The sequence below is a fragment of the Colius striatus genome, chromosome 3, assembly GCF_028858725.1.
Source record: "Colius striatus isolate bColStr4 chromosome 3, bColStr4.1.hap1, whole genome shotgun sequence".
NCBI lineage: Eukaryota > Metazoa > Chordata > Aves > Coliiformes > Coliidae > Colius > Colius striatus.
In genome coordinates, this window is record NC_084761.1 from 80,267,544 (window position 1) to 80,339,415 (window position 71,872).

At 40.5% G+C, this 71,872-nt stretch overlaps 1 protein-coding gene across 4 annotated transcripts; it reads left to right on the top strand.

The window, feature by feature from the left end:
• Positions 1-6,575: 6,575 nt before the first annotated feature.
• On the top strand, positions 6,576-49,847 carry DHX15 (DEAH-box helicase 15). Of its 4 annotated transcripts, none has more exons than XM_061994221.1 (14): positions 6,576-6,801; positions 12,610-12,958; positions 17,410-17,603; positions 18,712-18,871; positions 19,250-19,468; positions 27,857-28,024; positions 34,333-34,419; positions 35,941-36,090; positions 36,244-36,352; positions 37,472-37,663; positions 40,605-40,727; positions 42,846-43,036; positions 47,983-48,152; positions 49,282-49,847. In XM_061994221.1, exons 1-14 carry the CDS (start codon positions 6,734-6,736, stop codon positions 49,397-49,399), a joined length of 2,298 nt encoding a protein of 765 aa, XP_061850205.1. In that variant the 5' UTR covers positions 6,576-6,733; the 3' UTR covers positions 49,400-49,847. The 4 variants fall into 4 exon arrangements, 3 of the variants coding, with proteins under 3 accessions (XP_061850205.1, XP_061850207.1, XP_061850204.1); XM_061994220.1 differs by lacking the exon at positions 6,576-6,801 and adding an exon at positions 6,830-7,127; XR_009818534.1 differs by lacking the exons at positions 6,576-6,801; positions 47,983-48,152; positions 49,282-49,847 and adding an exon at positions 6,825-7,127 and having other exon boundaries at positions 40,613-40,727; positions 42,846-42,934.
• The last annotated feature ends 22,025 nt before the right edge of the window (positions 49,848-71,872 follow it).

A 71,872-nucleotide genomic window follows, 5' to 3' on the forward strand; every position in this document is an offset into this window, starting at 1 on the left:
CTCCGGTTAATACTCTCTTAGATACAAATCCTGCAATCTTTCTCTCATTCTTCTCTCTTTTTCTTGCTTTATGAAATTTTACTAAAATCACCCAGGCCTTTCTGACCTGCAGACTCACAATGGTGTGTTCTATAGGGGATAATGTTTAATAGTCACAAATTTCAGACAGTGTCTGTATGGCTGATAAAGCTTGCTGTCATGGCACTACTGCTGTTGCCATGCTGGCTTCCTACAGCGTACTTCCCAGAGCAATTCAAAAGTGTTGATTTATATATATTTGAAGTGTTGCAAAGTTTAGCTTATGTAATTACAGAGAAGCTGCCTCTTTCCTTCACTGCAGAAATTGAGATCAGTTCATGTATTCATCTTCATATTTTTAAATTTGAAAAATGTGGAAGTCTGACATTTTTAAACATACTCTGATTGTGGGTTCTTGTCTCAAGTATTCTTTCTCTGATGATATGCAGAACATGAGGATAATATACATTTATTCACATGGGCTTGGTCAGAGAGGAGAGAATAAGAGCTTGCACGTGATGAGCATTTAAGGGTCCTGTGTAATTTTCCAAGGGTATTACTCATTTTTATCTGTATATCTAGATCTTATTTTAAAACTGTAATTGCAATGATAATTATCAGAAATATTTAGTTTCAATATTTTTAAATGAGTTTGCATAAAATTATTTAATGTCATGTTTTGGAGATTTATAAAAAGTAGGAGTCAGATCCGGTTTTAAAAATAAACAATTAAAACCAAACTATTGGCAGCACAAGTGTGGCCACAGAATTGAAAAGTACATGGACTGTTGCTTAGGGTCTACCACAGATCAGCCAGACAAAAAATAAATATGTACTACAGAGGTTTTAGGGCTCTAACACACAGGCTTTAGCAGAATTAACCTCTCTTAGCTGTCTCTCTTACAACTCTCCTCATTATTATGGCTTCCACTGCAGCAGCACTTTATGGTTTCACTTTGTTATCTGCTGTTTTAGCATAAGACAGTGAAGAAGGTGTGTTTCAACTAAGAGGCTAAACTGGATAGATCTCATTTTTCTTCCCTTTATAGACTTGGTAATCTCTAGCAAAGGAGTGAAGCAATTAACTACAGGGAATAAAATCCTAAACTGTGTCACTAGACTTAGCTGTCAGGAACCTCACCTGATCCAGGGAAGATCTTTGAATTACAGCTTGTCTGAGACCCATGTTTATTCTTTTGGGGAGGAGGCCATGCACAATCAGAAAACAAGAATAATATTTTAAAGATAATGCTGTTCTCCTTTCAACCCAAATAGAATAGTAAGTATTACACCCACACCAAAAGCAATGTTCAGTGGAAATTGGCTAAGAGGATTTTGATACCAATAAGCACATTTTTTAAAACTAGGGTAAGAAATAGAGAGTAGAAGAATAGATAGTCAAATGGCAAGTCATATAAATGTCTCCTGTTTCAGTAATCTAAGACTTTCATTTTCATAGATAGATATAAAAGACTTGGGGGAGGGGGATGTAAAACCCTCTTATTTAACAAATGCCTTTGAAAAGGCAGAAAATGTACTTAAATATGCCCTATTTTACACATTCCTTTCATCCTTTAGGCTTTTAACGTAATGCTTATCACTTTGTCATTATGTCAATTTGTGCTTACCAATCTTTTTTTCCTCTTGTCTCATCTCATATTTAGGCTGTGATCCTGTGAACACTTACCTACATGCTTAGTTTTGCTACTCTTAGTAATCCCTTTGAAGTTAAAAGGATTATTTGCATTAGTGAAACAAGGCATGTGTGTGCTTGCAGGATGAAGGTCTTACAGTGTAAACTTTTTGGGATAGGACTAGGTCACTTATTACGCAGTCATATAGCTCAAATCATGGTTGGGTGGAGGATGAGACTAGGAGTTTGCAAAGTATTCACTATGTATACACAGTGAACCAGTATGCAAGGTATCAGTCTGAGGCACAGCACTCAAGTAGCTTGCTCACCTCAACTAGCATACAAACTTCTTCCCCTCTTTTTTGCATTTGCTGATGAGGTGTATCCTATGATCTCATACCTGCAGAGATACCTGCTCCTTTTTTCCTACCTCCTAAAGCAGAAACTTTCCTGTTGTTGGGATGTGGTAATCTGGAGCAAGAACATAAGCAAATTTATGTTGCTGTACATAGGGAGGAGCAATCAAGTTCTGGAAGGTATAGCTGAAGAGTTCTGCAGGCTCCTGTTGTTGACAGCTGCAGCCTTCTGAGAACTGCAGAGTAGAAGTTGCTCATCCCAACTAATGCATGTAATGCTTTTATCTTCTTCCTTTTTTCCTACTTTCCAGGGAGACCTAGGCACAATTTTTTTCTTTCCTCCTTTCTCTAAGAAGCTAAATGTATGCTATTCAAACACTATTTCAATAATCATTTGCTTTTGTTTAAGACAGACGCTACCTAAAATCCACTTGAGAAAATGTGTAGAAAGTCTTTCCTTAGCAGCATCGTGAGGACACAGCTCTGTGTACACTACCACAACACCACAAAAAAATGAGCCTAATATTTGGGATAGAGAGAGACATCCTGTAACACTTACCCTCTGGCAAACTCTGACATATTCCATTGTTATTTGTAATACAACTTGAAAAAATACTTTCAGCTTCACGGGAAAAGTTCAAAATCCAGACTTCCCAGAATATTTATTCTGGTTGATAACTTGAAGCAGAAGAATTTTGGTTTTATTACACTAGTTTCTAGAACTAAGTTAAGCTCCGTGTGTCACTTTGTTATATTATCTAAAACTAATCTCATGGGATAGGATTCTAGATGGTAGGAGAGCTTAAGAATGCTGGTTGATTGTCAAGCGCCATTTCCTCCAAGCCCAAGATCAGTGCCTCCCACAAGAAGAAAATCAGTAAAAGGGGGCAAGAGGCCTACATGGTTGAAAAAAGAACTACTGGGACTACTCAAGGAGAAGAAAGAAACCAATGTACAGTGGAAAAAGGGCCTGTTGCTTGGGAAGTGTATAGAAACATCACCAGACTATGCAGAAAATAACCAGGAAGGCCAAAGCCCTTTGCAATTAAACCTAGCAAAGCAAGTAAAAGAAAACAAGAAGGGCTTTTTCAAATACATCAGCAGCAAAAGGATGATTAGGGAGATTGTGAACCTGCTGATGAACAATGACGGTGTCCTGCGGACTGAGGATTCAAAGAAGGCAGAACTATAGAATGCCTTCTTTGTCTCAGTATTTATTCATTGCTAAGGTCATCCCTCAAGAAGCCCAGTCCCTGAAAGACAGAGAGATTGGCTTGAAAATGGAAGACTTTCCCTTGATGGATGAGGATTGGGTTAGAGACATGTAGGGCAAGCTTAATACACATAAATCTATGGGATCTGATGGGATGCACCCACAAATGTTGGCTGATGTTATTGCTAAGCTGCTCTCCATTATTTTTGAAAGATCGTAGAGCACAGATGAAGTGTCTGCGGACTGGAGAAAGACCAATGACACTCCAGTCTTCAAAAAGGGCAAGAAGAAAGACCTGGGAAACTACAGGCTGGTCAGCTTCACCTCCATCCCTGGAAAGGTGATGGAGCAGCTCATCCTGGATATCATCTGTAAACACATGAAGGAAAAGATGATTAGCAGGGGGAGTCCATATGGATTCAGCAAGGGGAAATACTGCTTGAACAACCTGAGAGCCTTCTATGAGAGTATAACTGTCTGTCTAGATGAGGGGAGAGCAGTGGATGTCATCTGCCTTGACTTCTCAAGGCTTTTGACATCATCTCCCATTACATCCTCAGAGAAAAGCTCAGACAGTGTGGCTTGGATGAGCGGATGGTGAAGTGGATCAAGAACTGTCAGAATGACAGAGGATGATGATCAATGGAGCTGAGTCATGTTGGAGGCCTGTGGCCAGTGGAGTTCCATAGGGATTGGTTCTGGGGCCAGTCTTGTTCAACGTCTTCATCAATGACCTGGACGAAGGGACAGAGTGTACCCTCAGTAAGTTGGCTGCTGACACCAAACTGGGAGGACTGGCTGATTCCCCAGAAGGCTGTGCTGCCATTCAGCGGGATCTCAACTGGCTTGAGAGTTGGGCAGAGAGGAACCTCATGAGGTTCAACAAGGACAAGTGCAGAGTCCTGCATCTGGAGAAGAAACATCTCCTGTACCACTACTGGCTGGGGGTCGAACCGCTGGAGAGCAGCTCTGCAGAGAGAGTCCCGGGAGTCCTGATTGATAATAAACTAACAATGAGTCAGCAATGTGCCCCTATGGCCAAGAAGGCCAATGGCATCCTGGGATGCATCAAGAAAAGTGTGGCCAACAGGTCGAGGGAGGTTCTGCTCCCCCTCTACTCTGCCCTGGTGAGGTCTCATCTGGAGTCCTGTGTCCAGTTTTGGGCTTCTCAGCTCAAGAGGGACAGGGAACTGCTGGAGAGAGTCCAGTGCAGGACCACCAAGATGATCAAGCCAATGGAGCCTATTCCTTGTGAGGACAGGCTGTGGGAACTGGGGCTGTTCAGCCTGGAGGAGACTGAGGGGGGACCTCAATAATAATTACAAGTATTTAAAAGGTGCATGTCAAGGGGATTGGGCAGTCCTTTCTTCTGCAGTGTCCAGTGATAGGACTAGGGATAATAGACAAAAGCTGGAACACAAAAAGTTCTGCTTAAGGAAGAACTTCTTTACTGTAAGGGTGACAGAGCCCTGGCACAAGGAGGTTGTGGAGGCTCCTTCTCTGCCTGGACATGTTTCTGTGAGACCTGATCTTAGTGAACCTGCTTGAGCGGGGGGGTTGGACTACATGATATTAAATGTCTCTTCCAACAACTACCATTCTGTGAATCTGTGAAAACTAGGGACAGGAATGCTCTTCTATTAAAGAACATACTCTTAGGACTTGTCTAAATGAAATATTTCAGTAGTTATGCTTACATAATCCCAGAAATATGGGAACATGGCTGCATGGGACATGGAGCTATAGGCAAACACCCACTGGTTGCACTTGAGGAACAGGTCACTGCTGCTAGATGATCTTTCTTGTTGACTTTTGTATTTCTTAGCTGAACCATTTATGTGAATGCTCCCTTGTGCTCAGAGTCAGATAGAGTTTACTAAAACGTCTTACTTAAAACATGAAGAGAGATCCTGATATCATGATAGTGCTTTTAATTTTGATCGATCTTAAAATTACTTTTCTATAGTATAAACTGACATCACCACTGTAGTGCTGAAGGAGCATGAAATAGAGAATGGAAAAGTAGAAAACAGAATGTCCAATGGTTGGTGTTCTCCAAATAGCTGTCAGAAGTATCAAAAACAGTGCCTCTTGCCTTTTCAGAAGCTCTTACAGACTGGCTTTTATGAGCTGTGCCTAACTATTGAGTGATTGCACTGGAAGGCAAGGCATCTGCTGAGACCTAGTGCTGGGAGGGAGCAGAAATGGCCAAAGTTGTGAGAGCAGATACTACTCAGCAGATACCCAAGTGTGCTTCTGACCTAAAGATATGGTCTTTAGAGGCATCTCATTGCCTGCCAGACATCATTTTCTCCTGCCCAGGCTCATCTCTGCCTTCACTTAGAGGATAAATGCTGCTTGTGTGGATGATTAACCCAGTTCTTAGAAGATGGTGGGAGTGGTAGGAAAAGGGGAACAGCTTAGGGGTATGAAAAAACAACTCTGACGACCAATTCATTTAGACCAGGCTTAAACTCAGAGACTTCTGCTGGCAGTTACATTGTTTGGAAGTGAAAAATAACTAATTACAGCTGTAACTGTTCAAGCAAAACGTAACTGCACTAAGGAAATGGGCACTTGAACTCATGCATCGTTTGACTTTGCGAATCATGTTACTAAATGCCATTGTAGCCATGCTCACACTTAGAAGACTTTGATGTAGTAGAATTAAACAGGTCTACTGATGTTTATCACACAGGTAAGTCTTGTACTAGTCATCTTACACAGACTCAGTAGACAAACTACAAAAGAAAGTGGCAAAACCTGGAAACTGGGTGTCTTTGAAAGATATGGGTTATTTTTTCCTTTATCATGAAATAGTGTTCTGAATACTTATTGTTAACATTTGAGTAGTTAAAGGCTCTAGGTGCTTTTATAGCATGCAGCTTTCATGTTTCTGGTTTTCCAGTATTTCTGTTGCTGCACTGAAAGACAGCCTTTTTCTGCACGCAAGGCTAACGTGCCACCGGACGCCTGTGACGGCCTCCAACAGATGTCTACCACAACAGGTACCCCGGGTTAACCTCCCTCTACGGAAATGCCCGTCCCACGGCGCGCGTGGCCGGGCTGACAGAAAGGGCTGTGGTGCAAAGGGGGACTTTCTGTAGAGCACCGGCGGTAACAGCCAGCCTGCCAAGCCCCAACGGGACTGCTGCGACGCGCCTCAGAAGGCTCCCGCGCGGCCCGGCCCGGCCATGCCATGGCCAACCCGCGCGCTGCCGCCACATGCACACCGCCACCATGGCGGGACCCGAGCGGCCGTTGTAGCGCGCGGGGCGGGGCAGGGCGGGGCCGTCTGCGGGGCTCGCGCTCCACCTTCTCCCTCCCCCTCAGCTCGCCGCGCGCGCAGCCCCGCCGCTTCCTTCCGGCCGCCATCTTAGCGGCCGTGGCTGTGCTTGTGGCTGAGCCTGGCCTCGCGGCGCGCGGCTGCTGCCCGAGCAGCGGAGAGCGCGGCCCCCCGCACCCAGCCCCGGTCGGCACACCGCCCGCGTCCCGCGGCTCCCCGCCGCAGCCATGTCCAAGCGGCACCGCCTAGATCTGGGGGACGATTACAGCTCCAGCAAGAAACGCAGCACCGACGGGTAAGGGGCGGCGCGGCCCAGCCCGGCCCGGGGAGTGCGGCCTGCAGAGGGCGGGGGATCATGGCGGCTCCCGCGCAATCCCCTCACCATCCTGGGCGCCGGCTAGCCCTCGCGGGGCCGGGCTTCCCCAGGCAGCAAGGAGAGGGTTGCAACGGCCGCAGCCGCGCGGCGAACTCTCGGTGGCGTGGCCCGGGCTGGGCAGGCCTGGGAGCCTCGGCGGCTGGCTGGAGCGCCAGGCCTAGGCCCGGCATCGGGCATTCTGTCGGGGCCGGGCCCCTCGATGGGGGCAGAGGAGGCGGATGGTGGCAGCGTGGTCGTGGGAGCGGGTGAGCAGAGCCGCGTGTGGTGGTGTGGTGAGGGGGAGGGGAGGAAGGCGCCGGCCTAGCCGCTCGAGCGAGTTGGGCTGGGCTCCCGGCGCGCCGCACGGCTCCCTCCCCCGCGCCCGGCTTTGTCTGCGCCTCTCGTTATTTTTCTTTCTGGTTTTGTTTTGTTTCCTTTTTTCATCCCCACTGTAGCGTGAGAGATCTGGCAAACCTGGCCTTAGAGGTCAGCGTGAGGTTTGTTGTGCCTGTATAATTAGTGCTTGCCCTGGTATGAACGTTATTCCTTTGTTAACCTCTTTCGCTCCGTAACCAGGAGGGAGATGTTCGACTTTTGAGTGGATGGCAGGTGGGTTTTGGGATAGGGGTCAGAGGAGGGTTTATATTTTTTCCTTAGTTTTGTAAGGTTAAAGTTTTAGGACTGGAGTCCACAAGCTTAAGCAGATTTTTATAAAGGCTAATGAAATTTCAGGAGCGCAGACACGGATGCTTTTATACACGGTTGTTCTAAAGCCTTCTCCGCATAATGTATTATTCTCTAATTGAGTGTTGAGGGGCTCTTTAAAATCAATTTATGAAGTCTTAAAAGAACACAGATAAATACCGTGTTTATCTGGTCTGTTTTTTTGATGGAGCACAAAACGCTTTTCTGAGTTGAACCACTTCTTAAGTCCGACAGTATTGCTTTGGATGAGAGTATTTATTTAAGAAAAATACTTGCTCTCAAAGCTTGCAGTAACTTCAAGTCTACAGCTTAGCAGGTAGTATTCACTGATAAACAGACTTTGCAAAACTTACCTTTGTTTTTTTTTTTGTTTTTAAAGATGAGCTTGCAGACCTTCAGTTTTTAGCCCCTGGAGCCTTAGGCATTTTTGTCTTGTAAACAAAAGTGCATGCTTAGTATTGAACATCTGTCCCTGTATGTGGAATCAACAAAATCCGGTTTTTTTTAAATCGATATATTGAGCTATTGATTGCCTTTAATATGTTTTTTTTCATGATTTGCCAGAAGTTGATTGAAAAAGCTCTTCTGTTTATACAGCAGAGATGTACATACGCAGCTTTTTTTGAATGTAGAGCATTTTTTAAATTTTCAAATGCTTATGCCAAAACTGAGCACTATTGAAGTGTGGTATGGCTGTTGTTGTAAAGATAAGCACACATCAGTAGTTCCTTGCTTGTGTATTGGTGAGTTTTATAGTTTTGCTATGGTTTTACTTAGTATCATTTTTACTGATTATCTACTGTCATCTTGAACAATTTTGTATATACTGTAATGAGTTCCCACCAGTGGTATATACTTTTTAACCAGAAGGTTTTGACCTTTATGGCGTGTAAAAACTATACAAATGTCAGTCTTGTGTCACTTCTTTGTCCCTTCTGTCTCTGTCAATAAAAAGCAGTGAATGATAGAGGACTGAGAAGAAGTCACTGTAAACATAATTATAAAGCTTATTTTTTTTCTAATGCTACTTGAAATCTTAATTCTTGTAGCACAAGCTGTACTAATGTTGCATTGTCTTGTTATATTGTAGGCTAGTTTGATTTTACAGTTTACAGGAGGCTGTGAGGAAGATGCACGGAGAGGTTCTTGTTAATAGCGTGTATGTACATGCCTTTCTCCATGCTGAGAGTGCCTTTATACAATTTCGTTGGCATTGGAGTTGGATTAAGGTGAATTGAGCTGAATTAGCTCCTTGAATGCTTACCACTTCATATGCAAATAGTAATTTGTCTTGCATTCAGACTGGATCACCTGATTAAAGATGAAAGTTGTATCAGGTTTCCCTTGTTTTGTTTTTTTGTTTTTAGTTTATTTTTCATGGAAGCATATATTGGTCTGTGTGGATCTACATGGCAATCATGCCAGGCCAGCAGGCTTGTAATTGTTGGTGTAGCCTTAAGCATTGGCATGACACGTTTTCTTCCAGTCTTGAAGTATCATCTATCAAGTAAGAAACTTTTTGGAAAACTAGGAATATATGAAATGCTTTTGATTGCAGTGTTTGTGTGAATTGCATACATACTGTTTAAAATCCATCAGTTTTTTCCAAATGTACATAACTGCTGTTGTTGTATAGCATCACAGTTATTGTGATAGCATGGTGTATCCTAAGGACCTGTTGTACTTAGGTAGAGTTTTTTGTGTATGGAACGGAAATCCTCTTGTAGCTGTACTGGCTTTTCTTCATCAACTATTGCCATGTCTAGTGATGGAGAAAAAACACCAATGTTCTGTTCAACGTATTCAAGCTTTCACTGTGATCAGTGGTTTTGCCTTGTGCTCTTTGTTTTCATTTTTATATGCTTTACATCCTCTGATTCAGTGATCACTACATCTATTTTATATCAGTTATGTATGTCCACACATCTGTATTATGTATGTGTGGATGTAAGGAAGTGAAAGCAAAGAGCAGATTGGCTGACTTGAAAAACAAGGCAAAGAAAAACGAATCCCCTTCTGATTGTGGAGGCTTTTTGGAGAGTTATTTACAGGACAAGTGTGATTAGATTGTGATTATTTTATTGTTAATTTCTGGGTTTGAAGTCAGTATTCTCTGTGGAATGATGAAAAGTAACTTAAAAGTAGCTTAGTTGTCATTCCTTTTTTCTTGTTAATCAAAGGAGCCTGGATATGTCTGCTAAGTTTCAGTAATAATGGGGGACTAGGAAGCATTTTTTTGGGGAGGGAAGTACCACTATAAAATTGTAAGTATCAGAGAGTAAGTTTGAGGATGTACTATCTATTGTGGGGGTTTTTTTATGCTGTGATCTGGTTGCCTCTGCTGCTGTATTTTTTTTTTTTTTTAAGAAACAAAACTCTCTTGTTTAACCTCTAAGTACTCGTTTTTTTTCCTTCTGAATTGTAGATGGAACTTAAGAGCTTTTTCTTAATTGTGTCATTAAGTAGCTGTAAGAGTTCAGTCAAGAAACTGAGAGATGGAGGATTAACTGGATTCTCCATTTTGGATTGTGTTTGCAGTGGTCTTGTTTTTGAGGTTGTATTTTTATCTATGCTTTAAGCCCACACAAATTGCTACCATCACAGAAAATGACAGAGCTGCCCTCTCTTGTGCTGTGACTGTGTTTGGGAGACTAGGAGACTGATCTGAGTGAGAACTGATGTTAGTGGGAGGGGTCTAGGGAGGGCTTGTTCTTCCCAAGGCTGTTTAAATGCTTACACTGACACATGTGGGTCTGATTTTTGCAGTAGTGCTGGTTTATGTGAGGCTAAAGCGTAAATGAATATATACTTGGTGATCTGTGATGTAGGAGCTTCTAACATACTGTTTAAACAAATGATTATGGAATAGTTTTTTGTTGGTGTGACTTTATTTTTACACTTTTGATAGATACCAGTGAAGAATAAAAATTCTTAAGAAGTACACACAAACAAAATGCACCAAAAAAAATCCTCCTTCGTAGTGTCTTGCCTTCAGTGAGGTGTGTGCTGCTATGTGTTTGTTGCAGTTTACCATGGCTTTACCATTCTTAAATTGCGTTTCTCCCTTTACTTCATTTTCTTATTAATGGTGTTGCTGTGTGACCATGCACTTGTTTATCATAATACCTGCAGATATTTAAAAATCTGGTTGTGAATAGCTTGCTAACTATGAGTCCAAAGCTTTGTTCTTACCTGAGAGATGCTATGAGACTCTTCCACAATTAAGATTAACATAATGGAGCCTAGTTCATTCAGTTTGTAACAAAGTAACTTCACCATAGCAGAGAATATTTGTCAGATTCTGCAGTATTTGCCTACCATTTTACAGTAGGAAGAGACTTCTAGCTTGTACACTGTTTGACTGTGTTAAAGTAACATTGAAAACATGGTATCTCAGATTGAAGCATATGATCTAAAAAGACCTTAATTTTCAGACAATTCAGTGTCCAAAGCTTTAGGAAAATGTCTATACAAGTGGCTTAGGTAAGTGACAGTAAACAGTATGTTTTGTAATCCTTTCTTTTCAATGGGTCTGTGTTAAAAGAAGTCTCCTTAGAAAAATCTTACTGCAACAACCTCAAGTCATGATACATTGAAGTATTGAGGGGGAAAAAGTACAGCATTCATAGATTACATTCATTTATACAAGAGCAAGAGAGGAGGTTGTTTCCAGTGTGCAGCACATTTGGAATTTATAGAATCAGTACTAATATAATCTTGATTACTTCAGCTTCACTGTAGGTAGGAATTTGCTTATTACTCCACCAATTACATTTGAATGCCAGCCGCATGTTAAAAAGGAAGCTGTGGTGAGAAGTGTTGACCAACAGTTTTCTTTAGAAATGCTTTCTATTCTTTCAAGCATGCCTGAGTGCTGGTGAAGGGGCGTATGGTGATGTTTTTCCTTAGTGATTATTCCTAAAAATATTTATAAGTGCATTTACAATAAAACTGGTGTTAACTTAGTTGTGTTGCCTTTTTGTATTTCACTTAACATAATGCATAAAAGAAGCTTAAGCTGAGCATATCCTTAGTTTTGCAGACAAAGATACTGCTAGTCTTGTGACTTGCACTAGTTTAAAATGTGATGGTGTGTTTTTGTAAAGCAAGACTTATTTCAAAGCACTGGGTTAGGTTAAGTGGGATTTTTAGTGAAGGTATGTAGCTGTAGTTCTTGGGTCGAAGTGGAGATTTCGTTTAAAGTGTTTGAGAGAGATGATGTACAAGTATATGGATTTGCAAAATTAGAAGCTAAGACTGAGGCCAGAAACTGAAATTTGAGTGGATAACTATGGTGAAAATAATACTGTTTTGCAAGTGCAATGGACCTTTTTTACTTAAGGGAATACATATATGCTCTTTAAGCGTGCAGTAGGACAGGATAATGGAAGTTAGTGGTGGGACTTGATCTTAAGAGCATCTTTTCTACCTAGGTGATTCTATGAACTATGGTGTCTGGTTTTAAGTCTTTAAAGTTCAGACATATATATACACACACTCAAAGTTGGTTGAGTCAGAATTCTGTGGAAGATTTTGAACCAAAAAAAACTGTAAAATAATTGTAGGAGGTAAAATTGAAGTTTTCTTCCAGGACTTATTTACCTTGAGTAAGTTTTTGTGGGTTAGCGTAATAGCCTTGCTAGGTAGACAAGAAGACTCTTCAATATTCTCTTTTCTGCAGCAGCAACAAGTAGAGATGGGAAGACCATAGAGAAGCCTAGAATGCACAGCTGATTCTTTATAGTCATTAAATGAAGGTGTTAAGACGGTGTTGTTGTGGTGTGCTAGCTTTCTTCAGTCTTGTCTGTAATGAGAGGATCAGTGTCAATGCTTACGTACAGTGAGTATAACTGTGTGTTTAATATTCAGTATGCATCTTAAACTGTGCTCTCTGATGCTTTATCCTTCCAGGATTCTGTTTGCAAGACTTTTAGAAAGATTTGGTTCATATCCCTTTAAAGTTATGTTGTATTTAAATTCCTACTCTGCATTGAACTATTAAAATATCTCATTTTTTTTGTTGTCCCTCTTAACTCATTTTAGGAAAGACCGTGACCGGGACAGGGACCGCGATGACCGTTCTAAAGATCGTGACAGGGATCGTGACAGAGATAGAGATCGTGACAGAGAAAGGGACAAGGAAAAAGATTTGCGACCTACATCTAACTCTACGTATTATGCATCTGCTGGTTTACCAACAATAAAACCAGCAATGATTCCACACAGTATTAACCCTTTCACAAATCTACCACATACACCACGTTATTATGACATCCTGAAAAAAAGGCTACAGCTTCCTGTCTGGGAATATAAAGAAAGATTTACGGATATTTTGATAAGGCATCAGTCATTTGTGTTGGTTGGCGAGACTGGGTCTGGTAAAACAACACAGGTGAGTTCTTATATATATGATACTGCAATTTTTTACAACTTGATGGTGCTAGATATGTGGAGAGGTGGAAGTTGCATGGTTCCTTGAAATTGATTGTGTAAGAACACCAGTTGTGAGCAAAAAATACCTAAGTTGCTTAATGAATACAGAAGTGAGAAGAATATTTTCAAGATCTTCCCCTTTCAAAGTCCAGTCCTGTTCTCTGGCCTCTGCTTCTAGTTGTCTTTTGGGGTAGGCACCTTGGAGGAGGAGGAGTGAGTGACTGCATGGTGCTTAGTTGCTGGCTGGAGTTAAACTAGACAAATGGCTACAGAAGTGTACTAATTAATCCACAAATTGAAGTGATGGTTCCAAGTAGTTTATTTAGCTGTTTGTGTGTGTAGCAGCTGGGAAATAGGGAAAATGTTACAGAAATAAAGACTTGTTAGTGTTGTAAGAAACTTACTGCTACAAATATGAATTTAAAGGGAGTTAGAACATCTGATACAATTGTGACAGGGTCATACGTTTTTGTGACACTCAAACTTGAGAGGAAGAGATGCGTATTTACTTGGTACTGAAACTTTTCAGAGGTCATATAGCTTTCCAGTGCTGCAGTTAAAATCACTTATTGTAGATTAATGGCTTCAAAAATTCCTCATCACTTAAAGTGATAACAGATCTGCAGAGCTTCCTTAACCATTAAAAAGAATTTGGGGACTGGTAAACAGGGAAGAGCTAAGATTAAAAGAAGGGTGTTGTGTATTTCTAGTAGGATAAACTTGCTCACATTTTTACTCTGTCCTCTAGTTTGCTGTTTAAAGTCTGGAAGATTGCTGTAAAAAAGTCCTTTGTTCTGTAACCTGGTAAATTCCTTTTATCTAGGCAAAATTAAAAACTCAAGAATAATGTATTATAGCTAACTTACAGTAAGTCTGGCAGAAATAAATTTTTAGTCAAAGTATAATTTCCATGTTGGGAAGATGTGGAGGACATAGTAGTCCACTGCATAACTTTTATAGTTGTACCTGAAATTGTTTGGAAAGTACATTATGTACTTGTTTGGAAGGTACATTATGTATGGCATTATCTGTTTTGCCTTGTTAACGTGTAAGCTGAGACTAGGGTTTTACAGAATTCTTCAGAAAAGTTTGATTATATATTTTTTTGGAAGAGAGTGTTCTGAAGGTTCACATAAAAAATGTGATAGTTATATGAATCAAGATTTTCTGTTGCATCGTCTGAGATTCTGAAGATCTAAAGGGTGAGTTCTTAATATCTGTGACTTAAGTTTACCTTACAAAATACATCTTACTGTCATGTAATTTCACAGACATAAAGCTTTTCCTATGCTGTCTTACTGTACTCCTTACTTTCCTAAAGGACTTAAGAAACCTAAGGCATCTTTCCTGAAAATATATGCTTCTAGTAGCTTAAAATACTATGTCAGTCACAGAATGGTAGGAGTTGGAAGGGACCTCTAAGATGTAGTCCAACCCCTCTGCTAAAGCAAGTCCACCTAGATCAGGTCACATAGGTATGTGTCCAAGGGAGTTTTGAAAACTTCCAGAGAGACTCCACACCCTCCATGGGCAGCCTGTGCCAAGGCTCTGTTACCCTCACAGTGAAGTAGTTTTTCTTATGTTTAAGTGGAACTGCTTGTGTTCCAGATGATGTGCATTAGCCCTTGTCCTATTGCTGGACACTAAATAAAAAAGTGTCACCTTTTACTCTTGGTGTACACCTTTCAAATACTTGTAAATATTAGATTTGCCTCTCAGTCTTCTTGTCTAGACTGAACAGTCCCAAGTCCTGCAGCCTATCCTTGAGCAGATGTTTTGGAACAATTGAGTGTCTCTGTAGGAACATATCACTGCAAATTATCCTGCTGTCACAAAAACCTTGTTTTGCAGTATCGTGTCCTTTTTTTGATTAGACGCTGAATTAAAATCAGTTAGAGGGTGGTTGTTTTCTTGTGTTGATCAGAGCAAGATAAATCGTTACCTGTGTTTAAGAAACCCTCTAATGCCCAGACTCAAGGGGTACATGAAGTATTTATTCCTGTTTCTGTTGGTATAAAGCTGGCATTACTTAAAATATATAACAAATTGTTTTTTCAGAAGTGTCTTCCTTTTCATAGCAATAGTAGAGGCTATATAGTAGTTTTGAGAGTGAGCTGCTGCTTGTTGGGTCTCTTCCTGGGTTATGCCTGTACTTGCAACTTCTAGTCTTATAGAGCACCCAGCTTTGGAAACATTTAGCTTGACGGTGGAAACAACAGGAGATAAAAGTTCTCTCAAAGTCTTGTTCCACATAGACTTAAACACAAAGCAGTAAAGTAGTATACTGGAAGCTGAGACTGTTAATTTTCGAGTCTTCAATATTTGCAATAGCTTCATTTATAATTTAAACTTAACCTTCTAAATTAACTGTTTTCTTTAAATGCTCTTGGCTTATGCTTAGCGGTGGAATGAGTATGCTAAATTTTTTTTAGAAAGGTTAAGTACTTGCTAAAATTGCAGCATGTGCTCCCTTTTAAATGTGAGATGATATGTGGTGCTGGTATAATAATCTCAATTTCTTCCATACATGGAATAGTAGAGCAGCATCTGCTATCTCTTGAGAGTCTTAACTTTAAAGGGTAGGATGTTTGTTTATGTAACATAAGGGATGTCACTTTGTCAGCAAGTTTTCTTGGCAGGTGAAGTTCAGAAGCAAGGTGATTCTGAGTATAGCTTAATCTCCTGCTGTCCTTGCAGTATACAAGAGAATCGATCCAGGCAAAAGTCTGACATCTTTTTCAACTAATGAAAATTCTGAGAATTCTATCATATAACTTCTACCAGAGAAATAAATTGAAGTGTCTCAGAAAGGCCAGAAGGATAGAGCTCTTACCTCTCTTGCCCAGTATCCCTTTAAAAACATGACTTTTCTTTGACTTTGGAATAGTGTTTAACAGCCTTCAGTGCATTTGTCTTTGATTTTATTATTTTTTTAAAGGCCTCTGTATGTGTAGTCCCCACCTCCCTATGTTTATTGAGGTTATATTTGACAATATCTCTTAATTGAGAAGGTCCTTGAGCTTAAAAGGTGCTAGCTAGCTATTCCTCGTGCTTTTGGTCTTGATAAAATGGCTTTTTCTGAGGAAAGAGAGGTTTTGGTGGTATATAGTGTTTTTGTGTATGTTGGTAGAGTTAGCTTGTATGGTTTTGTAAGAATCGGGTAAGTAGTATATTCCTAGTCATGACTGAAGTAGAAAACGTGATACTGTACAATCTGTTTTCCTAGTAGTTCTATGTATTTTAAAGCTGGAAATGAAAAGTACTCTGGAGGTCCTCTAAAACAGCTTAACACATTGAAGTCTATGTAGCCATTTGACCCTAATGCTACAGGTTTTGCTGTTTACTGGAAAACCTTTTCTAAATTATTTTTATTTTGTGCTACTGTGGCTTTACAGACCTACTGTTTTAAAGGTTATTTCAGGACTTGCTTTGTTTAAAGTCAAGAAGCTTCACCTAATATGCTTAGAGCTGTGGATTCTTTTAGTCACTTGGGAAGCAAATCTCTTTCTCTACACTGGATATATAAAGGAGTGTGTACGTTACAGGATAGCATTTTGAGTTCACGCTATCAGTTTCTTGTCATTTTGAAACCCTTGGCTCTTTTTGATATTATAATGGAAGTATGTTCTTAATTTAAAAAACCCAAAGTTTTTCATTGTCATCTGCAGTTGTCTACTTGTGGATATGTTTCAGTGTTCACTTATGTCTGTTTTGCTGTAGGAGTAAGATATTCTAGAAGAAGAATTTTCCTGATTTAAATTATAATGCTTTTCCTATTACACCTTATTGATGCAATGTATAAGTGTTGGAGTTGTTTTACTTTGTAAATGTGAGCTTTTAGGAATACTCAATTATGAAGGAGTAGTTCCAAGACTACCAATCAAAAAACTAGTTGTACCTGGAGATGTCTCTTCATAAAATGTCATACTGGGAATGTGTTAAAAATGTTCTATCTTCATCAAACTGTTGCTGACCTTGAACATTCTTCTGAATGAGGCTTCTCATTTTGGACGGTTCTTGCTGTTTCCAGTTTCCTAACAGGAGTGGAAAACTGCTGACAAAAAAAGTGACTGCTGACATAAGAAGGAAAACATAGGGTTTTCATATCTGGTTGATAAAATTTAAAAAAACAATAACCAAATGAACATATGTGATTACTCATCTTACTTGTGATTACTGCCAAAGACACTTTTTATATCACTAATGTAACTTTTTGCTTATTGTTTTAATCAACACTTTTTAAAACCACAAAATATACTTACAGGAAAACTTAAAATAATAAATAGCATTATGAATCTCAATTTCAATTTTTAGACTCTTAATTTTGATTGCTTTGGAGTGTATTGGCTGCTGCTAAATACCTATATGGCTATTTAAAGTGTGTTTAAGACTGAATTTTATTCTTGACAGATCCCTCAATGGTGTGTTGACTACATGCGCTCATTACCTGGACCAAAAAGGGGAGTAGCATGTACCCAGCCTAGAAGAGTAGCCGCAATGAGTGTGGCACAGCGGGTTGCTGATGAGATGGATGTCATGCTGGGCCAGGAGGTTGGTTACTCCATTCGATTTGAAGACTGCAGTAGTGCAAAAACCATTTTGAAGTAAGTATGGCCCCTCTCAGGTAAAGGTATATCACAGCCTACTTAGAGGTGGAGGGAATTGCGGGACGGTGAAGGGTGTGAGCAAAGTTAGGAAGAGAATAATGAGGAGGAGAGTGAATCTACAGACAGACACCTTGTATGTCTGAATGGAAAAGACAGAGGAGCCATAGCATGAGCTGAGAGAAACCTAAGGTATGGGGCATGACCAAAATTGAAATTGAGTCATTTGTGCTCAAGAAATCACTGCACTCAATGGAAACTGAAGTGATTCATAAAGAACATGATGGGACATATTTTTATGATCAAGGTGCTATTCAGAATAAAATCCTCAGTACTCAGTTTCTCATCTTACACATTCAGTGGACCTTTGCCTCTGGTATCTTCCTGTTCATATATCTTCCTGGTAAAGTTCAATAGCTTATTTCATTTAGGAGGATGATCATGGTGCCTCAAAAGTGACGGAACTGACCCTGGATACGTAATCTGTAGTATTTTAGTTGTTAACAGTTTAGATTCTTGTGCATTGAGGGAAATAACCAGGCCCACTGGATAGGTCATTTGCAGATGACTTTTAGAATACTCAGTTAAAAAGGATTCCACATAGTGTGGTTCAAGGAGTTGTGGTTTTCTAGCAAAAGATGTCTTTTTTTCAGCATACAAGTTGTTGAAGACTGGAGAAATTTAACAGACATAAAAGCAAAAGCTGACCATATGATCTCCAGACAGAAGAGGAGAGAAGCAATTGCAGAGATTTCTAGCATTTTGGGGGCTATTTTACTTTTTCCTGTCTCTTATTGCTGGCAGTTGTCCAAGTCTACAGTCTACAAATTAGGACAAGGTTTAGCAACACTTAAAACTGTCTTCCCTCAGCCCCCCACTTTTTTTAAGCTTCTTCCAATACCAGATATTAATTATATTCTGCAGTAATTTCTATTAGGAAATTTAAAATGTGGTTGGTACTTTGTTGGAAATAGGTTACTGATGTTTCTATTTTTAAAAAGATGATTAAAAGCTTAGTTCAAGCAACCTACTGAGTGATATGGAAGAGGATTGTGTATCAGACTTACTAAATATAATTTCTGTTGAAATTGATTTTGTTTGTGTCCAGGTATATGACTGATGGTATGTTACTTCGTGAAGCAATGAATGATCCTTTGCTGGAGCGTTATGGTGTTATAATTCTTGATGAGGCCCATGAGAGAACACTGGCTACTGACATTTTGATGGGAGTTTTGAAGGAAGTTGTAAGGCAAAGATCTGATTTGAAGGTCAGTAATAAGCCCAATAGTCTTTCTAGTTGCAGGCATACCAAATAAGGTATCTGTGTGCTTAAAAACATCAGCTAAAGTGGATCACTTATTTTTTGATCTAATGATAATCGGTATTGGAAAGATAACCTTAGGAAATTTTTCATACACTTTTTGAGGAAAATATTAAAACCAATATAATTACAGCTTTACTTTTCTGACTAGAAATTTTCTTGGACCTTTGTAAAAAAGTATTAGCTGTATTCAGCTGATAAAAACATGCCTAAATCACAGCCAAAGGTTGGATTTTGTTTTTTAAAATTAGGTTTTATATGCATAACACTTCACAAATTCCTGTTACCCTTTTGGAATAACTTTTTTTGTCCTCCAAACTTACAGGTTATAGTTATGAGTGCTACTTTAGATGCTGGCAAATTTCAGATCTATTTTGATAACTGCCCTCTTCTAACTATCCCGGGTCGCACACATCCTGTTGAGATATTCTATACTCCAGAACCAGAAAGAGACTACCTTGAGGCTGCCATTCGAACAGTGATCCAAATTCACATGTGTGAAGAAGAGGAAGGAGATCTCTTGCTCTTTCTTACTGGACAAGAGGTACTTTTTTTCTTTCCCCCAATTATCAATCCATATAGAAACTGTTTTAAGTGGCTTGTGTTGACTTGAAATATTTAGTTCCCTCTTTTTTTTTGTTGTTTTTTACATGGCCTGAGGTTTTCTAACTGCCATATCCTTATGATGTGCAAGCCCTCTCTAAAATGAAGATGCTTATCTTACTCTTGTACATGTGAAATCGAAACCTAGAGCATGAACATTGGGTTTGTACTGATGTGAACTCAGAGGTTCTGGGTACTTGGTAGCACTCATGTTTTTACTGAGAATGTAGTTCAGTGCAATTCGGGATGTGTGTCTTGCAACTTACCTGAAGAACTTGGTTCTACTACTTAGCTATCAGTAGTAGTTTTAAAAAATAAACCCCAAACATTTCTATTATGAATACCTGTATTAGGTTGTAGTCTTTCTGTACCACAAACATGTGCAGTTACGTCTCAGAAATGGTCTCAGTGCCTTGCAAGAGAGGATTGTACAAAAGTACTTTAGGCTAAACTACATCGGGAAACAATGGTTTTCTGGAAATTTTAAATCCTTTGCTTGAAATAAACTAGGACTTTTTTTAGTCTTAATCTGCTGCTTTCAAGCTCTTTGAATGTCCTTTTTAGGAGGCTGAGATGGGGAAGAGATAGTGAAATCCATCGACGTTGTGAAAGTTTACTTGACCGAGTCAACTTAAAATTATTTTTTTTAGTAGGGAGAGTAATGCAGCTATCAAAACTTTTTCTGACTGATTATTTTTGCAGTCACCTTTCAAAAGATGTGGAACAATTCAGTGTATTTAAGAATACACAGTTTTAATTGTGCCATGGGGGAAGAAACAGTGCAAATAATGATACAAATGGTACCTCGTGAGGCTAAAGGTACACAGGGTGGCTTGAATAGTTTCACTAGTCCTAAAGGTGCGTTGCCTTTTAGATGAGTTTTAAAAAGTATTTGATTAAAATGACTTGCCTCCTGGACCCTTAGAAAACAAAAACAATGCCTGTTACTGTAAAAGCAGATACTCTGGCCTTTGTATTTGTCCTTGTTTCAAGTATCACTGTGAGCTGAAGTACAGGAAGCTGTTGCGAGTGAGTGAACCAGTGGCAACAGAAAAGAATATTGCTGTATAACTGTTGCAGTGGATTTCATTTTCTTACCAGGATGCTATATCAGACTAGTGTTCATGAAGAACAAATGCTTGCCCTTCTAATAATCAATCACAAATTATGTCCGTTCTGTATCAATTGCTATGTATTGCTCTAAATAACTTGTTACACCAGTTGTGTAGTGGGGGAGTGTGGGACAACAGCCTTCAAGTGTTACCAACTGAGCACCGTTTGGCAAATGACTCATGCATGTAGTATGTCTCAATGTACAGATATAATTATGCTTAAATGTGTCTAACAATATCCCTGTATTGCCTTACTGAATCATTGCAGGCTCATGTTGGTAAGCAACCATCCTCTGATTATGTCTGGAGTTCTACAGTCCATCTATGTGTGGACGGCACTGTTCAGGGACACTGAAGTAGCTATGCCTGGAGCTAGTCTGAGTTTAGCTAATTAGCATGAAATTGAAGTCTGGTTTAGCTTCTGTAGAGAAACTTTGAAGTGTTACATTCATTTTTATTCAAGATGTTTTGGAGCCTCTGAGGCCTATCTTTGAGCCTCATCATATGGTCTGCTTGGAAGCAATAGAACCTACTGTAATCTTGAACTGGAAAGGGTACGCTAGGTATCACTACCACCGTGTTGTTTGGGTTCAGTAGGCTTAGGAGTTTAGGCTGGGCAGAAATGTTCTGTAGTTGTTTTGAATTCTGGAAAACAGAATGAGCATCCTTATTGGCTACTGCCTTCAATTAACCTGAATTCACTGAACCTCGGTTAATTTTATATGGACAATAAGTAGAGATTTGTTACTATATAGAGTTGATGATGGAACCTCGAGATGCTAGGGAAGGTTCTGTGTTGTCAGAACTAAAATAAAGTTTAAACACATTTTGAAACTAAAGGAATCTGTTATCTAAACTGTTACTGGATGAAGATAAAATTGTTAGTGGTGTAGAAATAAGTGCTCAAAAACCTCCTTTCTTCCTCATTACTGAAAGGAGGAAAATTATGTAATTAAATTGTATGAACTATTTCCAGTCCATTTGTAAAAAAGGAAAATGTTCTAAAAACATTTCTTAATAAGGAGTAAACACTTTGAAACAGGACTTGTTCCTTAATCCTTGTAAGCAGAAGAGCTCATCTACTGATTTTAAAAACAGACAATACCCACCCTTGTATATCAGGGAGATTCCAGAGGATAGAAATTGTGTTATGTTTCATGCTAATATTCAAAAAATATATAAATAATGTGGTAACCTGGATAACTGCTGTCAGTCACAGGCAGAATTGGAAAGTCTTGAGAAGAAATTCTGTTTACAAGGAGAAAGTGTAATTACATTTCAGTCAACATGTCTGATTTAGGCAATAGGTTTTGTTGAACTTGTTCTCAGTCATTGATATTACAAATGTGGTAGTCTAGTTGTGTAGATACATGTTATGAAACATGACTTTAAATCTCTCAAGACTGGCTCTCCTGCAGATTTTCAAGGTAGCCAGTTTATTGTCTCCTAGAGTTCTGCTGAAACTGGATTAGATTTCACACTCCATTAGATTGGTAATCTGAGAGTAGGTGTAAAGTCCTTACAGATGAAAGTTGTGCCTCCCCTATCCCACAAATAATGACACAAACTGTGTAGATCTGTCTGTCTTACCTTAGTATCTAGGCACACAGGAACGCAAAGTGTGTTCTGCCATACCAGTACCCTTTTCTCTATAAAGTGAAATGTATTGTTACGTTTTCAGGAGGAAGGATCCACACTACATCTGCAGATTGCAAATAGAGATCAGTGCTGTTGTTCTTGATTGTACATAAATATATTGAAAAATGTTGCTGTAAAGTTCTGTCACTGTTCCAGAAAGGTTTAAACTAATGTTGGTAAAACTGATGTTAGTGTAGAAAAGATTTGCAAGACATTTTAGAGGTTTTAATAGGATGTTTTGTAAATGAGGATTGATTTTTTTTGTTTGTTTGTGGGGGTTTTGTTGTTGTTGTTTTTGTTTTTAATTTTTTTTTAGGCAAATTTTCTTATCCCATTGAGACTGTTTAAGCTCTGGAACTATAAAAGAAAGTACCAGAGACTTTCTTATGAGGAAATTGAAGTCAAAATTGGCAAGTTTTTTTCGTCTCAGTGGGAGCAATTGGGCGAGGTTAAGGCAGTAATTGTACTGGGCTGCAGTGAACATGAGTTGTCATGTTTAGCCTCACAGAGAAAATTCTGAGGAGTTGAGCACAATAACCAGAAAGAAAAGTAATAATGTTAGTTGTGTTCAAGTGCTAAAGGGAAGAAGTTTTTCTGCTTTTCCTTTACTTGAGATGATGGCAGTATTAAATATTTCAAACACACTAGGTCAAAAAGATCCTGAATATAGGAATCTTGCTGAGACAAGTTTTGACTTACTGACAGAGCAGTTTGCAGTTATAGTTAAATGTAACTTGTTCCATGATGACTTTTTTTGGCCTAAGTACATAATTCTGCAAAGTTTTGTTTCTATGAATTTTTGTTCAGAAGCATTTCCTTAAATAGTGCAACTCTTAGGATGTTTTTTTTAAACTGTTATTTCCTCATTTTAGTTTGTAGCAATTAGTGAAGTTTGAAGCTGCTTTAAGGACAGAGATGAAATTTCTAGAAGGTTCACTTCATCAAAGCTGGATGTGACTGACAGTGCCCCTACCTATGATAGGAACTCAAAAGAGAAAGCTTAAGGTGTCCGCCAGGTATTTCTGGTTTGGGAAGTATTTTTTATGCATCTAATTTTTTTTTTTCCCCCCCCCCCATGTATTTGTTCTATATAAGGTAAATATAAGGTAAAATTGCCTTATATTTTGTTGCCACTACTGTCCTTAAGGATTTAACAATTTTTATCGACTTGCACAAGTGGGAGTTAAATCTGTTTATAATGTAGCAGCTGATCTGGTATAGAGAAGACTGTCATCTCCTATTTAGGAGTTTATAGTATATTCTAACTGGAGCAGTCTTGAAGTTTTGCTCACTTCATAAGATCCTTCATAAGTGCCCCAAATACAGGATCAACTAAAGAAAGGGTTTCTGAAATAATGTTCCCAAGAACTATGTTTATAAAATCATTGAATCCTGTGTTGCATGCCAAGTATGAGAATTGTTTCATTAAACGGGCTTGAAATGACATCAGTACTCACCATCTTTTTGTAGAAACAGTTTTTCTGAAGATGAGACAGAGTTTAGATCTCAAGATTGAGTGGAGCCTGACCAGCAAGTTAAATGGATGTTTATGTGTACCAGTTTGGTATGTGAGCCAGAATGAGTGCCAGCAGTTGAAGTACTTGGGTGGCTCAGGGTAACTTTCAGTCCATGGTTTGGTAACTGCTGTTGTAATTTCAGGCCTCATCCATGGCAGCAGAGGTGAGTCATGCACACAAACAAAAGGGAAAGAAATTCAGGTGATGGAATTGTTAGTTTAGTAGGAGCAATTTAACTTGGTAACTTAAGGCCACAAACATGATAAAAGGACTGGAAAGCCTGCTGTATGAGGAAAGGCTGACAGCTGGGCCTGATCTGTTCAGCCTTAAGAAGGGTATGGGGATACCTTATATGTTGCACTATACAAAGGGTGACTAGAAAGAAGGTGGAGACTTTTTACATGGAGTCACATGGAAAGAAGAGACGTAATGGGTACAAGCTGCTCCGGGGCAGGTGAGGAAATTTGTTTTTTATAATGAGAACCATCAGCCATTGGAGAAATCTCCCCAGGAAAATGGTGGATTCCCCAGCATTGGACACTGTTTAAGATTTGGCAGGACAGGGTGCTGGACTATCTTGTCTAGACAGTGCTTTGCCAAGAAGGTTGAACCAGAAGATCCCTGAGGTCCCTTCCAAGCTGGCAGTCTAATTCTTGCTAATAGTAAGCTTTCAGTATAAGCATCTTTTTACTGCAGAAACACTATCAGGAAAAGAAATGTAAGTGAATTTCTACTGAGAATTCAGTTTGAATAGTGTAATAAAGACTTTATTTTCAACAGCAGATAAAGAAAAGGAAATGCACTGTGCATGATAAGAAGCAAAATTAGTCTTTTCTGTGGTTAATTTTATACATCTCTTTTTAGATGAACTGATGATGATATGTTCAAATACTTAGTTTTTGATGCAGAGTTAGGGAATATTAAGTATTGGAGTAGTGAGATGATAAACTTGAGCAATGGAGTTGTGGTATTGGAGGCAGCTGATGATATTGGGTAGGGATTCATTTATTTCTGAGTCTTTTTCCTTACTGTGTGTTCTGACAGAGCCTGAGGAACCAAGATGTTTCTAAATGAAACTGGCACAGACCACCTTTAAAAGTTATCCCTTGAAGATGTTCTGTGGTAAGGCTTTCAAAAGTGAGTTCTTGGAGAAAAAAAAAAGAGTATTATTAAATATTACTTAGTAATACTAAGTTCTATTGACATTCTCAGTCTTGTTAGTATTAATACAAATGGAGAGGGGGAATTAGGATTTAAGCATTACTCTTAATGAAGCATTAAGTGGTACCCTTGAAGTTAAGCAGTAGGAAACCTAACAGTTCTGTTCCTCTTGGTTTTAAATACTGTCAGCTTCTCATCATGTCATCTCAGTTTCTCTTCACTTAAAGAAATGAGCTTCTTAAGAGACCTTCTTTTTGTCTCCTTCCCATAGTGTCTTAAGCAGTGTGGAAGATTTTATATTTACTTAAATGCTTTCATGTAATGCAAATGCATCTTTAATCTTTAAATGAATCTTTAATATTTTCTAACTGTTCTTACTATACATATTACTTCAATATTGTGTACTTCAGGATACTAGTTTTAGTCAACTACTGGAACTGGCAAGCAGTTGTGGATACAGATGAAGTAGAGATACTGTTTACTGTGAGTGTGATAAAAAAACCAAACCAAAACAAAAACCACCTTTATGTTTAAAAAGAAAAAAAAACCCACCCAAATTTAGGACTAAAGCATTTACTGTCTTTAGATGAGTGGCAATAGCTCTTTGTGGCTTGCATCCTACTTTCTTCAGTTTATGATGAGAGATCTGTAGTTACCTCTGTAAATCTCCAGAGAGAAGTAGTTATATATGCACTTGTCATATCTATGTTGAGGTGTTTTAATGAGCCCTGATTAGGGGTACTTTGAAACTACATTGGTAAACTCTAGGGAGAAACAACACTTTTATCTCTTCTGGAGGATGGTAGGTGGCTGTGAACACATGTGGCCTGAAGAGTGTAGTACTTTCATTTATCAATGTTTGCTTGTATTTGACTGTCAGTATAAAACTGTCTTGGAGTCTCTAGTCATTACTGTAGAAGGTTAAGCATCCTGTCCAGCATCAGAGCTTTCCCAATGACACAATGTAATCTGTTGAAAATCCATAAAACAGTGTAGTGACTTTCAGAGCAGGAGCTAAGGTCTGTGCTTTATTCTTTATTTTAGGATTTGGCCTGTAGTTGGTGGGTTTTTTTGAAGTATACAGTCAAATTTTGTATTATATATTTAACAGGCCTCAATGTCAGCTTGTCAAGTCTTTCAGTGGGTGCAAAGTTGAGAGGGAGTGTTGCTGCCTAATTAGTCAACTGTTTACTTTTAATGTGCTGCCTATTTACTTAAGCACCATTGTTAAAGTATTAATTTACTGAGTGGATGTGTGTGATCTGTCGACTCTTTTTCTTTTCACTGGGAGGCTGTTACTGAACTTAAAGAGGTTTATCAGCAGATACTGACATCTGTGTAAAGAAATACGTCTCTGCTAATACAGCGGTAGGAGTCATTCCAGCTCAGCTCCTTGTACGCCTTTTGCATTTGATTTCTGAAGAGTACATTGGGATTGTCGGCAAAATGCGGCTTTGTTTAAAAGGGCTTTTTCCCTAAATATCTGCAGTTCATTCAGACTGGCAAGATAAGGCCAGAAAGCATTAGGCTTACTATTAAAGGACTCCTTGATACCTAAGAGGAAGAGCCTTCATTTTGCCGTGCTTACATTAATTATGTATTCTGATCAATAGAGAACACGAATAATATATTGTCTGGACTTCTTTAAACAAATTCAATACAATTGTGCAGAAAACTTACAAGTCTCTTTAAGAAGAAATGGAAAATCTAGTTTTGTTCCAGGATCTGTTGGAATTTATGGTTTCTAAAAAGGAGTCTGCTTTTGCTTTTCTAATTAGAGTTTAAAGCAGTAATTTTATAGAACCTTTAGCTTAACTTGTTCTGTGTATTTGCTTGAATGTCTGAAGCATTACTTCCACTTCAGGCTAGTGAAGAATTGTTGATAAAGCAGGTCTGACCTTTTTTCTTGGACTGTGGTGTAGTAACTATTTGCTTTTTAACCTACCATTGCTTGTCATAGTGACTTCATTTTCCTATCAGTGGTTCATTTGGAAATACCAATAGTTGGTAAGTGCCTCATCATTATATCAGTGGAGGCTCTGTTGTAATTGTTAAGTTGAAGTTAATGAATTGTGTTAGTCATTAACCAAAATTCCTGTGCACTTCAATTTTCATTAAGTCATATCGTAACTGTAGGTCATCTAGCTGACTTAAATGTAGTTGTTTTAAAATGAAATGGAATTCTAAGTGATTGGGCTGTGGTGAACTCTTTGAAATGATGAACAACTAGTCAGAAGATACTATTTTCTGTTTCAGTATTTGCCAGCCTAAGGTAAAAAGAACACTGAAAATCTTTCTAATCTTCAGAATATTTCACTGACATTTCTTAATCTTAAATGGGGTTTCAGTTAATTTTCAAGTAAAATCCGAAACAGTGGATTGAGAGGTTTGGATTTGAGCAGCCATGTTTGTACTGTAAAGGTGTTTGTTCTCATTAGGTACAATGAAGCAAATCTTCCATATAATTGCTTTAGTGATACGTGACATTAAAGCTTAATTGGCTTATTTTAAATATCTTGCACATCAATTTCTTTTAGATTGTGAAAATTGAAAAGGTCATGAGTGCAGTTTAATATTCCAGGGTGATAGATTTCAATTTTAGCACAATTTGTAGAGAATTAATTAGGAAACATGACTAAAAGAAAAGGGATGTAGAATGCAAATTAGGCTATTCATTAGAGTACAGAAGCTGAAGCATCTTGAAGTATTGTGAAAATCTGATTGCACATTCAGTAAGCACCTTGATTGGTGTGTTTTTCCTTACAATATCTTTATTTTTTTTAAAGTAGAAGTTACTGTAATTGTTCTTCAGGGTGAAGATATATTGTCATAAGGCATTCTAAAATAAAATGTGCTGCCTTTTTCATAGTGTCTTCTTTTAACCAGTATTTTGTTCTGCAGGAGATTGATGAAGCCTGCAAGAGGATAAAACGTGAAATTGATGATTTAGGCCCTGAAGTTGGTGACATCAAAATCATTCCATTGTATTCCACCCTTCCTCCTCAGCAACAGCAAAGGATTTTTGAACCTCCTCCACCAAAAAAACAAAATGGAGCAATAGGAAGGAAGGTAAATAGTATCTTGTTCAGTAACTGGCTACTTAACGGTTGTCTGGGCAATTAAACAACTCGACTCATATTTTAAGTATATTTGAACAGCAACAAGTGGAAGGTTTTTTTGATGACACACTAAACTTCTTAGATGACTAATAGATAATTTGTATGGAAATGGTGTGCGTTTAAGTTCTTAGAAGAAATATGATAATTCACATTAAATATGGAATTTGACAATCGCATCATTTTCATGGAGGGATGGGATTTCTTTTCTCTATAATTACCCTGATGTGCTTTTAAGGTTTTTTTGAAACAAAATGGATTCGCTCTTCAGGGGATGTTTTCAGGCAGATTTTGTCTGTTTCTAAGGTTTATGAGAAGGTGCAAGTTAAAATTAAGTACATTGAGGTTAGAGATTTGATTTTTTTGTAATAATAAGCAAGTAATTGAGGTTCTTTCCTTGGGCAGAATGGACTGAGAAACTGAAGCTTGAAATAACACTAGTGAATATTCTTCATAAAATTAATAGTTCAATTTCTGAATGTTCACATAAACCATATTAGAAACTATGTGGTTATTCCCTAAAACTGAACATTTAGAAGGAGTCTTAATCATAGAATCAGAATCGTTTTGGTTAGAGAAGACCTTTAAGATCATCCAGTACAACTACTAACTCACACTGCCAAGGCCATCACTAAACCGTGTCCCTCAGCAACTCATCTAAGTATCTTTTAAATATCTCCAGGGATAATGACTCCATCACCTGCCTGAGCAGCCTGTTGTGGTGTTTAACAACCCTTTCAGTGAAGAAGTTTTTCCTAATATCCAATCTATACCACCCGTGGCACAACTTGAGGCTGTTTCTTCTTGTCCTGTAGCTTGTTACTTTGGAGAAGAGACCAACCTCCATGTCGCTACAACCTCCTTTTAGGTACCTGTAAGGAGCGATCATGTCTTCCCTAATCCTCCTTTTCTCCAGGCTAAACAACCCCAGTTCTCCCAGTTCAGCTGCTTCTCATCATACTTGTTCTCCAGACCCTTCACCAGCTTCATTTACTGTTTCTGGATATGCTCCAGCACCTCAATGTCGTTCTTGTAGTGAGAGGCCCAAAACTGAGCACAAAATTCAAGGTGTGGGCTCCCCCCCCAGCGCTGAGTACAGGGCTACAATCACTTCCTTAGTTCTGCTGGTCACACTAAGAAATTTCTGATACAAGCCAGGATGTTGTTGGCCTTCTTGGCCACCTGGGCACACTGCTGGCTTATTCATGTTGAGCTGCCTGTTGATTAACGTCCCCAAGTCTTATTCTGCAGGACAGTGCTCTAGCCACACATCTTCAAGCCTTTAGCATTACAGGACTTGGCACTTGTCCTTGTTGAACCTCATACAGTTACTCTCAGCCCATTGCTCTACCCTGTCCGTGTCCCTTTGAAGAACGTTCTTGCCCTCAAGCAGATCTGTGCTTCTATCCAACTTGGTGTCATCTGTGAACTTAGCTGAGGGTGCACTCAATCCTCTTATCCAGATGGTTGTTAAGACGTTAAACAGAACAGGCCCTAGGGAACCCCACTGGTAACTGGACACCAAGTGGATTTAACTCTAACTCACTGGGCCCAGCCATCCAAACAGTTTTTTATCCAGCAAAGAGTACTTCTGTCCAAGCCATGAGCTGACATTTTCTCCAGAAGAGTGGTGTGGGAAATGATATCAAAGGCTTTGCTATGTCATGTAGACCACATCCAGAGCCTTCCCCTCATCCGCTGAGTGGGTCACCTTGTCATAGGAGATCAGATTGGTCAAGCAGGACTTGCCATTCATAAAGCCATGCTGACTGGGCTTGAACCCTGGTTGTCCTGTATGTGCCTCATGATGGCACTTGTAATGATCTGCTCCTTGACCTTCTCCAGCACTGCAGTCAGGCTGACATGCCTGTAGTTCCCCGGATCCTCCTTCTGACCCTTCTTGTAGATAGGTGTTATATTTGCCAGCCTCCAGTCTGCTGGGACCTCCCTGGTGAGCCAGAACTGCTGGAGGATGAAGGAGAGTGGCTCAGTGAGGACTTCTGCCAGCTTCCTCAGCACTCTCAGGTGGATCCCATCCAGCCCCATGGACTTGTGTGTGTCGGGGTGGAGCAGCAGGTCCTACACCATTTCTGCTTGGACTGAAGGAACTTAAGTCTGCTCCCTATCTTCCAGCTCAGGGGGGGTGAGTACCCAGAGAACAGCTGGTCTTACATTGAAGACTGAGGCAAGGAAGACATTAAGTACCTCAGTCTTTTCCTCATCCTTTGTTACTATGCTTCCCCATGTGTCCATTAAAGGATGGAGATTCTCCTTAGTCCTCATTTTTTTGCTAATGTATTCGTAGAATATTTTTCTGTTGTCTTTTAGAGCGGTGGCTAAAATTCTTGTTGTGTCTTGGCCTGTCTAATTTTCTCCCCGTGTAACTGCAGAACCTCGTTGTCCTCCTGAATTGCCTTCCTCTGGAGCTTCCTCAGGTTAAACTACTGCTATATGAAGCTGTAGGGATCACAAGGTTAAGATTTTGAAGGCCAAAACTGAGTGATGCTATCTGCTCTAGGCAGGATTTGTTTCTTCTTATTTGCTCTCCTTCTGTAACACAATGCATGTAGAGTACTAGTGCCAGCTTTCAGTGTTCTGGAAGAATAAGTCACTTAATAAATTTAGGAAAAAGAGGATCATTTCACTGTTGAAGTTGATTGAAGACAGTGCTCAGTCTGAAATCATGAAACAAATGCTTCAACAAGATTGTATTAGCAAATGACTTAAATGAAAGAAATTGCTATGAAGTGATGAACAAGTGACAGCTGTGTATTTCATTAAAATTTCATTCATTCAAACTCTTCTTCAAAAGAAGAACTGATAAAGCCAGTACCAGTGTCTTTAAGAGGAAGATGCTTAGTGTAGTAACTTTTACTACAAGAAAAATTGCCATGCTTAAACAATGTTAACTGTAGGCAAAAGCAGACACAAAACATGTAAGGAACAGATTCAGCCCTATAAAGCCTTCATGGTTTGATGTTCTTTAAAAGAGAAAAAGACCACTTTGACTGAAATGTTCTGGCTTCTGTATTTCAGCTTTTATCTCTGTAACAAATCTAGCAATGAGTGAAAGTGTGTCTGTGTGCTGTAAATGTGTTGAAATGTTACTTTGTTTTCAGGTGGTAATTAAGATATGTAAAATAGGACCATGTGTTACTGTGCCTCCACTGTCTTAAATGTCTGCTTTCACAGTCTCCTGTGGGAGTTGAACCTAGTTTTTAGAACTGCTGAGAAGAGAGAGCTAGCAGGAGGTCTGAAGCATTTCGGAAGCCAAAAACCATTTCAGGATGGTCATAAAAAACTCAGTGAAGTGTTTGCAGTATCTGAATTGGTATCTCCTTAGCTTCAACTTGGTGAAAGTACGACATTGGATGTTGTGTGGCATCTTGCAGTGGCAGTGCTGGTAAGGGCTAGTACTGATATAGCTTGATAACTTTTGTCCTCTTAGATGAACTGGCAAGATGAGTTCTTGCAGGAAAGCTTAAGATTGAAGATTAAAAAATGCTTTTACTAGTTATTGTTTACAGAAGTGCTTTCATTTATACTTTGGAGGAGGATGAAAACAACTGTTGTAGAAGTTTCCAATAGGGTATCTCTAGAGTTGTGAGGTTCAGACTGGACCCTCTTGCTTTCAAACTCCCGAGGAGTCTAGGTGCAGCTGGATCCAATCTTAGCCCCCAGCTGTAATGAAAAGTTGGGACTATAGATTCTGGCACAGTGTGTCAGAAACTGAACACCCTCTTGAGAGCTGTCCCAAACCAAGAAATCCTTGGGTTGTTACATCCTTACAATCCAAATTCACCTCCCCTCTTGCGATACCTTTGTGCAATGGTGATATTTGAGTCTGGGCTGCTCTTTCTGTTCCCTTGTCTGTCTCCAGACAGTTTCTATTCTTACCTTGGATGTTGATTTTTGTTGCTTATCTGGGAAGTCTGGTTTATGCAGATTTAAAATCATCTTAATTTATTTGCAGTTGAATGTCCTCAGTGTTGGAAGTCTTATGTTAAATTCAGGTGGGATGATTATCTCTCCCTTCTACTAGTTTATCTCATTGTTTAGCACCAGAGGACTCCCAGTGCTTTGTCACCTTGAAGTTTGTGGCCCCAGTCCTTGAATGGTTGCTTAGGTTTAGCAAGTTTTAGTTCATCTTTTTTTTGCACAATTCTGCTATTTTACAGTCAGGTTATTTTAATTTCCACCAATATCTTAATAGATAGCTTTTCTACTCCCCTTTCCTCTCTTAGCCCTTCTTACCAACTTGTTCTGTTTCAGGACTCTTAAGTGTGACTAGTTAATAAATTTGACATAGATGTATTTTTTAGATATGTTTATTTTAATATTCAAAGGAACTTGTGTAATCTCTACAAGTCTTTGGTGTTTCAGAGTGTTAATCTGATATTTAAAAACATTTTAAACGTAACCATTTCAGTAATTGCAAAGCTGCAATTCAAACTAATTAAGTACAATGTATTATATAGTTTAGTGCTAATCTCATTTGATTTCCAAGTAACTTTGTACTTTGAATAAGGCTTGAAATATGTCACAGTTTATTCATTTTTGTCTTAGATGTGTGGTTTTATATTCACTAATTGTGGTTTTTAAGCAGTGTGACATGAAAAAAATGAGATCTGTACATGCAACAGAATCCACTGTGTAAATAACTGTGATTTTTCTTCTGCCTTTGCAAAGTTTTATATCATTCAAGTAAAAGTTAAATTGATAGACCTTTGTGGGTTAAGCATACTAACAGTACTGTAAGTTACTGGTGTTGAAGTGTCCTGATCAAAATTGGGGATTAAAAACAGGACCAAAACCTTTTGACATTGTTCTGTAGATGGTATTTGAAGAGTCTTAAGTATGGACACTTCCATACTCATTCCAGATGTGTTAGCACATCTGGGGAAAAGAAGACTTTTAAGTAAGGTGCATTCTGCAACAGCAAGCTGAATGTGAATTGGCCATCTTTTTAAGATGGAAGGGCAATTTTCAAATGAAAATATATTGTGCAATTATGTGTGAGCACTTAATTGCATTGATGCTTGTGGCTTTTATTTCTGATTGGTCTGTGCAACTTACCTGTGAATGAAAGGTATACAGGATTTTTGGTTTTGTTTAAGGAGGTCTAAGTAGCAGACAATTTGAGTGGGGCATCATCATTCCAAATGTCTTCTTTTTTTTTTTTTTTTCACCAAAGCACTGCTTTCAGTGTTAGAGTAGCAGTTGTTCAAAAATTAAGGTCTAAGTCTACTTGAGACAAGCTGAGAGTACTAAGTAGCTGACTGACAAAGTGATCAGCCAGGAGGAAGAGAAAGCGGCAGGATTATCAGTCTATTTCAGGCACTGGCTTCACTGTAATTCGGAACAAATTGTTGGGGTTGTCTCATTCTAATTGCTAAACTGAAAACAGTGATGACAGAATGCTCTCAAATTAAGAGGTGAAAAGTAAGTAGTTTTGATGAAGTGCTGAATGAGTTTTGGGTCTTCTCTGAGATAGCTGATTAAACTTGCTAATAACATGGGATTTCAATGTGATCACCAATGGGATGAGAGCTAATGATGTATATATAGACTATTACACTGCATCTCTGGACATAAAATTTATATGATGGTGAATGAAGCCTCAGGACTTAGATATCATCTTTGCTTTAGTTTTTGCGTGAGACAACCTTCAGAAAGATCATAGAAATTTAAGAATGTGACCCAGAAAGTGTGTCAAGCTGTTTGGCTGATAATTTTAAAATATAAAGTTGACATTCAATATATGCTATTCAGGATTTTAGTTGGAATGTGGTAAAAACTGCTTTATTCCAAAAAAAGTAAAAGAACACACTGTGCTAGTACAGTTATATAATTTTTGATTTAATATTGTTTAACCAGTTTGACCTGTTCAGGCTTTTAAAGATTAAAAGCTGGACTTAACAGGTGATGTTAAAAGGATCCAGTCTAACTTGTCATTTTGTACCAGATGTTGAGAAAAATTTTGAATATTTGTTTTCTGAGTAAATGATTTGTTCTTCTGTTTCTTTTTCTCACAACTAACATTTGTTATGTTGATAATAGTGGACAAAGCTAGACAAAAATTGATTTCAATAGAAATTCATCTGGTTGATTTCACATTGTCCTGTAGAAGTGTTGATGCCTAGCTTTAGCAGTTATTGTTGATGTGAAGGAAAGTGCTTAAAATTCTTGGTGCGGAGACAGAATCTGAGGTCTTCGTCTTGTGGACAGAGAAATTACACTTAAAATTATGTTTTTCAACAGGTTGTTGTGTCCACTAATATTGCTGAGACATCATTAACAATAGATGGTGTTGTGTTTGTGATTGATCCTGGCTTTGCAAAACAGAAGGTAAATAATACTATTTAGTTCTCCCTTTCTTTATAGTAGGAAAGATACTGGAATCTGATTTGCTCTTCCTTTTATGAACACTTGATAGGTCTTCCCACTTGAAATCTTGATGTTGGTTGTTTTGTTTTTAACTTACATTAGGTTTACTTTAGATATCTACAGCAATCGAAAACACTGCAGTGCAGAAGAATTTTTTTTCTTTAAAAAAATGAAAAGTGAGGATTTTGAGAGTTAAACCTGCACTATGGATTTCCTGGATACTTCAGGAAGTGTGGTTTTGTGTTGTGTATCTGCTTGAGAATGTTCCACATTAAAGTGAACAAAAATGGTGCTAGAAGCCACTTTATCCTAAGTCATGTTAACGTAGGAAACTGCTAAACTGAAAAGAGAAATGATACCTAGGGTAGTACTGTTTATTGTCAGTGTTTCATGTACTGTTGGAGCCGTGAAGATTGTCACTGCGCTTCTATTGTGCTTCTTGGAACATCATAGGGTGTTCAGAGAAACTGAAGCAGCTTGCCTACTGTCAATCCAATAACTTAAAAGAGCAAAAATACAGATCTCTTAATCATAATTTAGTCTTTTTCACTAACTATACCCATCTTTATAGCTTGGCTTCTTAGACTTTTCCTTTAATGCTTATACACATTGTCAGCCTTTTGAAGTTTTGCAGAATGAGAAATACCATGTGAGTACAGTCAATGCATCGTGATACACAACTTTCAGGTACCATTTAGGCTGAGGTTTTTCCACAAATAGTTCTTACACTGGAACTCTCTGCAACAAGAAATCAAGTTTTTATATATGTTTTATACCTGTTCACACCAGGAGGGTGTTAAAACATGGACCAAATAATGTCTTCAACTGAAACTACAAACTGATTTCTGCTTTTTTTTATAGTATATTGTTTTCCATGAGCCCTGTTGTTGGCAAGGCTGCTGTTTATGTATAATTGCAAGGGAAAATGTACAGTAAATTCCAGCATATATTTTGTACTCTGACAGTGTGCATATACCTTGGGAATACAGTCTTGCTTGGTCATCAGTCTGATTTTTACAGTTGCATTCAACCTTAATGTTCGATTTCTCTGGCCTCTAGAACATGATTATTCAACCTTACAATTGTATCAAGACAACTTTTTTTATGGAATTATTTGAGCACTGAGAGTGTTTTTAGCACTGTATAGAATAAGTTGGATGCATTCCTTCTGCCATAAAAATCTTATCTAAAAATACACATGTTTAAGGAGAAGAGGAAGCCTGGCAGGAGTTGTCGTTAACAAATGAATAAAAAGTAAGCGCTGCTCTCTAGGCAGTTGTATTTGAAGCTCTTTGTCACTGATCCAGAGACTTTTGTAGCAAAATTTTTGTCTCCTTTCAGATGTATACAACTTGTGATTTCCTAGTCAGAAGCTGTGTTTGAAAATAAATTGAAAGCAGTCTTTTTTTTTAAATAATTGGCTTATCTATTGGACAGTGTTCAATTTACCTTCTTTGCTGCTCTGATTCCACTTTCAAATAGGTGTACAATCCTCGGATCAGAGTGGAGTCTCTCTTGGTGACTGCAATTAGTAAAGCTTCTGCTCAGCAGCGAGCTGGCCGTGCTGGTCGTACTAGACCAGGCAAGTGCTTCAGGCTTTATACAGAGAAGGCTTACAAAACTGAAATGCAGGTAAGGTTACTTTTTTTAGAATGTATATACAAGAACATCTGATGGGTACAGAAAGTTGAGTGTCATGCTACCAAACAAGAACTTGAATGCTTATGTAGTTTAAAGTGGTTTTGGAAGAGCAAGTGTTCTGAATTTTCTTGTTTCCCCTCCCAGGACAACACATACCCTGAAATTTTGAGGTCTAATTTAGGATCTGTAGTATTGCAGCTCAAGAAGCTTGGTATAGATGATTTGGTGCACTTCGATTTTATGGATCCTCCAGGTACCTATTTCAATTTTATCTTGTCCCCTGTGTTACGTTTTGACTTTTAAAATCTTTTTTTTTGGTGAATATTCTAAATAATAACATGATAAATTATGTTTTCACTGTTTTTGTAAGGATGTCTTTTGTTTATCCTGAAATTTAATGCCTCTGTCTTATCAAAGCCAAGGGGTTTGTTTCTGTTTGGGCAACAGCTTTTAATGGAACCAAGGAATCTACTGAATGCCCCGTACTTGCAGAGGAAAAGACAAAATTAGAATTATGTGCAGAGGTTTTCTTACTTATCACCTTGATTGCACATTCTAATTGTGCACCAGTTAAGAGCTATGTGTAAATAAAATTGGCCAGCATTTTTAAAGCTGAATACACATTTTCAACTCAAATTAAGTCAATGTGCATTTCCCTTTTAACAGTGTTAAATGTTCCTACAGGCTTTAAAAATATCTGGACTATTTTGCTAATCAAAAACATAGATCATCCGTATCTAAATACATCAAAGTTGGATGCTTTCTTAGCTAAAACAATTTTTATAATCTGTAAGCTTTTAAATAGCTTGACATAACAATTGCCACCTTTGTGCTGTGCAGCATGTATGGTAGCTTAACAGGAAGGCTTTTGGATTCTCTTCTGTTTTGCTTTGTGAGTATAATATACACTTGCTATGAAGAATGCAGGATTAAGAACATTCTTACAGGCTCAGGTTTGTGAAAGACTATAGATATATAAAGTTGACGTGGCTGAAATTTTAGGATTGTGTGATCTATTTTGTATAGAACAAGGGAAAATGCATCAGTGCAGGGGAATTAAGTGATATTACTGTAGTACCAATTATTTCACAATGCCATTGCTGTCTGAATTCAGAAAGAAGGAGCAGTAATCTTCAAATATTCAAAACTTTCGATCCAGTTAAAAGTGCTTCTAAATAAGTTACTTTCCCTACCCTTCATTTATATCTGAATGTATATAACTGAATTTGGTAGCAATTTTGTGTTTAGAATTCAGTTGAATGGAGAATGAAAAATAAGATGATTTATAGTAGTTTGTGCCTTTCCTCATTTTTTGCTTATTTAGAAGAATTTGATTAATGTGCCTACCAAAATTTTTTTTTCTTCCTTTCAGCTCCTGAAACTCTGATGAGAGCCTTAGAGCTTTTGAACTATTTGGCTGCTTTGAATGATGATGGAGACTTGACTGAATTAGGATCCATGATGGCTGAATTTCCACTGGATCCACAGCTGGCCAAAATGGTTATTGCAAGTTGTGACTACAACTGTTCTAATGAGGTCCTATCTATTACTGCCATGTTGTCAGGTAATAGCAGGGAAAGAGACACTAAACAAAATGCAAGTCTTCAGTTTGGGGAAAACTTGAGTTTTCCACTTCAAAAGCATAATATGAATATATTTCTAATAAAATTAGAATTCTTGTTTAAAACTTCATATAGGTGTTTAATGAATTGTTACGGGTTTATCTAGAGATCTTAAAGCTAATGAATAATAACATTAAGAAATTAACATGTATAAATTTGTCCAACAGTTTGCTCCTGACTTTAGGTAAAAGTATACATATTTGAACTGATGCGGGGGGGGAATCAGACTAGTGGAACAAATTTCTTTTTAGCCTTGTAGTCAGGACCAGAAATGTCAGCTCAACCACTGAGTTTTGTAGTGTGCATTCTTCTGCACTTTGATAAATCTCAGTATTTCCAAAAGGATTACCATGTAATTTGTTTTAAACCATAAGCTTGTACATGGAAAGGTGATATATTTTTCAGTCATTAAGTGGCAAAGCTGATGAATAGCCCTTACTTTTAAAGGGAAGAAAGAAACTTTGGGAGAGGATATACATTTATAAGAACTAATTTGTGTGCACAGCTGTACTTCACTGCCTTCTGTGAATAGCACTGCATCAGCGCAGAGTTGCTCATCGAGAAAGCTTGATGAGTGAAAAATGTTACCGACAATCCCTGTCTTTCATTTCCCAGTTATGTAGAATTGACTTCATTTTCTATTTATCATAGGACAAGTGGCAAGCTTTAGTCTATTATGAAAATGGGGGTATTCTTGCTCAAAACTACTCTGTCCTTTGGTTGGGCTCTTCTGTCCCTTGTGGCTCTTCACAGTGCAGGTGTACTGGCTACATGCTGAGCTTGGTTCAATACACAAAAAAAATGTTTTGCCTAAGTGTAAAATCTATTGCTTCAGTTTAGTCTTACAGTATATTTATATGAAAGTTTTTAAGAACTAGCTAAAATGTTTGATGCAGAGTTATGATTGTTCAGACTCAGAGCAGATGGGCAGGGCAGAATCATAATTTTTTTTAATTAAATGGTATGCTTAATTGCGGAGGTGGTGGTAGGTTGGTGCCTGTCTTTTTCTTCCCTTCCCTCCTGTCCCCCCAGTCTCTACTACAGAACAGCAAGTTCGGCACTTTTTTGTCTATGATCTTCAGCTGATTTGTCTTGCTCCTATTTCTGTTTACTTTTTCCAAGGCCATGATACCTTTCTTGTTTCGAGACGCCATTAATGTCATGATAAATGAATTGGAAAGGGTTTAGGGTCGGATTGAGACTGGCTGATATGAGTTGTAACTCAAATTCTGCTCTTAAAAAAACAGAGCTTTAGTATTTGAGGACTATTTCCTAAAGTAAACACATTTCTAAACCAGTGACATGTGTGTATGTTATGCTGTCTTAAGTCCATGTGAAGATTGCCAGGCTCCGGATAGCAATCTGTGTGCTAAATTTGGACTGAAAGTATAAAACTAAGTACCAGAAAAGGCCAGAGAATAACATTGAATTAGTGAGCTGATTAAACAGTTCTATTTTATAAGAGCCACGGTGTCTTGCTGAGGGGTAGAAAGTGCTATTACTTATTCCAAACTCTGAGTTAAGCCAGTAATAGGATAATTTGGAGTTTGCTTTTATTAGTCCCAGTTTGAAATTAAAATGCACTTTATATTATCTTTCAAATGCAGGATCCAAAATACAGGGTGTTTATTTTTGTACCCACATTTCAGTTTTATTTGTAGCATTGGTCTTTCTTGATTTGTTACCTTGTAATTTACTGTTGCAGTGTGCAGTTTTTTTCTCAAGTTCCATCCAGCGTTCGACTCAATACATTTTTGAAATGTACTGTTTTGGGGCTTTTATAGGAATTTAAGAATAAAATAAAGTCAAACCACAAAACATCCCACAAAAAGGCCCTTGTCTGTTAAGAACAGATGCAAACAGATGAGATTGGTGTTTTTTAGTTAGGAGAAGGCTAATGCAGTCCTGAACAGCTGGGAAGAAAAAGAAAGGTTCTGAAGCATCTTACTTAACATTAATTCTATGGATATTTAACTTCTTAAAAATATAAAGTTAAAATCATTTTTTTTCCCTCCTATAAATCTAAAGAGATCTTCACTTTATAGATAATTACTTGAAAGTTAGTATTGGTGTTACAAACTTCTAAGATATGAATTAGGTTGGCTGAAGTACCATTTGTGGGTTTTGGTAGTCCGTATTGGGAAAGGGTGTGTTAAAACGTGATTTTTGGATTGAAGTCAGACTGAGTCAGATCTAAATATGAGAGTATAATGATAGAGAGAGCTCATCACATTGCGATTTTTAACCTTTTTAATTTAAGCAGCACCAAAGGACAGTTTAACCTTCCACCACTACCGCTACCATCACAACCTTTAGAGTTATTGATACCTTCATTCACGTGTTTCTGTATACCAGTGCTGATAACGATACCATCTGGGGAAGAGGCCTTGCCTTTACTAGTGTGTTCTATCTAGTAGCAGGCTTGTGATAAAACTCCTGGTTGTTTCAACTGTGCTAGTGCAGTACAGTTTCAGAACTATCTTCTTCACTCTGTCCCTAGAGGCTTTCTGAGAAATTTGCAATTGAACTGTCTTGTTATATTGGGTACTAGCTCCTGGTAGAGCTATCAGCACTGGGCTTTGATCTGTTTAGCCTTCCAGTATACAATCTTGATGGCCTTCAGACTAGAGATTTTTGATGCCTACGTATAGTTCTATTAAAATAATCAGGTACTCTGTAGCTTTGAAACCCTCTTGTCTTACAGATGGGGTTAGGTGTTGATGTACCAAATCAAGGTAGTAAACAGTCCAAGATGCAGTTGGAGGCCATCCTGCCCTGCCCTATGCTCTGTGAACTGACCTAGCTAGGCCTTGTTCCTCTATCTGTGAATGCGTGACTCATCGATATGGGCGTTTGTGTTGGGCCCATACCAACCTTGTTTAGTCCCACAGTGTTTTGTTCGCCCCACGGAAGCAAAGAAGGCAGCAGATGAAGCCAAGATGAGATTTGCCCACATAGATGGAGATCATTTGACGTTGCTGAATGTCTACCATGCTTTCAAACAAAGTAAGTGTGTGCCAGTTTGAGCAAAAATGTTGGTAATGCTTTGTGCTCCCGGCTCCTGTTTGTGGGTTCTAAGGGCAGTTGAAAGGCTTGAGCTCAGTTTTTGAGCCATTCTATCATAATCTTAAATAATTCTTTGTTTAAAAAAAAATATGTAAAAAAGTTAAAATGTTACTTTCTTTTGGGAAGAAAGCCCAAAAGAACTAGCCAAGAGATACTGCCATAAAGTGATGAGTATGAAGGGAAGTCAGACTTTTAAATCAGAGCTGGGTAACCTTGGAGAGAAGGAAGTAAGCATTCCTGTAACTAAGAAATGTTGGAAGTTTTTAATCAGATACTGTATAAAAAAATCTGCATAATTGCTTAGTAATTTTTCAGGGAGAGCAGTTCAAAAATACAGTGAATTTGAAGAAGAATATGTTCCTCAGACCAAAATGTTTTTAATCCTAACTTTTTAACATAGTTAGGGATTCTGTCATAAGTCACTGGGATGGATTGAGAGGCAAAGGGTTAGTGCATCAACAAATAGTAAATTACCCCACTTCTGTGGATGGACTTTAAGGAAAATGTCTGGTCCTGCTCAGCAGAGCTGAAGTATGTTTTAGCAGCTTGAAAAAGGTGGGAATAAAACAGGTGAAGCTAGAAGTTCAGAAAAATTACAATGTAAGTGCCACACTTTAACAGTGACTTGTTCTGGGGTTAAGTAAAAGATTACCCTTAACTGCCAACCATGTTAAATTAGATGCTCCAATTGCATTCTTCTGTAAGCAAATGAAAAAGCAACAGTCACCCTGAATAAAAAGAAATGCAGCTTGGTGCCCCTTTCTGCTGCAACTTTCATCTAGAAAATATTGCGTAGGAACATTCTAAATGTATCATTATGTGACAATCCAAAACAAGAGTGTCTTTGGAAGTCCAATAAAAAGTATTTAAAATAGTAGCTGACAAATTTCTACTAAACGCCTGTGAACTGGAGACATGCTATTTATTCTGTTAGCTTTTTAGTTAACAGGTTCTAGTATGTCTTGCAAACATTTTGTGTGTTTCTAGAAGCCCTTGCTTTCATGCGCAGGTTGTTGAGGGGTAGAATTCAGCTTCACTGTGAAATTTCAGGGAATCAAGGGCAGATGAAAAACTACTGCTACTGTTTGTATCTAGAACAACATCGAACTGTTACGGGTCATCTAAAATGCACAGTTAAATGGCACCAAGTATCATACAATGGGACTTATTATCGTGTTAATAACATGTACAAGAGCTTCATCACTTACACATCATTTAAAATATGTTCTGAGATAAAGCACGGAAAGAACTTAAAGCTTTCTTCAAATTGCATAACCTTCCTTCTTTTCAGTGCAAATTAAGAATAGGGTCACTTTCTACAAGAGATACTTTAAAGTTACAATTTTTAAGGCTAGTTTTGCTGGATTACTAAACTGGCAAAGATTAGAAGAGCATCACTTGACAAGTGATGCATTTAATAGGGAAAACTCGGTTTCTTAGTGTTAAACATGGCAGGTTTTTTATCCTGACAGAACGGCTTAGGCTTGCTGTCTTAACAGGTTTCTTAGAGCTATCAGCAGTTGAAACAGTAATTTAGGAGTACAGAGTTTGGTTAGGCTATATTTTACCAGTCACCTCCACTTATTTAAACTGCTGTGAAGTGCCTCACACTTAGATTAGTCTATTCATGGAGCTCTTAGCCGTCACTTGAATGCTTAGTTTTGGGACGGTTTGTTTTCTCAAATACAGTATAATTATGGACAGTTGTCTTGTGTGTTTGTTGCATGCAGCGTTCCTTACGTTGGGTTACATGTTACATTGCAGGTTTGGAGAGTGATTTTTCCAGTTGTTTTCGTTGTTGAAATGTGAGAAACTTATTGGTGTGAGAAATCTAACTTTCTTTTGTCTTGGCCACATGCTTCCTGAATAGAAAACAATGTGGTAAAGTTACCGAATGCAAGATATTGACTGAATAAACTAAGAGCTGTTGTCATTTATAAAAGTTTATGGATATTGTTTCTGGTTCATCTGACTGATCAGTCAGTTAGTTGCTGTTTTACTTACTTGTTATAATTGGATGAAATACTCAGTTTTGATTCATGTTTTTTAATGTTGCAGATCATGAGTCGGTTCAGTGGTGTTATGACAACTTCATTAACTACAGGTCCCTGATGTCTGCAGACAATGTACGCCAACAGCTGTCACGAATCATGGATAGATTTAATTTGCCTCGTAGAAGCACAGACTTTACCAGCAGAGACTATTACATCAACATAAGAAAGGCATTAGTTACTGGTTATTTCATGCAGGTATGTGTGTCTTGCAGGGAACATAGTGTGGTGTTTCTGTGGCTTTTAATGTTAGTATGGTGGTTATAATTTATCAGAACTTTATGAATGTTACTTAAATTGTATATGGCTAACTATATTCGTCTTTGTTAGGTTGGTTATTACTGAGGTAGTGTGTTCTTTAGTCAGAAGAGAAGTTCTAGTCAATCTTACTTTGCACCAAAGTACTGTTTCTGGCACAACCAGTCAGAAACTGACCACTAACTTCTGAGTAGGTGAGGAAGTTTCTTCATAAAACATGTCCAAGTAACTGCAGAATATCTGTTTTTTATATTATTTGTAAACTGCTATAACTAAGGGAAGTATAATTGTATATAAACATTAACTATATGTAATCCTTATAGAAGGAAAGTATTTTTTCTGCATACTTTTCCCTAACTGTTTCACTTCTAAATTACATGAGTCATGAGTACTGAAGCAAGTACGTAATCCCAAAATGTATGCAGTTTGTAATTCATTTGTCTCTTGAACCAGGGTGGTATGAAGCCAGCCTTGGCTGCTGCTTCCTGGATGCTTTGCATTTTGTTAAGCATGCCTCCAAGCGAGAATGCAGGCTGTGGGGTTTTGCTGTCATGTTTTGTTTCTTTTCTTCAGCATTCATCCCTGGAAGAGTCTATTTGCTGCCTCTTGGAGGCTCAGAGGTGTACAGAGCCTTCAGTGGGAGTGAGCCTTCATCCTCACTGACTCTAGGCTGTTGTAAGGATGTTTTTCCTAGCAAACGTGTTCTGACACCTTAGCAATGTCTCTGAAAGTTCACTTCTGGAGAACACCACCCTGTTACCCTTAGGAGGCTGATCAGTGCCCATAGCATTTCCTGATTTTTGGTGTGAGCTATGATGTAGTAGTGTTTGAGCCAGGACAGTCCTATTTGAAGGGAACCTTACTCCGTGTTGTGTGGGTTGGGATGGCAGGCAGCTGCATCAGCACACATTCACCACATCCCAACTGGGGTGCAGACTGGGGAATGGATCTGCTCACACCACTGCCAAGGAAGTGTTGCCTTCCCCGGGACTGAGCCAGCCATCCAGTAGCAGAAACACATTCCTAGGGTTTCAAAACACAGGAATATCAGTGTCAACAACTGCACTTCACTGTATTGCATGTGGGAGATTAAGGCAGCCCACAGCTTTAAATATTAAAATGGTTCTGAAGACTGACTTGTAACCCTTCAGCAAAGCAGACTAGTCACTGTGTTCAGTCTTTGCTTATGGGACAGGTTCTCTTTCCTTAGGGGATACGTTAGTACACAGTCCCACTTATAACTTTTATTCTGTAAATGTTTTTCAAGACCAAGAATGGCCTGCCAGTTCTGCCCAACAATCTTTCAGCCCCACCTGGCAGAGGCAAGTCTCATTGGTACAGTTGCACTTCTGTGGCTTCCCTATTTGCCTGTACCTATAGGATGTCATGTCCTTGGAAGTTTGTGTACTGCTAGTTTGTTTTCTGTTACTCAGAGTGCACCTTTTTGTCTAAGATGGTCTTCTTGCCATGGATGTGGAACTCCTCTATTGGTTCAAGTAGCTTTTTGACCTCTACTGCTCAGGAGTTAAAAGATCTGAGTTTATATTTTTTCTGTGAATAGAGTCGTGGGCTAACACGGATGAAAATGAAACACTTTCCAGAAGTCTCTTTGAGTTTCCCTAGTCAATGAGTTGTTTATCACCCCCCTCACCCAAAATGCCTAATGGAAGTTTTGGGCTGAATCAAGAGATAGATGTGGTAGACCTGTTCAAGGCCTTTGGAGTAGAAGACATTTTAACAGTTCCTCTTCTCTTTTGATGTTGCAAGTCTGAGCACTTGCACAATGTGTGTGTGTGTGTGTACTGTAGCCTCACTAAGGGAAACAGGTGGCAAAAGTTAATTCTTGAAACTCTAAGTTAAAAAATGGAGTATGAACCAGAAAACACAGTAGTAGCCTTTTTTCTGAAAGTTCTCACTGTTTGTGTTGTTTTATATTTCAGTAATTGTGCTAAAAACAATCAGAAAATTTCACTGTAGACCAAGACCTGTGGTGATGTCAGGCAGTGCAGGCCTGTGTTAATTAAGTACTGTAAATTTACCTGCCTTCAGCAATGTCACTGACTCTGTGTGGTGGTTTTCCTGGTGATGAATTATCTCTTAACCCTTTATATTTAAATACAAACTTAAATCCCAGTAAATTTTCCATGGACAAGTAAAATAGTTTAAAACTGACAACAATTTTCTGTGTAGAAAAACACCTGGAAGAACAGATACTGACAAGAAGTTGGCAGCTCCAGTCTTTGTTCAGGCTGCCTGATTCACAAATGTTTTATCCTAACACACAACATTCCTGGATGATCTCAGGGCTTCAGTGTGTTCCCTAGTATCTTGCTTACTAACACTACTCATTGAAAAATGAACCCATTTCCTAGACTTGCTTTGTATATTTCATGGTTTCTGTGGAAGCTCCTGATTTTGTACTCTGAAAACCATGATGGATTTGCAGACTGGTTGATGTTTGAAAGGTCCTCTGGAGGACATCTGGCCCAGCCACCCCTGTGTTGGCTTTTCCAGCACTGGAAGCGGTTACATGCCTGGGTTTCAAGGAGCATTGGTGTATGTGCCATAGGAGTCCCATGCTTCCTTGTTTGCTTCCTTATGTCAGCCTTGGGGCTTGCCTGAGCCCATTCTAAATTCCTCTAGCATGGTGATGTGGCAAAGCCACTGCCCCTTTTGGAGGTGCAGCAGAGTTGACTGTCTGTCATCTGTGCTGAAACAGGTCAGGCTGGAACGGGACAGGAAAATGAAGTAGCTGGCAGTTAGATTGTCATGGCTTACTGTGTGCCATTGCTTGGCTCTTCACGTTTCATAGGAATGCCTTGCTTAAGTTACTGAATCTGAAATTGTTTGCCAGTCTGTGTGCTAACAAGCATACTTCGTAGACACACCTAAATAAGATATATGTTGCAGCGCTGTGTTAGCTCACTGAGTGTGTCAGTCACAATAGGGATGTAACCACCCACTTAAAGGCAACTTACACCTGCTACCTATGTTCTAAGGAAACATTTCTTAATTGGGGTTATCCCAGTCCTTGTCTTTCCTTGTACTTTTCTGTAGAACTTCTTTGAGTATGCTTAATGGGTTTCTTCAGAATCTTTTACTAAGGTCAGAATTATATAAAGGTAAAGAAGGAATACAACTCTTTACTCTCATTATAAATGATACAGAAATGTGTTTCGGGAAGCTGGATGATAAGACTTTACTATTTTAATACATCTGAGTGAGACCAAGGTGCTAAAGGTAAATTGTATTGATTAAATTTGACAGCACACTGTTTTCTGGAATGAAACCTAAGGAAATGAAAAGTCCTGTCATCTAGGAATAACGGAAATGGATAAAGCACCCAAATATGTTTGTGCACATGCTTTACTTCTCATCTGAAAAATAAAATTGATGATTAAAAAAAAAAAAAAGGCCTAATTTCAGAGCAGCATGTGTGCTGTGAGTATGCTAGGTCTGTGACAGATGAGCTCCTAGTCTGGTTTGTGGCTGTACTCTATTTAACTTTGCAAATGTTGATTTGAGTTGGATGAAATTAAAGCTAAAGCGTTACAGCCAGTGCACTGTTCATCTCCATTTAAAAGAGCCTCTGTTGGCTTCCCAGACTTTAAATAAAGTAGCAGTGTAATCTCCAAAACCTTGGGTGAAAAAGATGTGCAGAGTACTGAAATATAAAATATATATATATATATATATATATATATAAAATATATATATATATATATAAAATATATAGAAAATATAACAGAAGCATGCTCAAAATAAGTGATTTCTTACTAAGGAGATACTCTGACATAAAATTTGAGGTAGCTATTGCTTCTAGAAGTCCTATGATTTTAATATAACAGTTGGAATTTACTTTTGAGTAGGCAAAAAAAAGATGGGATAAACCGATGAATTAAGAAAACAAGTAAGTACAGAGTCTGTATTAAAATAAAAGCTAATGATGATCTGATCAACAGTGTGTCTCTTGGTCATCTTTCAGCCATTGTCCATCCAGCCTACAGTCTTACAGTATTTCTCTGTGTGTAAACACATGTAGTGAAATAAGCACTGGGGTCATCTTGAATTACTGATATCAAAAGGTTAATTTTAGTTACCTGTTCTGTTAGATGAACTGTTCTTACAGAGGATATCCTTCTAAGGATAACTGTCTGCTTTACCCGATCTTAATGAGCTAGGTATCGGAGCATCTCGGCAGGGTAGGCATTATTCCCTTTCATGGAGCAAGCAGCTTAGTCAGAGAGAGGTTAATTGATTTTTGCCAAGGTCACCGCAGAAATGTCTTGCTGAACCTACATTTTCCAGCTCTGAAGCTTATGCTATAAGAGGACTCTTCTTATTTTTTATGTACTAAACTTCCCATTCTTACTGGACTGATTTATTTCTTTCAGGCCTGCTATGAGAGAGGGTTTGCAGAGTAATAGGTGCATCAGTAGAATAAGTACTGAAACACTGCCCTAATAACCGCTTGAGAGGATAATGTGGTGGTGTTCCAGTCCTACAGCAGCTGCTGCAGCAAAGCATTTGAAGCAGATGTCTGCAGTAGACCACAGTTGACTTTGTATGATGTTACAAACCTGTCCAATCAATGCTCCCTTCCCAGACTTCTGTTTGCTGCTGTCTAACAATGGTTCTTCTCTTTGCGTGATAACTTTTTGTGTGTTGCTGGAATTGTATATTAGACTGTACACTTGGCATGACGGTTAGCAACAGCATCTGGCATCAGGCATAAAACAGCCTGAGTGGTTGGTCAAGTAACATGCCAAGTTTAGATGAGGTTGGAAAGTTGGGACAGTATCTTTTGTGTCGAACACTTAACAGTCAGCTTGAAATCACTTTGTTTAAGATTGCCTGTGGTATTGACAGACTGTCTTTTCACCTAGGTGGCACATTTGGAACGAACAGGGCATTACTTAACAGTAAAGGATAACCAAGTGGTGCAGCTGCATCCCTCCACTGTTCTTGATCACAAACCAGAATGGGTGCTCTATAATGAGTTTGTCCTTACAACAAAGAATTACATTCGGACGTGCACGGACATAAAGCCAGAATGGTAAGCCAAAAGTCTTCAACCAGTCATGACCTGTGGTGAGGCACTCGTTTTCCTTTTTCCTGTTTTAAATTGAGGTAATTCCTTTACTTTTCCTGAAGCAAATATTATTAAAATGGTTTGGGAAACTGCAATGAAATGGACTTGATCTCATAGATGACCACAAATTTTTCTTGTGGATAACTTGTTTCTGTTTGTGGGAGTCTCATGTGAAACTCAGATGCCAGGATCTGCATGTGTAGACACACTTGAATTAAACCCAGTTCACTTTAGTAAGGCTCCTGGGAAGGAGCTGTTTGGAGTTGTGTCCTGATGCCCACCAGTGCACGTAAGAGATGCCTCTCCTCTCAAGATGTAGGACCTCTTTTGGCAGTACTGTCTTAATTTTTCCAGAAGGTTCTGAACCGGATTCCCGTGCTCTCTTAAAATACAAAGGAAGGAGGTGGTAATACTGGTACAGCCTGTCTTGACATAATATTTGTCATAAAGTATGTCAAGGAAATTATGGGCCTGATGCTCTGCAGGCAAACAGAGATCTGAATTGTCTTGCCCATCTTTAAGGTTGTACTGAAATTGCCGTGTTTGTAGGCATTTGGATTTGGGAGGTTCCTTAGTTGTTGTTGTTAAAGTTGTGCTTTTGTGCAGAAGAATTTAAAGGCACAGCATATATGTATGTTGTCCTTAGTATTTCAGTGGAACGTGTTTGAATCCTTCCTTAGCAGTCTTTTTCTGGACAAGCTCTTTATGGCCTGAAGCAGGACCCTGTGGCATTCACTGCATTAAGCCTAAAGCAGCTCAGGCTGACCCATGTTTTACACCACCTGGTATTCAGGTTGGTTGCTGTGCCTTGTGGGCTCGGACCTGCTGCAGAGCAGTGGTGTGGGGCTGAGGGATATGGCTGAGCAGGAGCATCTCGCAAGACTCAGGTGTGCACCTGTTTGTTCTGGGCTTGGGTGCTTGCACAGGATGGAACTGATAGAAGCGTGTCTGGGGGTGTAACCTGTCATCAACCCTTAGAATCCCAGAATGAGCTCAAAATAATGGGAAGTCTTTGTTTCCTTCAGTTGCAGGATTTCTGTAGGAGGCATCTGAAAGTTTGAGCATTAGTAACAAACTTTTCCTTTTTTGACAGGCTGGTGAAAATTGCCCCTCAATATTATGACATGAGCAATTTTCCACAGTGTGAAGCAAAGAGACAGTTGGATCGCATCATTGCCAAGCTTCAGTCCAAGGAATACTCACAGTACTGAATTTGTATTTTGAACTGAAGTTACTCAGAGGACAGCTTTAAGAGATGAAAGGATTCAAAGTTCAAGTTGTGCTCTTCACTTTGGTTCAATAATGGCCTTTATTTGAAAGCTTTTTAATTTTTCTTTACAGTAAATATTCCATTCTGATTTCATAAATTAAACATTTATGCCTCCCTTTTGTGTTGACACTGTAGCTCATACTGGAAAAGCTGATCAATGTTTTGCAGTTTATTGAAAGTAGTTCTATATATAACAATGTTATAAGCATTTCTTTAGAAATGGTTGAAAATGCTTCTAAAAATGTGATTATCGACCATGGTATGCATGATCGTTGTAATTGTTGACATTCCTTTTAGAAGTTGTGAAATGTTACAACTTGTGCTTATGTAGACACAATCTTTGGCTTCAGTACAAAGGTACTGACTTCAATAAAGTCTATTTATACTAATTTGGTGCTACGGTATGTCGGTATTTCTGTTGCTTGGATCAAAACATGGGAAGCTGTTGAGCCTCCTGTGAAGCTGCTGTCTTACTGACACAGCAGGAGTTTAATATTTTACTGTTAAAAGGTGGCGGGCACGTGAGCAGCAGCACAGTTCTGATGACATACATTTAATGCAGATGCTGTTAATCCCTTGCAAACTTGGTTAAATTATGTAGGGAACTGTTTTGAAAATGAGGCACAGGCAGGTGTTGGGTTAATGCTTTCTTCAGACACCCTCCGAGGTGTTTCTTGCACAGAGCTGCAGCAAGTATTTGCTGAACTGTGAAGTGTATGTGGCCAGTCAGAAGTTCCCTGCTGGGCGGTGCTCCGGGACAGTTTGAGAGCAAGACAATGGCATAAGTGACAAATTACATCACACTGTTAAAATTTTGTGGAGAATTTCAGTGACGTGTGTGACTTGACAGCATTTTCAGTTCATGAAAGCTAATCCCACCTGGAACTTTAAGGTTTGATCAAAAGGGCTGGTGCATGGACTGAGAGACACTGAAGTCTGAAGACAGTCTGAGAGAGTTGGGGATGTTCAACCTGGAAAAGTCTCTGAGGAGACCCAAGAGCAGCCTTCCAATTCCTGAAGGGGCCAACAGGAAAGCTGCAAGAGAATTTTTTTACAGGGATGTGTAGTGGCAGGACAAGGGATTGTGACATTAAACTGAAAGAGGTTTAGGTTTAGATATTCTGTAAGGGTGGTGAGACACTGGTACAGGTTGTCCAGAGAGGTTGTAGCTGCCTCATCCCTGGGAGTGTCCAAGGCCAGGTTGGATGGAGTGCTGGATTGAGCAACTTAGTCTAGTGTAAGGTGTCCCTGTCTATGGCAGGGGGTTGGAACTGGGTGATCTTTAAGATGCCTTCCAAGCCAACCTATTCTGGAATTCTGTGATTTAACGTATTTGGTCAGAGGTCTGTTTTACCTATACCTAGAAAACAGATGCGGGCCTTCTGGCAGAGAGAATCTGGAGCAGAGCTCATTGGAAGCAGATCCCTCCAGAATGGGAACTGTGTGCTGTCATACTGCAAGGCAGAAGCAAAACCGGGCTCTCTTTGGAGAGCTGGCAGCTAAGCACTGATGGTTAGAGTGCCCTGTTTATATCATAACAGTTGGCTGTACAGCTGCTTGGAATCTACTAATTTGAGGTTTTTCTTCTAGTTTCAACCTTTTTTTAAAATTTCATATGATAGGCAGGGGAGATGTGAAGACCTTATTTTGTTAGTAATGGAAAGAGTATTGTGAAGCTGTCTGAAGATGGGCATTCCAGTGAATTTATAATACACAATGGGATTTGTGAGCCTGCTTGAATTTTAATAAGCAAGGGGGGTGGTTGGCACTCTCCCTCACATCAGGCATCATGGGATGGGTCTGGAGTTCTCTGCCCTATGAAACGTCCTTCAACAGGAAGTAGGGAGGTTGACTCTTCATAACACATGGAATTGGATTAAGTTTGTTGACTGCAGTTAGAGTTTTTGTGTAAAATAGGGATCCTGAACTTCTTAAGCAATGTGATTTCAAACTAGTATTCCTTAACATGCCGATGTTTGTTTTACAAATTCCTCCTGTATGGCAACACTAGGTCAGGATGTGGGGTTCCATGGGGGCTTGTGTTCTCTTTTTGGAGGCAGAGGGGGCTGCTTGTGCAGTGCTGGAAAAGGGCTGCTCCCCAATTCAGAATGTCTCGGGTATTTGTGTGTCAAACCATCTTGTGTGTGTTTTCCTTGCTGCAGTGAGGCCCTAGAACAGTCCCTTGAGGCCCTGGGGCCAGCTGGTGTAAGCAGCCTTGGCTTTGGTACCTGCCAGTGGGGGAGCAGATGGTTCCAGCCGTGAGTGGAACTGGTCACAGGAGATACTTCGGCCTGTTTTTCCTCTTTTTAATTGTCGTGCCCCTGACTCTGCCTGGGCTTTGACAGCCAGCCTGGTGTCTCCTCTGTCCCTGCTACCAGGAATGCAGATACTATAGGCCAATGGACCGTCTGTGACAGCTGTGCAGCCCAGTCCTGACATCTTCCAATTAAGGTGGTGACACCTGTGCAGCCCACCCAAGAGCACTGGGGTGCACCAGTGTCATTGGCTTAATTGGAAGGCTGTGGGGTGCCCCAGCTGTCACTGGGGGGAGAGCTGGCTCAGTGACCTTTCCCCTCTGGGTAGTGGGCTGGAGTGCAGCAGGCCTTCCCTGGGACCAGGGGCCAGCACTTCAGGGAGGTGCTGACACTCAGACATGGGGGGATCTAGTGGATTTGATACTTGTGTGACATTTGTGTATGTCATCACTGTTCCCTCGTAGGTGTTTGTTTTACTGAAGAGCTGACAAGCAAAGTACTTTGGTTTAGGATGGAGGCATTTTCTTAGCCTATGTGTGCTAAATGTGCAGTTTCTTCTCCACCTAACAGCTAGTGGAGAACGGTCCTGGGGTTGGGGGCTACTGTGCAGGCCTTGCCCTCTCTGCTCTGCTGCACAGGATGGGTTTGCTGAGGGTGTTTAGGAGTCTGGGGCAGTAGCATGCAGATTCCCTCAATTCACTGAGGGAACTGTATAGTCACTGCGTATTTCACTCTTTTGGAGATGTAACTTTAGAGCCATATTGCAGTGGGAAGGGAGTGAGTTGAGGGCTGGCCCTCTGAAGGAATAAAAGGGGTGGCATGTCTTCTTAGAGAAAGATATTTTCTAGGTCCTAAAGAGAAACTATCAGGAGCCCTGCTCTTAGCTGCAGCTATCTCAGGCACACAACAGATGCACACACAGTGACTTGGTTTTGAGAATAGCCTGTTTTTCCATGTGTTGGAAGGCAAACCCTTGTTTCCGTTTTTCTGGTGGAAAACCTGTTAAAAAAACAGGTTGCCTAGAGGAACAAAAGGAGACAGAAAGGTGTAGAACGATGCTGCTTTACCTGTGAGGGTATGGGACTCACTGCCTCTTCCTCACCAGAGCTAAGAACACCTGCAGTCCTGCTTGTCACCAGAGGCTGGGGTTGGGCTGCCTGTGCTGCAGCCTCTGGTAAATGGGGGAGAAACTGGGAAATAGCCAAGTGCATGAGAGCTTGCTAATGCCAAATAGAAATGCAGTTTCCTGTGTGTGTTGCTCTGAAAGGCCACGCCTGGCTACAGCTCCTGTGGCTTTGTCTGGAGGCCTGAACGAAGTACATCAGCTGCCCCAGGCAGCTCCTGCTGCGGTGCCTGTGCCCTGCACTACTGCCCTGGCCTTGCATTGTGCCAGCTGCCAGAGAGGGTGTCAGCCTGTTGGTGTGCCAGAGCTGAGGAATTGCTTCTGTAGGATGAGTTGGTTACCTGCTTCAGAAGAACCTCAAAGGAGAAGCACTGCATTGTTTGCTTAGCATGACTTTTTTACTGGAGGACTTCTGGTGGTTTTTGAAAATACATGCTTTGTACAAAACAAAATGTTTAAAGAGCAGCACTTTTGAAAACACAGAATGGACAATGTGGCAGGGAAGTGGTACTGAGTAAAAGGAGTGTATTTTTTTAAAATGAGGGTCTTCCCTCTTAATTGTGCTTCTGGGTAATACCTCAAAGCAGTAGAGGGCTGTTGGTGTGAGGTGCTGGGAATGTTTCAGCTGGTTGGATACAGAGGCAGTTACTGCTCACTGGTGCATAAACTACCTGTGTATAGGTACCTGTTGACATTATAGAGACAAAAACAAGTGACCAGCTATACTGTGTTTAATGGGTAGAGGTTTTATACAATTTAGAATTTTCTTCAGAGAAAACATAAATGATGACTTTGTGCTTTGCTGTGTCTCAGTGTCATAAAACCCCCTGAGCTCTTGCTTTTGGGAGATCTGTATGTATAGCCCAGCATGAGACGTGTCCTGGGGTTGCTTTGGGGCTTGCAGGAATGCTCCCCTCTGTTGTGCCTGCGATCCTTTGGTGGTGTTACAGAGCTGTTGGCGCTGCCGGTCATGCTGCAGCATTGTGTGTCGGTGTGGTGCTGGCAGAGCCATACCATATTGCTGATCACCAACTCCTTGTCGGCAGCAGGGCTGGGAGATGGCATTAGTCTGTGACCAGTTCCTGTCAGCCTGTGCTGCCTCAGCACAGATTGGGGACTACCCTAAGAAATGAAGCTTAAAGCAAAAACGCTGAAATGAGCTGTCAGGATGTCACTTAAAAAGATACCTTAACCAGAGTCAAAGGGCAAAGAGTTTTCCTTCCACACAGTCAAGCTACATTTATTCACTTACAATTAGATGGCTATAGTTTTCTTCATTTTCTGACAACTTAGCAATAAGAAGCCATACCACACCATGACACTAGAAAGCAGAGAGTTGTATTCTCAAGTACATGAGTTTATTCACTTACTGTAATTGGGAGGAACAGCCACTTACCTTGCTTTCAGAACAGATGAAGGTTTTAATAATAAACATCTTTTGCTGTTAGAAGAAGAACCTGGAATCAGTACTCGACCTATTAAAAGCATTTAACTTTGGGACGATGTATGTGATGAAAGATTTATGTGAAGCAGAAATGGAAAAACCATCTACTTGGTCAACAGAGTTCATTTTTTCTACTAATCCGTCTTATCTTTGGAGCTGTCCTGGTATGGAACTGGGCACTGGTCCCCAGTAGTACCAACGTCAGGTGTTTCTGAGCTTGAAACGAGCAGCTTTAGAACCAGGATGAAACCATGATCTGAGAGCATTTGCCCCTCTTTTCACTTTCCCTTTTGCAAATGACAAGCTGGGGCTGCCTCTAGTTTACACTAATGTGTTTGAGGTCACTGATTGGCACTGAGGACATCCAAGCTCTCAGGGATGAAACAAAACATGTCCAGCAGTACAACAGTGTCCTGCAGCAGCGCCAACAGCTGAGAGCTGCTGATGGGAGGTCCTCTGATTCTGCGGTTTCAGTTTGGACACAGTAGTTCCTCAGGAATGCTGAAAGTAGTTCCTCCTTCACAAATGCTGAAAGCATGCTGGACAGATGAGAACATAGTTTTTGTTTGTGTACATCTTGGCTCTGACTGATTCCTCAAGCTTTTTCCAGCGATGAAAGCTATGTGGTAGTTACATTGCACAGAAAAGTGAAGCATAGCGCAAATTAGTGTTGATAATAAATACCTCCTCAAAACACTTTATTTTGGGTTGGTCTTACTCCTTTGGCTAAAGTAGGCTCTTGCCTTCCATTTGAATATCCTCAGCCTCATTGCTTCCAGACATGTAAATAATAAACAAAGCACAGAGCCCAGGTCTCCATAGAGCAGCAGGTGCTGGTGGATCTCTCTTCTGGCTGCTTTGTTTATTTAAATATTCAGCCATGGAATTAAACTGCTTCTGCTTGTATTAGTAACCAGTTTTCTCCTCAGCAACACCAACCTTTTCAACTTTATGAAGATGCTGGTGTTTACTATCAAAAGTAATGTGTGTTTTTAAAGAATTCTGAACTAAACTTGACCTCTCAAACCCTAGAATGGTGTTTTTGTGGTTGGTTCCTGTTGCATGTGGAATAACAAGTAACTGATAAGCCTTTTACTGCAGTTGGGATAGTAGCATTTTTAAAAAAAGTCAGGGCACTGTGAGCTGTTCCTGAAAGAGTTACATCAGCCTTACAGGTCCAAAGGGATACAGAAGGCTCGGTTCCCTTGGTTACTGGGTTCTGCAATGAAAGGGAAACAAACTCGCATTACTGCTACTTTTAGATGCTTTCAAAAAATAATCTGACTAAGACCAGAGATCAAAGGTAAGAATTGGCAAGAATTTAAAATTTCAGTCTTAACGTGAGCAAGAACGTTGTTGAGAACAGACAATTCATCTGCAGTAAATTTATGGATGGGGAACAGCTTCTCCCTGTAACAAACCTGTGATGAAGAACAATCCCTACAGGACTGGAAGCAAGGCCGCTAGATTTACTCCATTTGGGATGTTAGACTGGAGCTGTGCTTTACATGTGTTTGCTCTAAAGCTCCTTGTTGGACTCACTGCAGTGTAAACCCTGATACTCCATTGAAATGTCTGTTCTCCACATTGCCAACACGAGGCTAAATGGTAACGTGAATTGTGATTTTCCTGCAGCCTAGCGCAATCCTGTTTGTTTCTGGAGGAGAATTATGGACGAAGTAGTGAATGGGAAAATATTCAATTATATTCACTGGTAATGGCCTACTTCATGGTTGTCTTCATAATCCTATTTGTTCTTCACACAGCCATTGCCTGCAATGAATACTATTTTTGCCAGTAAAGCCTCAGAATCCAGCAGTTTGTAGTGTACTGGCTTGGTAGGAGACCGATGTTTAGATCTCTTGTTAGGTACTGTGAGGTTTCAGAAATTAATTTGCTTTTTTTAGCAGTCTCTTGATCAAGTTAATTTGATTATAAAACCAACTTTATCAATGCTGGGCTGTCTAGACTCAGAACAGAACTTCTTAAATTAGCAACAAGGTCAGCAGCAAATCTTTGTTCTTACTACTTCCAAAACTTCAATGTTAAAAATGTAAACATTTGCAGAGGCATTCTAATTGCCTTCCATTGCCCTCACTTTGACCTGCTTTAAGAAAAAGGATTCTTCTGTCCCTACATTTGGGGTGATAAGTAACAGAGAAGATGTGTGCTTACAAGCTGCACTACCAGTCTGGTACACACGCCTGCCTAGGGTCTCTCCTACCAAGGTTTGTTTGTGTTAATTGGATCAAATAGGATGATGTCACTGAAGAAACACAAAGTTAATGATCTGTCAAATCCCTTTGAAACATCTATCAATTATTTCTTAGACTTTGCTGCCTCTTGGTGGTATTTCTTGTGTAAAAATGGCATTCTGTATTGATGAAAGCTTTTCTTGGGATGATGCACAAGAGACGGAATTGCGATTTCCGTCATTCTCCCTGTGTGGCTGGGGGTCAGTCTGCCTGCCTCCTCCATGCTGCTCCCTACAAGGTTCAGTCTTTAGTGACAAAAGTTTTTGCATGTTTGTAAGGCACTTCTGTGCTGAAGAGGTGTTACTGCTGTATCAACCAGCTTTGAATAACGTGCTGAATGGTGAAGCCCATATCTTTTTCATTACCTGAACGATGACAGATCTCACCATACCTTTGGGTAGGTGCATCCATGGACGTCCGTTGCAGTGACCCTCATGTGCCCAGGAGCGGGTGGTTTTCCTCAGACGTAACGGTACTGACAGTAGAACCAGAGACTCAGGACAAGCCAACCATCTTGGTTCATGCTAATTTAGGTGGTTCTAGGATTTTTTTTCCCTGCCCTTTGATTAGTTCCTTCAAAACTGTAATCACAGAAATGTTATTTTTGGGAAATTATAATCTGATAGGGCTTTAGTCCTTTATTTATGTTGTTAATTGGTGGTGAGACCGTAACAGTTAGGAACTACTGATTAAGTTCATGCCTGCCTACATCTGAATGGCACGTATTCAGGAGTGGCTATTTATGATCTGGGGGTTTTTGAACTTATGGCGATTACACACGTTGAAAAGCTGCTGCAAGGCCTGAACTAGGAATTAAATTATGATAGTAGCTTCATTTTGTGAACAGTCTCATTGAAAATATCTTGCTTGCAGGACAATCAAACTCATCAGTGTTCTGCTCTTGCACTTTAGGAGACAAAGTTTTAATCAGTGGCACACTTGATCTTGCAGAATTCAAGGAAAATAATTTCCTGCATTTTTGAGATGAGCAAAAATGCATGTAATCTAGCTTTGCAAGTCCTGGCACATTTTTCCCCCCTTTCTTGTTGAATAATCAGCTTTACTTCATTCAGTTGCCTATTTCACGTAACTTCAATTATCAAGATGACCCAATGCTTAGATGGGATTAGCTCAAGGATGAAGAGAAAGCAATTGAATCTGAACTTGGGCAAGGCGAAAAATAGACTGGTGGCGAGATCAAAACATTTTGAAAAATGTACCGTTTTCTCTGAAATTGTATATTTGCAATTGGGTTTTGCATTTAGATGGCTTTGGGAGACCAGTGTTACTCATTTCTGATGGTCTCACTTAGCAGCATTTACACAGAAATATTTTTCTAGTGTCCTCCTCTTGGAGCTGCCATCCTATCTTGGCGGTCAGACATCTAGCTTCAATTGTCTTCTGTCTTTGGATGAAGCCCAGCAGTGTATTCACCTTCACTGTCTAGCAGACTTTAAAAAATGAGTTACTCTTTACAGCCTGGGCTAGGCTCTGGGATGGAGAACTTGAGTGCCCCAGCTAGTGCCAGTTCTGTCTTTGGAGTAACTGACCTTCAAAAAAAGGGTAGAACTTGTCTGGGCAGTAAGCATGCTACCAGGTGGTCTCACAAGCTTCAACAGTAATAACTTTCTAGAATCTCACTATGTTCTGCCTTCACTCCAGGGACCATTTCTTCCAGTGTTTCTTCTCTCACCATAGACAGGAAAGATTCCAATGCAATCCTTCTGCCCTCATGATGAGAGGAAGAATGAACAGGTGTTACCTAGCTTAGTGCACCCATTGGAAGTATTCACATATGACAGTGATACCTGCAATTATGAGAAGTATATTGGACAGAATGGAGCCTCAGAAAAGCTGGTTCTGATGAATTCCCATATCACCACCATTCAGTGGATGGAAAGTATCTGTGTCCTGTACTTTGACTGACATTGTTCAATGCATTTTTCTTTGAGCAGAACCTTCTGCTTTTTGAATGTGCTGGGTAAGTGAAGTTTGGGAATGGAATTCCAGGATACATTAGAAAAGCTGTGTTTTGGTTAACTGTGATCAGTTATGTCAATACTGGAAAATCTACACATGAAGATTTACACTCACCTTTGGGTAAGGCTGATAATGCAAGGTGCAGAAGCTGCTCTGGGAACTCCAGAGTACTCTCGGGTAGTTTGGAACTGGAGTGTCTATACCACGTGAAGGTGAAAAACACCATCTGGGTTTTAGCTAATGAAAGCCAGTGAAAACCAGCAGAATGATGAAATGACGTTGTAAAGGTGACTGTGGATGCTGTGTGTGGTGGCTTCATTCTCAGATATGTATAATGGAACATTTTTGTATTCTAGACATGAGTTATCTACAAAGTTAAATAGAAATGTAAACACTCTGGAATCTCCACTGATTCCTCCTCTAAGTAGGTTTTTGCTCCTCTGTGGCTAATTGCTTTTATAAACATTGTCTGACAATGTTGCTTGACTTTTCCAAAGGTCTGACACTTAAACCGTTGATCTCCTCAGATATTAAAAGGATGTAATACCTAGCTCAAGAGGTGTTCATAAAGCAAAATGAAATCATTTGATGGAAGGTGCTAGGGAAGGTTTAAAGTATTAGCCTAATAGAGAAGCTGTCAGTGGACTTCTAAAGCCTTTCCTCTTCAATTTTTATGGACTGTCTTAATTGACTTTAAAAGGGTTTTATGTGCTTATGAATAGGCTAAGTAGAAATAGTCTTCTTTTTCACCTGCAAATAAGATACAGGGGCAGTTTCTAACTTTATAATGTCTGATACTGTAGGCTTTTGCCTATGAGAAAGGATTTTCAGCTAACAAAGTCTAGTCAGGAATAAAAAAGGTTACTTGTGTCTGTTAATGCTGAAAACTTGGGGGTAAAAAGTGACAATGGTGAGTAAAATAATACTAACTATAAAACAATTTGAGGTATTTGTGATCATAAGCTTTAAAAATAGGGGGAATCACAGCACTCACTTTAGATGCTATGCTGATTATTGGAGGGACACTAAACTGCCTAAACATAATGTACAGCCACAGAATATCAGCTGGTGTTTTAGAATCTTATTTTAGAGGCTACAGCTGAGTTGAATCCTGATCCCCTTGGGACTGTTCTGGTGCAAATCTGTCTGCTTACATGGAACGTAAGCTGAAGATTAATGTCTTTCCTATCTCAAATTCTCCATATACTTCTCAAACCAAAGACCTCCAGAGCCTTGTTTCTCAGGGATTTCCCAAGAGATCACCCTATATAAAGCAAAAGAAGATGCATTCATGACAATGGAGTACTTTTTCAGAGGGCTTTTCCAAAACTTGGCACTTGGTGATACCAGATCTATTACTGGCTCAAATGGCAGTCCTTGGCTTTAGTCTTGTCTCAGTGCATGAGCCTCAGGGGAATGAGGATGTGCTGTCTGGGAGAAGACAGAACTAGCCTCAATTTGAAAGCTTCATCCTGATTGATCTTATACCAGGAAGGCTCTGCAGGTAAAACACTTCAGCACCTCCCTTCTGCCCCCCCACTCCCAAGAACACAGTTTCTAGTTTATTCAAGTGGCTTTGAAAGTCTTTAAGGGGAAAACATGGAAGCAAAGAGCAAACAAAAAGTCTAGAATGTATTTAACAAGATGGCTTTCTTGCTGCTTTGCTATCCTTTACCTAGTACTCTGGCACATCCTAATTGCACAGTATTATGCTGTGTGTGTCTGAAGAGAGCTGAGTAATTTTTGCTGTCCCACTTGTGCCAGGCCTCTTTCTTTCAGCACAGATGGAGTATTACTCATTATCCTGAGGTTACTTTTGTTACTCAGGTGTTCCCTGGATTTTGCTGTTTCCTCCACTTCTCACCAACCTATTTCTTCCAAGTTCCTTGAAAGAGTTTAGTTTAACTCCACTTTAATGCTTCCTGCCCACAAGACTGAATACACTTTAGCTTATTTTCTAAGGAGCTATTAGCACACCACAGTGGGATATTGGACAAGTGTTATCATGGATGTTAATACATTTGGTTAAACACTTCCAGTAATAGAAGTAACAGACAAAGGTTTTTTTGCTTCATCAACAACATCACAGTAACACTGATGTTAGTGTGCTAAGTCATGTGAGAGACAAACATTATTAGCCATTTCAGTGGTGGCTGGTTGACTGAAAAAGTCTACAAATGATCTGGAGAAGCAATACATAATTCTGTGAGTAAGTTTTCAGATCCTGCTTTGCTGCCAGCAGGAGCATGCACTGCACAGGCCTTGAGTAGGTTCGGAGTACTTCACAGCTTTTAGTAAAGACAGCTGGATCTCCACTAGTAACCGATCACTGTGCAGTTAAGCTTAACCTCCTACAGGTGATGGTCCCCTGTGTCAATTCTCAACTTCAAATGAAGAGATTTTGAGCTAGAGCAAATGGTTAACAGCAGGATGAGGTACAATGTTGGAAGGAAAACCTCAAACACTTAAGAAACCATAATCTGTTTTGAAACTTTTAAAGAACATTGCATTGAAGGGGCAGCTGGCATGTTGCTCACTATTGGAGAGGTCAGTGCCACCTACTGAAGTGTATAAATACAGCAGATATTTAGGGAAAAAAACACAACAAACAAAACACCAAAAAAAGTTCAAACTGTAGGATTTTCAGTTCAAAATGCTGGACCTTTGTTTCAAACCACAGAATTTTATAGTGTGAACTTGAACAGAATAACTAGTTCAGAGGTCAGGATATGCTGGGCTACAGAGTCATCAGGACAGAACACAGCAAAACTTAATATGAAAATGAATCTTGCAATGTTAAAGCTTAAAATTTTAGAAGTGACATGCTTTGAGCACTGAGAAAGGCAGAGAGAAAGGCAGAAAATGAGACGAACAGCAAAGCAGAAAGGAATCTTATTCCTTAATTGTTGCTGTATGAAAAGTTGAAATAAGTAAACAGGAAGTTTTTTGGGCCAATGATGAACAGCCTTAACAGGCTTAAGTCTCTGAAGGAAAATACTGAAACAATTTGAGAAACAAATCATCGTGGACAAAGTGAACACTTTGTTTCTGATGTAGTTTCCATATTCTGTTGCTGGCAACTTTTCTGCTGTATTTCTACCTGTTCTAGGGCAGGAGGCTCTTTGACCTCACATAGAACAGAGCTGCCTGTCACAAAGGGTTCCTCTGGATGATAAGTTCAGGTACTCTTAGCTCTAGCCTTCATTCAAAGTCAACTCACATAAAAAAGCTTAGTTTGTACTACCCTCAGGTGTATTTCATGGTATTCCATGCTCATGTCACATTGGGAGACTGAATAAATAAGATTTCTTCAACAAATAGAATGGTCAAAGGATTCCATGGGTATCAATAAATAGTTTTTCCTTCAAATACGAGCTAAGGGAGACTGAGGAGCCTCAGTGGGCCTTTGATCAGAGTTGTAAGAGAAAGCCAGCTTTAGTCTTTTCTGGCTATGGGCTGTTATGACTGTGCTGTGTCCCTCCCAGCTATGATTTGGAAGCAAAATTAAGGTTTTTTTTTTTTTTTATGAAAACCAGGTAATGTATTTTTTCAGAATTGTTCTCTTTTTTAAAAAGAACATATTACTTCTTTTAGAACTATAATTATGTGATTTTTCTGTTCTCATGTTAGCTGATGAGGAATAAGCTCGAGGTGCTAGGTATGCAAGCAGGATCAGGAATACTCAAGGACTATGTCTAACGTAATCCACTCCGTATCAACTAATTGCTTGGCAAACACTTCGAAATCATTACCTTCAGCGTGGCTTCGCTCTGCCCGATGAATACGGTGCGGGCTGTTCATAGCCGGCAGCTTTCCCTCCCTGAGGAGCGGGAGAGAGCTTCCCTCCCTGGGGCAGCGGCACGGGCGGGAGGCCACGCACCTTTAAGAACGCGAGTGTTCCGCTTTTCTCCCGCTCCTTGAACACGGGGTGCTAAGGAAAACACCCTCCAAAACAAAAAGGAGCAAGCCAGGGAAGCAATACCGGAGAAGCCGGGGCCTCCGCTGGCGACTCTGAGGCGAAGTTTCCCGCGGGCGGGCAGGAGGCGGCGCCTCCCCCCTCAGGCGGCGCGGGGCCACGCCTGTGCCCGAGCACCTCTCGCGGCCCGCGGGTCGCCGGCTGCAAACCCGCAGCCAACTTTTCAGTCGCGGCGCGGCTGCTCAGCTCTCACGGCTCGGGGCGGGGCGGTGGAGGCCGGGCCGCGGCCGGGAGGGCGGGCCCGCCCGTGGCGGCGCTGCCCCGGCGCGGCGGGGGAGGACGCGCGTCGCCAGTTGCCCGCTCCTTCCCCGCCGCGGTGCGGTCTCCGGTACCGCAAGCGCCCCCTCGCCTCCTTGCGCAGGCTGCGCTGCGCTGCCGAGCAGGGCCGCGGGCGGGTTGGGATGGAGAGGTCGCCCGGCGCTGGTGAGTCAGTGCTGGGGTCCGTACCTCAGCCCGTCCCCGGCGGCGGCGGCGGAGTGAGCGCGCGCACGTGACGCCGGCTCCGGCCCCGCCGTGCCGCCACAAACACGCACGCACACACACACACACCCGCGCGCGGTGCCCTCGCCTTCCTCTGCCTCGCTCGCTCTCTCCCGCACGCACCGCGCGAGCCGCCGCCAGAGCGAAGCTGTCGGCACGCTCCGCCGTGGCAGCACCGGCAGCGGCCATCGCGCAAGAGGCAAGAGTTTGCGAAGGCTGCTGCGTGCCTTCTCGAAGAGGTTTTTGCGCCCAGAGGATGGCTGGCTGCGGGCTGTCAGAAGACGCTTGCTTCTCATCCTTCTTTTACAACTACACCTCCTCCTGGGAGACTTCCTACAACCAGGTGAGGTGGCCGGTGCTGCGAGGCGCGCTCGCCGCCGCTGCGCCCGCCGGGCTCCTGGGGGATGCGAAGGTGGTGCCAGTGTGTGCAGGAAGGGTCTGGAAGTGTTTCTGTTCAGCTCGGGGGGAGGCCATCAGATGAGGGAAGAAAATGGGAGAAAAGAGCCTTTTCCCATGTGCCTTTCACCCCCCTTCCCTCCGCCTCCGCCCCTCCCGGGAGAGAGAGGAGCGGGAGGAGGGCTGAGGAGCGGGAGCCGTAGTGCGCGGAGTGCTGCGCGCAACCCGGGAGCAACTCGGGGCACCAGAAGGCAACTCGAGTGAAGCGTCCCCGAGTCTCCCCCGGGCTGCGCCTGGAGGGTCCCTGCTGGGGACAGCCAGACGAGTTTGCCGGGGCGGGGGGAGGAGACGTGCGAGTGACAGGTTCGGTGCGAGAGGGAGCCCTTTCCCAGTACCCGTGCCCGTCTCTCTCAGAGATGGCTTCATATGTGTTCAGCCACATAATTTCGGATCCTGCTTGGATGGAAATAGTTCGGCATACCCGCCTGTCCTCCCGATTGTGCCCCCCATCCCCCCTCCGCGTACTTAACTTTGATGACTGTGCAATGCAGAGCGCTCAGCCTGGTATCGCCGGCTCCTCCGCCCGGGTCGGTCTCTTCCCAACCGTGGAGGGCGGCTGGCGAGGGAGAGTGGGGGGAAACCAGAAATCGCGCCTCCGAGGTAGAGAGCTATTCTGGGAGCCTCCAGAACGTCTTTAATTAAATAACTGTTGTAGTCTGCTGCCCCCGCTGCTTGTCTGGTGAAAGTCTACAGGCAACTGTCATTTATAAACTACATCGGTGTGTGTGTGTGTGCGTGCGTGTGGAAGGGGGTTTCTGGTACTGGCGTGACAGGAAAAGTTGCGGAGCGGGCGGCAGCGGGATGCGGAGCAGGTGGAAGGAAGGGAGCCCCGGGCTGTGGAGGCGGCGGTGCCCGCGCGGGGGCGGGAGAGCCGCCCGCGGCCCCCGAGGCGGCGAGGGTGGGGGTCGCCTCCACTCCCTGCGGGGTCAGAGCCTGCTGAGCTCAGGGAGGAAGGGGCAGCCCACAGACCCGGTTTCCAGGAACCTCATGTCTCCTAGCTAGCAGTTGCCAGTTTAAGGTTTCATCTGAGAGCGAGGCACCGCGAAGCCGCGCGCTCCTCCCTGCCTCCAGGAGTTCCCGACATCGAGGAGCGGGGCCGGGCCGCTCCTCTGGCATCAGTCGGCCGGTGGAGTTCGGGAGCTGGGCCGTCGCGGTGGGGCCCTGGAGCCCCGACAACCGCATCATCCCTTGAAGCAGACGAATAAATACTAATCTCTGCTGTCCCGGGTGCGAATGGTCGCTCGCCGGGCCCGCCTCGGAAGGCGGCTCGTGCTGAGTGAAGCCGGCCGCCGAGTTCGCCGCTCCTGTCAGGGGGAAGAGCTTGCCGAGGGGGAAGCAGGGCAGTCCGGCTTGCGCTGAGGAGGGAGTGGGTGGTGTGGGGCGCAGGCACGAACGAGGCCTGGAGCCACCGCGGAGGTGCGCCGGAGCCCCTTTGGCTCGATGAAATCGTCAGGTGTCGACGACGGCGCCGCGGCTGGCGGCGCGCGCGGCAGGTGCGCGAGGGGCGGCCGTTGGCGGCCCGCGGCTGACAGGGCCGGCGGGCGCCGCCGCTCGGGGCGCGACGGGGCCGGGCATGCCGGCTGCCCCGCTTCCCGGCCCCGCTCCGCGGCAGCACGGCCTGCCCCGCCGTCCAGGGCTGGCTGCCGCCTGAGTTCGCTCGGTGCTTTCCGCCAGCCGTGCGTGAGTCGGCCGTTGCTGCCGAGCTCATGTTTGTCTCCGTATACCGGGCTCACACGCCGGTGCCGGTGTGTTCGCGTGAGCAGCGAACGTACGGTATTATCCTGCTAAATAGGAGCCCACGCAAGTCACTGGGGTTTCCAAAGGGCTTACGCTTGGTATAGAAGGCAGGCAGTCATACGAAAACTCCTTTGAAACCATCAGAGGAGGAAAATGGTTAGGGACGCAGAGAATAAAATCAGGTTTAAGCCAGTTCTTTTATCTAAAGTTAGTTTCATTATGTAGCAAAACAGTTCTGTGGAAGAATGGCGTGGTGAGATGATAGGTTCCTTTACATTTCTTTTCAGGAAAGCGAGCCCCCTGCCACAATGGAAGAATTACTGACAAATCCAGAGTTGATCTGTTCCAAATAGCAGTGTTGAACTGTATCCGAGGGAAAACGGGGGAGATAATTCAGGATGCAGAAGTTCTATTTATAGAAAGACTATGTAAACTGTAGGATATATACACAAAGTTGAATTAAATATGCATGATTAGGGAAGGAGTTTAGAAGGAGAAGGTGTAATCATTATATGGCATTACAACAGGAACAGATGAGCTTGTGAGACTTTCCAGGGTGAAGATGAGAAGAATTTTTAAAGATACATGTTCTTTCTGGTGCTCAAGGCTCCTTTCTATTTTCATCTTTTGCGTATTACGTTAGCATTTACATCAGTCAAATTCACCAGCTGAGGATTAGCAGTAGATGTTAGTATGAATATGAAATCAAAATGAATGTGGGATTTTGCCACAAATAGATTTTCCTTGCAAGTTTTAACACTTAAAAAGGCAGAGTTGGCTTACATTTGACAGTCAGCCATATTTGTGTGTGTTTGTTTTTACCTGAATTGCATCCAAAAGAAAAAAAGCTTGCAAACCATTTCTTCTTGCTAAATATAGCAACGTGGCTGAAATAGAATTTGTTTTGTATACTCTAGTTAAAAACAAAACAGCAAACAGAAAAACTTTAAAACAAAGTGCTGAGATGAGAAGATGGGTTGACTATTGGAAAAAGAGTTTTCCTAGATCAATACGATGCACTCTCAATGTCTAGTATGAGGTAAAAGGATCCCGTGTATAATATCAATAGCAGTTCAGCTGTAGCTTTCTAAAGTAATTCTTACTAAAGAATCTTTTCCTGGCATCCCAAGACTTTAATGACAGTATAAGGATTCAAAATATGACTTAATAATGGAGCCAGTCCGGTTAAAGAAAACAGTGATTTCTTCTAGAAGTGTAGAATACTGTATGACAGATCTGAAAGCAGAGACGGGGCATTTGCTTTGTAATGCATGGAGGCTGAGAGATGTGTTTCAACTGTTTTATTTTTGATGCATTATTCCATTTCCTTTTTAAGCACGAGATTACATGAGTGATTTGTTGGTCATATTCTTGGAAAGAACTTTTTCCATTTTGTATTAAATTCCAAAATACATAACAGAAAAGCTTGTATTGGAAAAATTATGTCTAGAAACTTTATGAAGTCTATTTTGAATGTATTTCTGAGACAATCTTCCAGAAAATAAGGCTCTGTAATAGTTACAAGTAAGACTTCACTTTGCTAAGAACTCCAGAAAGATTGACTATTCTCCTGGAGTATACTGTCTTTTTTTACAGTTATTTTAGTATAGGGACTTAACCATTATGCTAAAGTCTAGACTAAGACAAACTTGTAGGCTTAAATCCCAAGTACTGTGAATTGTGGTTGCATAAACTTACCTGCGTTGTCTGCCAATGCATGTAAACCTGAGACGAAGGAATATCCGACAGGTTTCCTGTTGATTCATTTTGTGATCTGCATTTTTAGACCATTGATAAACATTCTGCATTTAGTTCTTTATTTTGGGAATGTATGTTAGCCGGAAACTTCCTGAGTGTATCTTCTGGCTTACTGAAATTCTCTTTACATCTGTTTCTTAATTAGTAGTCATGAGGAAAGAACAGCTATTTCTAAGTACTGCAAAGGGAGTGTTCAGCCTTGCAAGAGCAGTAATATTCTTGGGTATAACCTGTCCATGCTGAACTGGCAGCATTATTTGTATTAATTATTTTTCACTCTCTAGTCCAGAACTGGATACGTTGTTGTGTTACTAATCTGTGTGGTTGGGAACTGCTTGAAAATAATTTGAAATGTAATTCATGAGTGAAATCCTGAGACTAAGGCATAAATCTGGATACTTCCTTTTAGTTCGACCTCAAGAAAGTCCCTGCAGTATAGACGTAAAATGAGAGTATGCTGCCTGATTGCAGCCCTTCAGATCTTATTTCAGAGGTTTTTTCCATGAAACACTCAGATGAGGGCGTGTTTTCAAAGATGGCAGTACAACGTACTTCCACAGGATGTATTCTGTGGATGTAAATCAGTCAGTGAAACATTAAGCTAGGAGCTAACTTTGTGGCTTGCCTCTTTATGTATGCAGGGATGAAAGTACCCCAATGCGGTCAGAGCTTTCCACCAGTACTTTTGGGGTGCTGGACTGAGTGTAGTATATTGCTTTTCTGCATTTTCTGCTTTTAACTAGCATAAATCCAATGGCCGCTTCTATTTTGGTCCATAGCCAGTGAGACTTCTTGACTTATTTTTGTTTCTGTGGTTTCTGGATTTTTTGGCTTTTTCACTATATTTATTTAGATAGTAGAACACAAGGATCTATGCTAGATGAGGTCAAGATTGAGCACTGCACATGTATAAGGTATACTGCATGAGGATGTGGAATGAAAGATACTATATCAATCTGCACAAGATCTGGCAATGTACTTGACAGTTTTTGTAGGCGTTTTTCTTTAATGGAAAAAGACTGTTAATAGTTGTACATTATTTGACTGTGAAACCAGTGGAATGAACCCATCGTTCAACTTCAGTTATATTTTATCTACTCCTGTAACATCTCTGGAAATTAAAAGGACACTGTCAAAACTAAATCAATTGAGAAAAAGCAGGAATCCTGGTTTAGTATTTTTTTTTTAAATAATAATAATAAAAAGATTCATCCTGGACTTGAAATTTTCCTGACTTTTCCGTATCCAAGGAGTGTTTATTAAACAGGTTCTAGAAAATGTTGTTAAACAGGATTCTCTTTCTTTCAGAGGTTAATGCCTTAATTGGCTATTCAGCACAGTAACTTTGAAAAGTGCATTCTGATGGCAGTCTCATCTGGCAAAAAAAGCAGCCAGAGTGAAACGGCGTGGTGGTAGCATAGAGCATAATAATGTCAGTTTAAGGCACATTCAGAAAATGGACAAGATGTTATTTTCCTATCTTAGTTTAGAAGAAAAGCTTGTGTGCAAATTGTAAGATACAGTTATGGCTGTGATGAACTAAGGCATTTTAGTGCTTTATACATAAGATGGGATTTTAAAAAATACAGTTGTGCTCAGGAGAAAATGTCAGTAGCTCCAGCCGTGTGTTCTGGAGGAAGAGGGCAGGGAGTTCTTAGCTGGTCAAATGTTCATGTGATCTAAGCAGAAATGTAAAAGTGCAGGGTTTGCATTGGAATGAGAATGGGGTCATCCACCCTTTGTACTCATCATCAGGGAAGCAGAACCTTCTTCCAGAGAGACCATAGGAAATCAATGAGTACACTTTGCTAGTGTAGAGATAAATGTGTACTGCAGAAGGGTATTAAATATAAAAGGGCAGCAGTAAAATGATTTACTACATGAAGCAGCGGAACTTTCTTTTGGTCACCTAAAAGGCAATTTTCAATTTTTGATAACATAATTGTATTTTTTTAGGACTAATAACTGAAAAAAGCTGGCAAATTAGCTATTTTACAGGGATTTGAGGTATATAATGTAAGCTAGGAGAGGCTTGTTTGCAATGGCAGTTTAGTTACAAATACACACATGGTTTTTAATGTATTATCTGGCATTTATTATTTAGGCTATAATCATCTGATCTGACTTACCAAAAGTTAATGGGTTTTTGAATGTTTTTTTTTTTTTCCTGAGGCAGTGTGGATGCTTGCAATCTAGTTTGTCTCTCCATGACCAGAAGGTATCACTGAGGGATACCAGCACAACGGATGCACATAGGAGAAAACCTGACGTACATTTAGGTGTAGAGGCTTAATGAAATGTGGAAGAGCAGGTGCACAGCCCTAATGTGTTGGTGGTTTTTTTGTTCCTCTGATGTGTCTGTTTGCTGTGTGAGCAAACCTCCTTGTACATTTAAAAGCTGTAGGACAATAACATTGCTAAAAAGGACAGAAACCCAATAATTCCACAATATTTTTGTCTCAGAACTCTCTGTTCTCTAGAAGTGGCAATTGAGATTCTTCTTTTGTTGAGCAGATGTATGTTAACTATCTTTAAAGGTAAAATTCAGGTGGAGATGAATAGCAGAGAGACCCTTGCTCTGGATATGGTGCTGGTGACACTGGGGTCCTTATTTTGGAAAAAGAAATTGGGCACTCTCAGTTCCATATGACCTCACTTTGAGCTGAAATGACAAGAGATGTGTCTGTACTAGGACATTTATTGGGAGCAGGAGTGTGGTGCGTTCATCCCGACACTGCTGTGCTTTGGGTAGCTTGTAGATTGGTGGTGTTGCAAATGAATGGGGTTCCTTTTGGGTAGAACTGAGTGGGGAGATGTGCTCCAGGAGTTCCCCTGCTACATTTGCACTATGAACTGGCATTCAACTAATGAAATGAGACCAGACCTGGAATGAAAATGAAGAATCAAATGAAGCCCACCCTGAAGCATGTGGTACAAAGCATATAGTGTCAGCCTTGGCTCCTCAACACCAGCTGCCTGGCTCGTCCAGCCCTGTGCTGCCTGCCAGCGTAGACAGCCCTAGTACATCGTGGAGGTCCCTGACAGAGAGCTCCTGAAAGCTCCTGTTTGAGGACTTGTGGGTAAAACAGTCACCTGACGTGCATCTTTATGTTGCAATCACAAGGCCATTATTCTTTCCCCCAAAAAGGGGTAGTTTATATTGGCATGAAGAGAAAAGGTTCGTTTGATCACTTGTGATACAGCACATGAGTAAGAGGCACTGGTACTCTGGCTCACAAAAGCCCTCCACATTTTTAACCCATTTTATTATTTGCAAGAGCAATTTAGTTCCTAATGCTAACAATGAGTGATTATGATTCTGTACTTCCGTTTACAGCATAAATTAGCATTTTGTTTTCCATTACAGCTTTTGAATGAGGAATTATAATGTATAATTTGCTGCAAATAGATGTTATCATCTCTTTGGATGTGAACAACCATATAAACTTGAGCAAATGATAAAAATGGAACCAATTACTTCTCAAATGGAAGTAGTTTACAAACCTTCACATACAAAATGGCAATAGTGGCTGGTTATTGTAACAAATAATTAGATTTTTTTTTAAAAAAACAACATTTATTGAATTCCATTGACAATTTAGTAATTGTTTATAGACTATTTAACCATCCCTCTCACAAAATACATGCCACATAATACATGCGTTTTTTAAACTGCCGAATACCTCTGTAGTCACAGTCCTTGTTTAAGGTTTTACCTGTGTATATTCACCTGTACAAGTATTCTGGAAAGGAAGCACTGAGCCACAAATCACACCAATGATGATGGTTACAGAGCTTCACAGTATTCTGGAATTAGTAGATCAAGACTGAAACTGTAGACGAGAGAGGAATGTATATGTTGTAGGCTGTATCCCAAGCCTGCTGAAGGTGATGTGTGTTATTCTGCCACTTTTGAACCTAAGGTCTAGGTCTTGGTTGAATGAGTGAATGCTGTAAGCCTCTACTGGAGGGGAAGGTAGTGTTTTGTGCTTTAATGAGTTTGCTAGTATGAATTTCACAGGCCAAGTTTTCACTGTCAGTTGCTACAATATGTTTCTGTATTATAAAAAGTTATTCATGCTTAGAAGAGCACCAGTCTACAGCCAAAATGAGTGCGAGAAGCAATTCAGAATCCCACTCACTCTCTTCCCCTTGCAGAGACTAGCTTCATATAACTAAAGGAGATAATCTGAGCATCATTTCCAACCCCTTCCTTTCAAGGAGGCTGTCTCAGTTCTGATGATTTTCTACATACTGGTTTGCATGTATGTTTATTTCTGATCCCTTTAAGCTCTGACCATAAAGCCACCACCTGCATCACCTCCTGTCAACCTGAAATCACCAGACTTTTTCTCACAGTCTTCACTGGTAAACCCATTGCATCCATCCGTTCTGTATGCAGCATAAGCCCTGGCTGGACACACTGTCTTGACTGGCCTCACCTTCTGTTTTTCATTTATTTAAAAATACAAATCCAACTCTATACTTTGCCTCATGTAGTGCTTTAGATTTTAGACTTCTTGTCCTTTGAAAGCCTTTGTGTAATTTAGCTTTTACTGTTTTTCTGAGTTCCCTATTGCCACCACTTCTCTCCGTTTATGACTGATGCTAGGTTTGATGCTTGCTGGCTTGCGTCTCCTAACCAGTGCTTTGTTGCTCTCCCAACACTTTCCCCTTTTACTTAGTGAGGTGATGAGCCCCTTGAGGAAGATCATGTAAGCTTTCCTCTGCCTTGTCTCTTGAAAGCCATTGTTGCCTAATTATTAAAAATGGATCACCTTATCTGGTGCTTGGGAAGCTGTGGAACAAGCTGACCAAAACCCACTCATCTGACTGCTGGATTTCATTATATTCATTTGTTGCTTGGTTCCTTAGGTTGGTATCTGCTGCCGTGCTTTGATCAGTCTATAGATCAGATAAACAATAGCTTTTTATTCTTCTGCTAATGAA

Coding starts and splice junctions, on each gene's coding strand:
- DHX15 (XM_061994220.1), top strand. CDS start 6,862: ATGGCGGCTCCCGCGCAATCCCCTCACCATCCTGGGCGCCGGCTAGCC. Junction 19,469..27,856: donor TCTTTCTTACTGGACAAGAG/GTACTTTTTTTC, acceptor TTTGTTCTGCAG/GAGATTGATGAAGCCTGCAA. Junction 36,091..36,243: donor CTTACAAAACTGAAATGCAG/GTAAGGTTACTT, acceptor TTCCCCTCCCAG/GACAACACATACCCTGAAAT.